This window comes from Mustelus asterias, chromosome 2 (assembly GCF_964213995.1).
Source record: "Mustelus asterias chromosome 2, sMusAst1.hap1.1, whole genome shotgun sequence".
NCBI classification, from domain to species: Eukaryota; Metazoa; Chordata; class Chondrichthyes; order Carcharhiniformes; family Triakidae; genus Mustelus; species Mustelus asterias.
The window spans coordinates 81,444,503-81,516,591 of NC_135802.1; the positions used below are offsets into that span (position 1 = coordinate 81,444,503).

At 43.3% G+C, this 72,089-nt stretch overlaps 1 protein-coding gene across 5 annotated transcripts; it reads left to right on the forward strand.

Annotated features, from left to right (window-relative positions):
- The first annotated feature begins 11,466 nt into the window (after positions 1-11,466).
- On the forward strand, positions 11,467-37,703 carry LOC144509336 (glycoprotein-N-acetylgalactosamine 3-beta-galactosyltransferase 1-like). 5 transcript variants are annotated; one of them, XM_078238028.1, is made up of 6 exons: positions 11,538-11,775; positions 12,037-12,153; positions 13,965-14,083; positions 25,645-25,890; positions 28,887-29,554; positions 34,869-36,661. In XM_078238028.1, exons 4-6 carry the CDS (start codon positions 25,662-25,664, stop codon positions 35,016-35,018), a joined length of 1,047 nt encoding a protein of 348 aa, XP_078094154.1. In that variant the 5' UTR covers positions 11,538-11,775; positions 12,037-12,153; positions 13,965-14,083; positions 25,645-25,661; the 3' UTR covers positions 35,019-36,661. The 5 variants fall into 5 exon arrangements, with proteins under 5 accessions (XP_078094163.1, XP_078094172.1, XP_078094143.1 ...); XM_078238037.1 differs by lacking the exon at positions 13,965-14,083 and having other exon boundaries at positions 11,467-11,775; XM_078238046.1 differs by lacking the exon at positions 12,037-12,153 and having other exon boundaries at positions 11,527-11,775.
- The last annotated feature ends 34,386 nt before the right edge of the window (positions 37,704-72,089 follow it).

Here is a 72,089-nt window from a genome sequence, read left to right on the forward strand (position 1 = left end):
GTCCCCAGAGTGAATACTATTTACAATATCCAGAAAACTTGAAAGCAATTGTGCACAAAGAAGGCAGGCTTGAAAACAGCTGCAAAATAAAGCACTCAAACAGTACAAACATATAAACAATAGTGGGCAGAAAAAGATCCAGTGATCCATTCAGCTAGAGTTGCCATGTCTTGTGCATTACACTTTCCACATCATTTGAAAGACATCCTGGGAAATTCAAAAAAAAGTTAAACGTCCAGTCCCATTACAAGTAGAAAAATCTTGAAAGTTTCTTTCTGTAGGCCATTGCAACTAGTCCAGGAGAAAACTCGGGTAAAGATTAATGTTATACAGTCTCCATCTTTTTTGTGAGGTGATTTTTATCTTAGCCAGAACCAGCCCACTGGTGCTTGAAAGAATTTAGCAAATCAACGTTCCTCATGACAAGCTGATGGACCAAGTATGCATGACAATGCTTCCTCTCAATCTATGACAATATTTCCTGCTGGCCAATGCACAGTACACAGATAATCTTACAGTTCTTTGTATGCTTATGACACACAGGGTCATAACAGCAGGGCATGTGTTCAAGTTGCTCCATTAACTCACTTCTGACACCTTAAAATGGGCTCTCATAAAAAAGCACATTGAACGGAACCTAGCAATAAGGGTTTTATAAATTGGAAATTAAGAGTAAAAGAACAAAGAAAATTGTACAGGAAAATAGCTAGACTACTGTTGGATTACTGTGTGCACTTTAGGGTGTCCCATTATTGAAAATACATTAAAGCCATAAACAATGTGCAGCATATAGATTCACCAGGATATTAGCAAAGATGAGAAGCTATAGTTCTGAGAAGATACTTGATGTAGTGTAACTATTTACACTGCAGTAAAGAAAATTTCATAGAGATTTTTAAATTTCTGAAAGCTTTTCATAGGGTTACTAGGGTCATACTTTTTTTTATTTGTTCACAGAATGTGGGCATCGCTGCCTAAGCCAGAATTTATGCCCATACCTAATTGCCCCTGAAAAGGTGGTGGTGTGAGTCTTCTTGTACTTCCACAGTCTAGCTGATGTAGGTACATCCACAGTGCTATTAGGAAGGGAGTTCCAGGATTTGACCCAGTGACAGTGAAGGAACGATTATATAGTTCCATGTCAGGATTTGGAGGGGAGCTTGCAGGCGGTGGTGTTCCCGTGTGTTTGTTGCCCTTGTCCTTGTTGGTGGTAGAAGTCGTAGGTTTGGGAGGTGCTGTCGAAACAGTCCTGATGACTTGGTACACATTACTGCCACTGTCGTAGGTGGTGGAGGGAATGAATATTTAAGATGCTGGATGGGGTGCCAATCAGGTGTGCTGGATGAGATGTCAATCAAGCCAGCTGCTTATCCTGGATGTTGTTGAGCTTCTTCAGTGTTGTTGCAGTTGAACTTGGTTAGGCAACTGGAGTGTATTCCATCAGACTCCTGACTTGTGCCTTGTAGGTGGTAGACAGGTTTTGGAGAATTAGGAAGTGAATAACGCACCACAGAATATGTAGCCTCTGACCTGCCCTTGTAACCACAGTATTTATATGGCTGGTGCAGTTGAGTTCTTGGGTCAGTGGTTCCCCCAAGTATGTTGACAGTGAGGGAATTCAGTGATGGTAGTGCAATTGAATGTCAAATGTAATCTGCCAGCTTCAGACCAAATTTGAACATTGTTCAGGTCTTGCTGGACAATATATAAGGGCACAAATGTATGTTACATATACATATATGGATATGGGCTGCTTCAGTTTCTGAGGAGTCGCAAATGCTGAATATTGAGCAATTATCAGCAAACATCCCCACTTCTGACTTTATGGTGGAATCAAGGTCATTGATGAAGCAGCTGAAGATGGTTGGGGCTAGGACACTATCCTAGGAACTCCTAAAGTGATATACTGGAACTGAGATGATTGGCCTCCAACAACCACAACCATCTTCCTTTGTGTCAGTTATGAGCCCAATCAGTGAAGGTTTTTCCTGATTTCCATTTACTCCAGTTATGTGGGACTCTTTGAAGCCATAAACAGTCAAATGTTGCCCTGATGTCAAGGCCAGTCACTTTCACCTCATCTCTGGAGTTCAGCATATTTGTCCAAGTCTGGATCAAGGCTGTAGTGACATCAGGGCTAAGAGGTCCTGGCAGAACCCAAACTGAGGGTCACTGAGCAGGTTATCAAACTGAGTGCTGCTTGATAGAACTCATGATGACACCTTCCGTCAATTTGCTGATGATGAAGAGTAGACTGAAAGAGAAGTAATTGGACATGTTGGATTTGTCCTGCTTTTTGGGGACAAGATATGCCTGAGCAATCTTCCACATTGCTGAATAGATGTCAGTGTTGGTGACAGCTTAGATGGGGTGCAGCTAGTTCTGGAGCAAACGTCTTCAGTCCTAATGTCAAAATGTTGTCAGGGCCTTTGCAGTATCTAGTTGCTTCAGACATTTCTTGATGGCATTTGGGACATTGTCTGTAAGGTATGATTCAGTGAGTATGATTGTCAGGTTGTTGCTTGACTAGTTTGTGCGTGACATCTCTTTCAATTTTGACACAAACCCTCAGTTGTTAGCAAGGAGGACAGGTTTAGGCTTCTCATTGTCATTTCCAGTGCCTGCCAGGTGGTCTGTCCAATTTTAATCCATTTTAGCTTTTCTGTGTGGTTTGATACAATTGCGTGGTTTCCAAGGCCATTTCAAAGTCAATGGCATTGCTGTGGGCAGGGGTCATAGAATCCATATAGTGCAAAAGGAGGCCATTCAACCCATCAAATCTGTTCCACTCTCCATAAGAGCATAGAATTGCTGTGGTGCAGAAGGAGACCATTTGGCCCATCAAGTCTGCACCGACTCTCCGAAGGAGCATCTTACCCTGACCCACTAATCCCTATACATCTTGGGACTTTAAGGGGCAATTTACCATGGCCAATCCACCTAACCTGCACATCTTTGGACTATGGAGCAAACCCGGAGGAAACCCTCGCAGACACGGGAAGAACGTGCAAACTCCACACAGTCACCAAGGCCAGAATCGAACCCGGGTCCTTGGCGCTGTGAGGCAGCAGTGCTAACCACAGTGCCACCCCACCTTACCCAATCACAAGCTAGTGAGGCTAGGAACAGGGAGATTGTACAGCTGAACGCGTGGCTAAAGGACTGGTGCAGGAAGGAGGGTTTCAAATTCGTGGATCATTGGGAAGTCTTCAAGAGAGGATGGCACCTGTACAAGAAGGACGGGTTACACCTAAATTGGAGGGGCACGAATATCCCAGCTGGGAGTTTTGCTAGTGCGGTTTAGGTAGGTTTAAACTAATGTGGCAGGGGGGTGGGGATCAGAACAATAGGTCAATAAGCATAGAGGCTGGGGACGAGGTTGGGGCCAAGACAAGGCTATCTAAGAGGAAGAGCATTCTGGGGGAGGATGACCTCAGTGGGCCTGGAGGTCTGGAGTGCATCTGCTTCAATGCAAGGAGCGTCACGGGCAAGACAGACGAGCTTAGAGCCTTAATGCTTGCGCAGAACTTGGATGTGGTTGCAGTGACGGAGACTTGGTTAAAAGGACAGGACTGGCAGCTGAATATTCCGGGTATAAGTGTTTTAGGCGAGACAGAGGAGGGGCTAGGAGAGGTGGGGGAGTAGCAATGCTGGTTAGGGAGCATATTACAGCGGTACAGAGGGTGGACAATTTGGAAGGGTCAGGTAACGAGTCACTGTGGGTGGAGCTCAGAAACAGGAAGGGCGCAGTCACTATGCTGGGGGTATACTACAGGCCCCCCAACAGCCCACGGGAAGTTGAAGAACGGATATGTAAGGAGATTCTGGACAGGTGCAGAAAAAATAGGGTTGTTGTAGTGGGAGACTTTAATTTCCCTCACATAGACTGGAAATCACTTACGGCTGGGAGCCTGGACGGGGAAGAATTTATAAAATGCGTACAGGAAGGTTCTTTGGAACAATATATTGACAGTCTAACTAGAGAGGGGGCTATACTGGACCTAGTACTGGGGAATGAGCTCGGTCAGGTCATCAAAGTTTCAGTGGGGGAACATGTGGCAAATAGTGACCACAATTCTGTAAACTTTAGGATAGTAATGGAAAAAGATGAGTGTTGTCCTATGGGTAAGGTGCTGAATTGGGGGAAGGCTAACTGCAGCCCAGATTAGGCAGGATTTGGTGGCTGTTGATTGGGAGAGGCTGTTTGAGGGTAAATCCACATCTGGCATGTGGGAGTCTTTTAAGGAGCAGTTGATAGGACTGCAGGACAGGCATGTGCCTGTAAAGAGGAAGGATAGGAAAGGTAGGATTCGAGAGCCGTGGATAACCAGTGAAATTGTGGGTCTAATCAAAAAGAAAAAAGAGACATACATGAGGTCCAGGCAGCTAAAAACAGATGGAGCACTGGAGGAATACAGAGAAAGTAGAAAATAACTCAAACAGGGAGTTAGAAGGGCAAAAAGGGGTCACGAAATGTCCTTGGCAGACAGGATTAAGGAGAAACCTAAGGCATTTTATACATATGTTAGGAACAAGAGGGTTGTTAGGGAAAGAATCGGACCTCTCAGAGACAAAGGAGGGGAATTATGCTTAGAACCAAAGGAAGTAGGTGAGATCCTAAACGAATACTTTGCATCAGTATTCACAAAGGAGAGGGACATGTTGACTGGTAGTGTCTCAGAGAGATGTGTTGACCCGTTAGAAAAAATCTCAATTACAAGGGAGGAAGTGTTCGGTTTTTTAGGAAACATTAAGACAGACAAATCCCCAGGGCCGGATGGCATCTATCCTAGACTCCTCAGGGAGGCAAGAGATGAAATTGCTGGGCCTCTAACAGAAATCTTTGTCTCTTCACTGGACACAGGTGAGGTCCCAGAGGATTGGAGGATAGCAAATGTGGTCCCGTTATTTAAGAAGGGTAGCAAGGATAACCCGGGTAATTATAGGCCGGTGAGCTTGACGTCTGTGGTAGGGAAATTGTTGGAGAAGATTCTTAGAGATAGGATATATGCGCATTTAGAACTGAATAATCTCATTAGCGATAGACAGCATGGTTTTGTACGAGGGAGGTCATGCCTCACAAATTTGGTTGAGTTTTTTGAGGAGGTGACAAAAACGTCTATATGGATTTTAGTAAAGCGTTTGACAAGGTCCCCTCATGGCAGGCTGGTGCAAAAGGTTAAATCTCACGGGATAAAAGGTGAGCTAGCTCGATGGGTGGAGAACTGGCTTAGCCATAGAAGACAGCGGGTAGCAGTGGAGGTGTCATTTTCCGGTTGGAGGTCTGTGACTAGTGGAGTTCCGCTAGTCCTGGGACCTCTGCTGTTTGTGATATATATAAATGATTTGGAGGAAGATGTAGCTGGTGTGATCAGTAAGTTTGCGGACAACACGAAGGTTGCTAGAATTGCGGATAGTGATGAACATTGTCAGAGAATACAGCAGGATATAGATAGGCTGGAACATTGGGCGGAGAAATGGCAGATGGAATTTAATCCAGATAAATGCGAAGTGATGCATTTCGGTAGATCTAATGTAAGGGGGAGCTATACAATAAATGGCAGAACCATCAGGAGTATAGACACACAGAGGGACCTGGGTGTACAAGTCCACAGATCCTTAAAGGTGGCAGCACAGGTGGAGAGGGTGGTGAAGAAGGCATATGGCATGCTTGCCTTTATTGGACGGGGCATAGAATATAAAAGTTGGCATATGATGTTGGTTAGGCCACATATGGAATACTGCATGCAGTTCTGGTCACCACACTACCAGAAGGATGTGGAGGCTTTGGAGAGAGTACAGAAAAGGTTTACCAGGATGTTGCCTAGTATGGAGGGTCTTTGCTATGAGGAGAGATTGCGTAAACTGGGGATGTTCTCCCTGGAAAGACGGAGGATGAGGGGCGACCTAATAGAGGTGTATAAAATTATGAAGGGCATAGATAGGGTGAACAGTGGGAAGCTTTTTCCCAGGTCGGAGGTGACGAGCACAAGGGGTCACAGGTTCAAGGTGAGGGGGGCAAGGTTCAACACAGATGTCAGGGGGACGTATTTTACACAGAGGGTGGTGGGGGCCTGGAATGCACTCCCAAGCAAGGTGATTGAGGCGGACACGCTGGGATCGTTTAAGACTTATCTAGATAGCCACATGAACAGACTGGGAATAGAGGGATACAAACTAATGGTCTAGTTCGGCACATGAGCGGCGCAGGCTTGGAGGGCCGAAGGGCCTGTTCCTGTGCTGTATTGTTCTTTGTTCTTACCCAGGCCTTTCCCTCTGTCCTATCCTTGTAACCCAATGCATTTATCATGTCCAATCCACCTAACCTGTATATCTTTGGAAACTAAGGGGCAATATAGCATGGCAAATCCACCTAACTGCACATCTTTGGACTTTGGGAGGAACCAGGAGCACCTGGAGGAAACCTACACAAAACTGGGTAGAATGTGCAAATTCCACACAGACAGTCACTCAAGGCTGAGTCCCTGGTGCTGTGAGGCAGCAGTGCTAACCACTGTGCCACCATGCCACCCCAAATGGAGCACAGATCAAGTTAGTATGGCACATTTCCTTCTCTAAGGGGCATTAATGCACCAGATTTATGTTTATGACAATCATTTCATGGTCACCATTTCAGATTTATTTGACTGAATTTAAATTCCACCCACTGCCAAGGAGGGATTTGAACTCTTGTCCCCAGAGCACTCACCTGGGCATCTGGATTGCTAGCTCAGTGACATTACCACTATGCCACAGCTACCTCCTCAGGGTGACACGGGCAAGGATTATTCTTTTTAAGCTGTCAACAAGACTTAGCAGAGGGGATATGAGATTTATTTTATTCAGAGAGTTGTTAGCATTGTCACCACTACATTAGAGGTCAAGAGTCGGTGCAGACTCAATGGGTCAAATGGCCTCCTTCTGCACTGTAGGAATTCTATGATTCCATGATCTGCTGCTTGACAACTACGTCCTCTTCTACAGGATGACCTAGGACACAGCAGGTGGAATTTTCCCGTCCCGCCTGCCATGTTGGCCTTGGGCAGGATTTTCCAGTCTTGGGGCAAGTGCGGTCAGAAAATCCCACCCAACATGTCAATTTCCTAAGGGCAGTTTCAGATCCAGGCATGCCCATGGCAGATCGAGTGTATACATGAACACCTTTGTAAGGCGTAACCACTCCAAGGTACTTCATGCTAATGGAACCTGGTAAAAGATATTGGTCAGATTTATTGCAATAATGGGCTGCATTTTACAGACCCCTGACAGGTGTGTTTTCAGCAGGGGATCATAAAATATGACAGGTGGCTAGCCCCCCCACCCAGCCCCAATCTGATCCCGACAAAATGGCAGGTGGATGGACATCAAAATCAGCAGACAACCCCACCATTAATAAACAAGTGGGCAATTGAGCTTGTTAGCAAGCCAACTGACCTGAATATTACACATTACACTGCCTATGCCACAATATGTTTCTTTGATTTGATTTATTAGTGTCACATGTATTAGTATAGTTAAAAATATTGTTTCTTGCGCACTATACAGACAAAGCATACCATTCATAGAGGAGGAAATGAGAAATTGCAGAATGTGGTGTTACATTCATAGCTAGGATGTAGAGAAAGATCAACTGAATGCAAGGTAGGTCCATTCATAAGCCTGATAGCAGCAGGGAAGAAGCTGCTCTTGAGTCGATTGGTACCTGACCTCAGACTTTTGTACCTTTTTTCTGACGGAAGGTGGAAGAGAGAATGTCTGGTGTGTGTGGAGTCCTTCATTATGCTGGCTGCATGGCCGCGGCAGTGGTAAGTGTAGACAGAGTTAATGGATGGGAGGCTGGTTTACGTGATGGATTGGGCTACATTCACGACCTTTTGTAGTTCCTTGCGGTCCTGGGCGGAGCAGGAGCCATACCCAGCTGTGATACAACCAGAAAGAATGCTTTCTATGGTGTGTCTATGAAGTTTGGTGAGAGTCGTAGCTGACATGGAAAGTAGAGGCTTTGGTGGGCTTTCTTAATATAGTGTTGGCATGTGGGAACAAGGACAGGTTGTTGGTGATCTGGACACCTAAAAACTTGAAGCTTTTGACCATTTCTACTTCATCCCCGTTGATGTAGACAGGGGCATGTTCTCCACTCCGCTTCCTGAAGTCGATGACAATCTCCTTCATTTTGTTAACACTGAGGAAGAGGTTATTGTCATCGCACCAGTTCACCAGATTCTCTATCTCATTCCTGTACTCTGTCTCATCGTTGTTGAGGATCCAACCCACTGCAGTGGTGTCGTCAGCAAACTTGCAAATCAAGTTGGAGGGGAATTTGGCACACAGTCATAGGTGTATAAGGAGTATAGTGGGAGGCATCAGTGTTGAGGATGATCGTGGAGGAGGTGTTGTTGCCTATCCTTACTGATTGTGGTCTGTGAGTTAGGAAGTTCAGGACCCAGCCGCAGAGGGATGTGCCGATGCCCAGGCCACAGAGTTTGGAGATGAGTTTCGTGGGAATAACAGTGTTGAAGGCTGAGCTGTAGTCAATAAATAGGAGTCTGATATAGGTGTCCTTGTTATCTAGGTGTTCCCGGGTTGAGCGCAGGCTGTTCTTTTGTGAACAAGGAGCTGTTCCTTTTTGTTTTATTCATTCATGGGACATGGGTGTCGCTGGGTGGTCAGCATTTATTGCCTAGCCCAAGTTGTCCAAGGGCAGTTGAGAGTCAACCACATTGCTGTGGCTCTGGAATAATGATGTTGAAGGCTAAGCTTTCACATGAGTGTTGGGAACTTGAGGGGGGTAAATGTTTTAGGGAGTACCCGATGTACTTGCCTCAGAATGTCTCAGAATAAAGGATACGTCAAGCCCTGAAAGAATTTTGTAGTTTGAATGAGATGACCTCTTATTTTTCTAAACTCCAGAGAATTAATTTAGTGAACCTTCACTGTGCTCCCTCTATGGCAAGATTCTATTTCCTTAGGTAAGGAAACCAATATTGCACACAACACTCCAGGTGGTCTCACCAAAGCTCTATATAATTGTAGTAAGACATCTTTACTTCTACACTCAAATCCTCTTGCAATAAAGGCCAACATACCATTTGCCTTCTTAATTGCTTGCTGTACCTGCATGTTAGCTTTCATGAACATGACACCCAAGTTCCTTTGAACACTTCCCAGCCCCTCATTATTTAAGTACTCTGTTTTTCCTCCAAAAGCTTCTCCACATTGTATTCCATCTGCCAAATTTTTGCCCACTCACCTGGCCTCTCCAAATCCCCTTGAAGCATCTTTGCATCCTCCTCACAATTCACATTTCCACTTAGTTTTGTGTCATCGGCAAATATTATCTTTTATCCCCCACATCCAAATCATTGATATAGATTAATATCATTGATATATAACCCAATGTAGAACTATTATGTTCTGCGAGGGTGGCATCTCCTCGTCCTTGTCAAGAGGACCACCCCGTGATGACTGAGCTCACCTGTCTGCATGGGGCTTTCCTCAAAGAAGGCCATCAGATGCCGATACAGATCCTCATGTCTCCGGTCTGATTGCAATTTTAAATCAGCCAGATCTAAGAGGTGGGCACCTATGGCCTGGAAACCATAATGCAGGCGGACAGTCTCCCATACTGAATTGAGGTAAATTTATGTCTTAACTAAAGTTGTGTGATATAATGGGGCAATAATTCCTTATCTACCTAGTAGCAGGTCTAATAAGTACAGAGGACCAGAGGGACCTTAGGGTGCATCTCCAAGGATTCCTGAAGGCAGCAGGACAAGAAGCTAAGGTGGTTAAGTAGGCATATGGGATACTTGTCTTATTAGCCGAGTCATAGAATATAAGAGCAGGGAGGTTGCGATGGAGCTATATAAAACGCTTGTTAGGCCACAGCTAGAGTGCTGTTTACAGCTCTGGTCACCACACTGTAGGAAGGATGTGCTTGCACTAGAGAAGGTTCAGAAGAGGTTCACCAGGATGTTGCCTGGGCTGGAGCATTTCAGCTATGAAGAGAGGCTGGCTAGGCTGGGATTGTTTTCCTTAGAACAGAGAAGCTGAGGGGGGACCTGATTGAGGTGTGCAAAATTATGAGGGACATAGTGTAGATAGGAAGAAACATTTCCCTTTCGTAGAGAGGTCAATAACTAGGGGGCATAGATTTAGGGTGAAGGGCAGGAGATTATAGAGGGTGGTGGGATCTGGAACTCACGGTCTGAGAGGGTGGTAGAGGTGGGAACCCCCACAGCAGCTAAGCATTTAGATGAGCATTTAAACATAACATACAAAGCCAATGGACCAAGTGTGGGAAAATAGGATTGGAATAGACAGGTGCTTGATGCCTGGTGTAGTGCAGACATGATGGGCCAAAGGGCCTCTTTCTATACTGTAAAACTCCGACTCGTAAGTTCACTTTTTGTTAGGAAGTGAGTCCTGGAGATGTCCCTTTGCCTTCTGTGTCTCTGAATCCATGGAGTGAGTTATTCATGGTTCGCTTCTTCCATGCAAAACTGTCATCGAGAAAATGGAAAAGTGGAGTTCCAAACGTCAAAGTAAGAAGTCTCACAACACCAGGTTAAAGTCCAACAGGAGCAGAGCTCCGAAAGCTCGTGATTCCAAATAAACCTGTTGGACTTTAACCTGTTGTTGAGAGACTTCTTACGGTACCCACCCCAGTCCAACACCGGCATCTTCACATCAAACGTCGAAGTGCAAGTTAGGTTCTGACGCCAATGCTGAAATGAATTGACTTGGTTTGATCTTTCCTGAACATACACGGTAGCACAGTGGTTAGCACTGCTGCTTCACAGCTCCAGGGTCCCGGGTTCGATTCCTGGCTCGGGTCACTGTCTGTGTGGAGTTTGCACATTCTCCTCGTGTCTGCGTGGGTTTCCTCCGGGTGCTCCGGTTTCCTCCCACAGTCCAAAGATGTGCGGGTTAGGTTGATTGGCCAGGTTAAAAAAAAATTGCCCCTTAGAGTCCTCAGATGCGTAGGTTAGTGGGATTAGTGGGTAAATATGTGGGGGTAGGGCCTGGGTGGGATTGTGGTCGGTGCAGACTCGATGGGCCGAATGGCCTCCTTCTGCACTGTAGGGTTTCTATGATTTCTATGATCGCTGTTTTGGAGCCTGTTGCGTGGCTGTCATCGTTTCCAATGTTAACAGTACTGTATTATAAATAGTGCTCAACGTCCGAGTACAACTGCCAAATCAACTCACCAACTTACTTTGTACATTGACATTTGTGGGCAGATATCGGCAAAAAAAATGCTGAAAAGCAAATCGGCAATAGTTTGAGTGGAAGAAAGGACAATAATAACCAGAGTCGTGAACTCTGATCCCCTCGGTGATTTGGTCCTTGGCCGCGTGCACTGTAACACGCGCGCGCCCCACCGGCCCGCCCGTGCCCGCGCGCGTGGCGGTGCAGCCAATGGCCGGAGTGAGATTCCAAGTGTGAGCCCGCTCGTGCAGCGGGGCGACTGCAGTTCAGGGGTCAGGAAGGCTGCCGCGCGGCGGCAATGTGCGCATGCGCGGCTCCCTACCTGCGAGTTCCGGATGGTGACAGTTAGAAACGAAGTGGGTCCCGGGATTCGGAGCGGCTCGCTCGCGATGAGTTACAGGCCCGTGGCTGTTCGCCAGGGCTGGTAAACTGTGAGAGGGGGAAATGAGCTGCGGCCTGCTGTAAAAACCCGCTCCCCTGGAACAAGGACAACATCACGGAAGTACCGAGGAGCTAGGCTTTAATCTGCGTCGTTTTACTGGCAGCTTCAACTCGGATTGACAGGTCAGTGACTAAAGTCTCGTGCTCAACAGGATGGTCGAGACGGCTGAAATAACAGCGATGAGCTAGAGAGAGCAGGCAGGCCGGCCCTGGTCCAGATCCAGTATAAGCTACTTTTGAGATATTTTCCTGTTTGTATTTCTTTACATGTACTTATTTATGTATGCAGGCTTCTCATTAAAGGGAACCACGGTCTAAAGTGAAACCTATCCGTGTACTCTTGTGCCTGCAGTCACCAGCAGCTCGATTGTTTTTATTTCATAGAGATTGCTACTTCGTTGGATTTTTTCGGTTGACCGAATGATAGGGTTTGGTGACATGATCTTAAATGGAAGAACTATTGGCAAAGTTGTTGCAGACATTCAAGGCAAGACTTGTTGGGTGAGAAATTCAGCTTGTGTGACAGATTTTTGTGTGAGGGGGTGCTGGTGAGGGTGGGGACTGTGGAGTTAATGGTGTCATTAGATTGCGAAAGGAATTTGCAACACGCACAGTATGCATAAGTTGCCATCATATATTTGAACTTAGAAACGTACAAATTATTGTTACATCTTGCCGGCAAAAATGATCTATTTAAAGTTTATTAGTCACAAGTAGGCTTACATTAACAAAGAACAATACAGCACAGGAACAGGCCCTTCGGCCCTCCAAGCCCGCGCCGCACCCTGGTCCAAACTAGACCATTCTTTTGTATCCCTCCATTCCCACTCCGTTCATGTGGCTATCTAGATAAGTCTTAAACGTTCCCAGTGTGTCTGCCTCCACCACCTTGCCCAGCAGCGCATTCCAGGCCCCCACCACCCTCTGTGTAAAATACGTCCTTCTGATGTCCGTGTTAAACCCCCCCCCCCTCACCTTGAACCTATGACCCCTCGTGAACGTCACCACCGATCTGGGAAAAAGCTTCCCACCGTTCACCTTATCTATGCCTTTCATAATTTTATACACCTCTATTAGGTCACCCCTCATCCTCTGTCTTTCCAGTGAGAACAACCCCAGTTTATCCAATCTCTCCTCATAACTAAGCCCTTCCATACCAGTCAACATCCTGGTAAACCTCCTCTGCACTCTCTCTAAAGCCTCCACGTCCTTCTGGTAGTGTGGCGACCAGAACTGGACGCAGTATTCCAAATGCGGCCGAACCAACGTTCTATACAACTGCAACATCAGACCCCAACTTTTACACTCTATGCCCCGTCCTATAAAGGCAAGCATGCCATATGCCTTATTCACTACCTTCTCCACCTGTGACGTCACCTTCAAGGATCTGTGGACTTGCACACCCAGGTCCCTCTGCGTATCTACACCCTTTATGGTTCTGCCATTTATCGTATAGCTCCCCCCTATGTTATTTCTACCAAAATGCATCACTTTCCATTTATCTGGATTGAACTCCATCTGCCATTTCTTTGCCCAAATTTCCAGCCTATCTATATCCTTCTGTAGCCTCTGACAATGTTCCTCACTATCTGCAAGTCCAGCCATTTTCGTGTCGTCCGCAAACTTACTGATCACCCCAGTTACACCTTCTTCCAGATAGTTTATATAAATCACAAACAGCAGAGGTCCCAATACAGAGCCCTGCGGAACACCACTAGTCACAGGCATCCAGCCGGAAAAAGACCCTTCCACTACCACCCTCTGTCTTCTGTGACCAAGCCAGTTCTCCACCCATCTAGCCACCTCCCCCTTTATCCCATGAGATCCAACCTTTTGCACCAACCTACCATGAGGGACTTTGTCAAACGCTTTACTAAAGTCCATATAGACGACATCCACGGCCCTTCCCTCGTCAACCATTCTAGTCACTTCTTCAAAAAACTCCACCAGGTTAGTGAGGCATGACCTCCCTCTCTCAAAACCAGGCTGACTATCGTTAATGAGTTTATTCCTTTCTAAATACTCATACATCCTATCTCTAAGAATCGTCTCCAACAACTTCCCGACCACGGACGTCAAACTCACCGGCCTATAATTTCCCGGGTTAGCCTTCCTACCCTTCTTAAATAACGGGACCACATTAGCTATCCTCCAATCCTCTGGGACCTCGCCTGTGACCAGTGACGAGACAAAGATTTGCGTCTGAAGTTACTGTGAAAATCTCCTAGTTGCCATTGTATGTGTGGCACCTGTTCAGGTACACTGAGGGAGAATTTAGCATGGCCAATCCACCTAATCACCATGTCTTTCAGACTGTGGGAGAAAACCAGAGCACCCGGAGGAAACCCACACAGACCCGGGGAGAATGTGCAGACTCCGTACAGACAGTGACCTAAGCTGGAAATTGAACTCTGGTCCCTGGTGCTGTGAGGTAATAGTGCTAACCACTGTGCCACCATGATGCCCATCTCTGCTTCCTATTAGCTAACCAACCTTCTATCCATACTAATATGTTACCCCTGCACCATAAGTTCTTATCTTGTGCATTTGCTTTTAATGTGGCAACGTTTCAAATGCCTTCTGGAAATTAAGTACTTCATATCCCCTTTATCTACAATGCTTCACTCGTCCTCAAAGAACTCTAATAATTAGTCAAACACAATTTATCTTTCACAAAACCAGATTGACAGCCTGATTACATTGAGATTTTCTAAGTGACCAGCTATAATCTCCTTAATAATTGATTTCAGCATTCTCCTTTTGACAGACATTAAGCTAACTGGCCTGTAGTTTCCTGTTTTCTGTCTGCCTCCTTTCTTGAATACAGGAGTTAAAGTTGTAATTTTCCAATCTGATGGGTATGTTGGAAAATCAAAACCAATGCATTTACTATCTGAGGAGCAACTTATTTTAAGACCTTAGAATGAGGTCCATCATGATTTAGGGACTTGTCAACATTTAGTTCTAATAATTTTCTCAGTACTCTTTCCCTGGTGACTGTAAATCTTTTAAGTTCATCCCACCCTTTCACTTCTTGATTCAGTTATTTCTGGGATGTTATTTATATTTTCTACAATGAAGACAGATGCAAAAATATTTGTTGAATTCATCCGCCATTTCCTTAATTTCTCAGAAAAACCAAAATCATAGAAGTGTTATATCACGCTCACCCTCTAAAGGACAAACACTTCGCTTTACTTTTTTCCATTTTTAAAATCTGTAGAAACTCTAACCATCTGTTTTATATTTCCAGCTAGCTGTATGCTAAATTCTCCCTTGTTCTTTTAGCTGTTCCTTGGGTCCAATCTTCTGATCTGCCACAGTGTTTGTGGAATTGTACTTTTTTTTGTTGCAATTTAAAACTATATTTTATTTCCTTAGTTAACCACAGCTGGTGGATCCTTCCCACAGAGTCTTTCTTTCTCCCTGGAATGTATCTTTGCTGAGTCATTTAAAATATCTCCTTAAATATCTGCCACTGCACTTCTACTGATCTAATTTCCCAGTTTACTTCAGCCAGCTCTGTCTTCATACCCTCATTATTGCCTTAAGTTCAAAGCACTAGTGTTGGATCTACTCTTCTCTCCCTCAAATTGAATACAAAATTTAATCATGCTCATTGCCCCTTTGCAATGATGTCATTAATTAATCCTGCCTCATCGCACATTATCAGATCTAGAATAGTCTGCTTCCTGGTTGACTGTAGAACATGCTTCTCTCAGAAACCATCCTAAAAACACTCTGAACACTCAAACACTGTGATTACTGTTAATGAGCCTGTACTCTACTCCCACAAGTTACCACCTATCTTCCCCAACTTTCCTCTAATCATTCTACCAATCACTTTAAATCTATTCCTCCTATTCACTGACACCACCGCTAAAATAAATACGCTGTTCCCATACACTCTCTTCATCCATTCTATTCCCTCACAATTTTGCACATTGCAATCAAATCTCCCCTCTCTCTGTTCGAAGGAGAACAACCCCGCCTATCCAATCTTTCCTCATAGCTACAATTTTCCATTCTGAGCAACATCTTCGTAAATCTCTTGTGTATCCTCTCTAATGCAATTACATCCTTTCTGTAATGAGATGGCCAGAACTACACACAGTACTCAAGCTGTGGCCTAATCAATGTTTTATATAGTTACAGCATAATCTCTTTGCTCTTACAGTCTGTGCCTCAGCAAATAAATTAAAGGATTCCATATGCCTTCTTAATCACCTTATTAACCTGTCCTGCTACCTTCAGGAATCAGTGGACATTCAGTCCATAGCTTACTAGAAGATAGTGTTCTGTGAGCTGGCTCTAGAATAATGATATGCAAAATGGTGTAGGAAGAACTTCTCTAGAATATACATGAAGGCCACATGAGACTAGTGAGGTGTAAACTCTGAGCCAGATCAGCTATGCATCTACAAAGGCATTGAAAGAATGGTGTCTACATGCTGTGTGGTCAGAGGAACATAAATACACAGCAGAGAGAGGAGATGATTGCTACTGGAATACCACTCAGACCATGGCATATGGTGGGACCCTATTTATTCACGCACAGTCAAGAATGATATCTCATAATTGCAGACTACTACTCAAAGTTCCCTTTTTATCAAAAAGGTGAAAGATTTGAGAGATACTATTTTTTCAGCAGTATGAGTTCTATTTGCTGAGCAAGGGCTTCCTGAAAGAGAAACATGTAACAATGGAACTCAGTACACCTCCAGAGAATATAAGGAATTTACTGAGTAGTATGGGTTTAATGTCATCACCTCATCAACATGTTACGCACTGGTTCATAGAAAAACGCACCCAGATGATCAAGAGAATCCTCACAAAATGCCAAGAAACAAAGGAAGTCTCAGACCTTGCCTTATTATCAGATCTACATCTCTCTGAAATGAAATCACTTGCAGAGCTGTTAAATGGAAGAAAATGTAAGATAACTCTGCCAAGCAAGATACTTCCTCTAACGGACGAGGAGGAAGTAAGAAAACCACTTACTGATGCACAGATAGAAGGAGATCAACAATAAGCATACTAACACCTGTCTGAGCTGTTGAAAGGACAAACAGTACATGTATGCGATCCAATCATGAAAACTTGGAATCCAAGAAAAATTGCTGGTAAAGCTGAAACTCCAAAATCATAAACATTGAGACAGAAACTGGTAGGGAAACGAGAAGGATCAGAGCCCATATTCAAAAAGATGATTAACAACACCAGCAGCATCACCAACAAGTGGTGAAATATCAACATTAAGCACACGCCTACAATACCAGGAACAACAAGAAACTACACTCCCTGTGCAGTATGCCAACTCACCACTGAGAGCAATAATTGGCAAAATGCAAGGAGGAAGCACAACACCTTAGCCCCAAGTGATACTGCAAATAATATTTTGAGAAAACAAGCTATAAAAGACTGTGTTATAAAAATCAATTGTTAAGCTTTATTTTTGAAAAACAAATATTGATATAGAGGCAAAATATGTTTAAAGAAATTGAAATGTTATATTGTTTGTAAAGAATGGGAAACTAATTGTTATGTGATATATATCCTGGGTGTCACACTGCAGTTATGTGCCAAGTGATAATGTATCAATCTATTCAGTCTACCAGCCACGTAGAGAGCACAAAGAAATGCATGTGTTGAAGCCCCAGCATTTTGAGTCTTGTGCAGTTGCTTCTAATTTATGGAAACCAGAAAACTTAACATCCTGTAACCCTTAATACCTTTGGTTGGGGAAAAATGTTTCAATCTCAGATTTGAAATTAACAATTGATATAAAATCAATTGCTGCTTGTGGAAAAGTGTTATAGACTGCTACCAACTTTTGCATATATATAAGTATTTTCTAATTTTACTCCTGAAAAGTCTGGCACTTTTTTTTTTACGCTATGCCCCTTTGCTCTAGAAAACCCCCCAGCAGATATGGTTCTTTTCTGTCTACTGTCTTTGTTTTCCTTAATATGATGAACATTTTAATCAAATCAGCTCTATTCAATTATAGATGCATAGTTAATAGAACATAGAACATAGAACAGTACAGCACAGAACAGGCCCTTCGGCCCACGATGTTGTGCCGAGCTTTATCTGAAACCAAGATCAAGCTATCCCACTCCCTATCATCCTGGTGTGCTCCATGTGCCTATCCAATAACCGCTTAAATGTTCCTAAAGTGTCTGACTCCACTATCACTGCAGGCAGTCCATTCCACACCCCAACCACTCTCTGCGTAAAGAACCTACCTCTGATATCCTTCCTATATCTCCCACCACGAACCCTGTAGTTATGCCCCCTTGTAATAGCTTCATCCACCCGAGGAAATAGTCTTTGAACGTTCACTCTATCTATCCCCTTCATCATTTTATAAACCTCTATTAAGTCTCCCCTCAGCCTCCTCCGCTCCAGAGAGAACAGCCCTAGCTTCCTCAACCTTTCCTCATAAGACCTACCCTCCAAACCAGGCAGCATCCTGGTAAATCTCCTCTGCACTCTTTCCAGCACTTCCACATCCTTCTTATAGTGAGGTGACCAGAACTGCACACAATATTCCAAATGTGGTCTCACCAAGGTCCTGTATAGTTGCAGCATAACCCCACGGCTCTTAATCTCCAACCCCCTGTTAATAAAAGCTAACACACTATAGGCCTTCTTCACAGCTCTATCCACTTGAGTGGCAACCTTTAGAGATCTGTGGATATGAACCCCAAGATCTCTCTGTTCCTCCACAGTCTTCAGAACCCTACCTTTGACCCTTTAATCCACATTTAAATTAGTCCTACCAAAATGAATCACCTCACATTTATTAGGGTTAAACTCCATTTGCCATTTTTCAGCCCAGCTTTGCATCCTATCTATGTCTCTTTGCAGCCTACAACAGTTAAGTTGGAATCCTCTATCTATTCTACAGTATAAAAGGTGATTTTCAAATGAGCAATTGCCACCGGTTTAGTCAAACTAGAGGCAGTTCTTAGCTAATCCAATATTTTATACAACCTGCCTGTTCATTCCAAGTTAGTGTTTTTCTTTTCTTAGCATTCTCAAAGTCCCACTGGCAATTTCACTCCTATCTTAGATTAGATTTATTATCAAGATATGGTAAATTTGCTACAAGAAAAGTTAATCAATTACACACTGATTGTTTGCTTTCCAATTTTTGTTGTTAGTTCTTTTGACTTATTGTTTATTAATACTTATTTACCGGTACTTTCTTATGGATATTGTAAAAAAAAAATTGAGAGCACCATGCTTACTCAATCTAGTGAGGTTCCAAAGAACTATAGTGCATGTCAAACATCTGCTTCAGCATAATTCATTGCCTCAATAAGGGAAGAAAATAAAATAAAACATCCACATTACAGTTGAGCTTTTTTACCTTATCATCTCTGATAACCTGGTCACAAGTGTGACACAGGTCTGTTTCAGTTAAGGTAACATATGCAGGTTTAGGTACCTATTACACAAACGTTTTATAGAGTGTACAGCATAGGTACATCAAAATGCAAAGAAATGGAACTTGCAGTTATGAGGAGAAATCTGAGATTCTAGGACTTGTTCTATTAGAAGAAAGCTGATTAAAAGCATATTTTAGAATTATGAAGAGTTGTAGTCTGAATAGGGAAACATTATTTCCCCTGGCTGGGGTGTCAGTTATGAGTCTCATTGGTTTAAAATCTTCAACAGGGAAGAGACAGATTAGCTACCTTTAGAAGAAAAAAGGGGGATCATTATTTGAAGCATTTAGGATACAGAGCTATTGACAGTGGAATTAACTGCCAATTGAAAACCCTTCTGTGCAGTGAACTTCTGTATTTCTATCATTCCGGCCGCAGCCTTTTATTGGAGCTGTGATTAAAGTGCTGATCTAGATTCAACATGTCTACTTCTGGTAGAGCATCTTGTTGAACTTGTGCAACAGGTCTGTACAAGATGAGCTGCACTATTTCAGCATAAACTGAAGGATGAGGTACTCGGGCCACTTGACAGAACTTGATCTCTACGGATGATAAAGGATGGTGTAGCATGTTTTCCACAGTTACTATCTAGTTCTTTAATATATTACTGAACGCGTTGAGTCCCAATGCCTTAATGATGAGGCAGAATGGCAGCAGAGTAGGAAAGAAAACACGGCAAACCCTGCACTCTGGATTCCACTACCTTGTAGGAGGTCCTGACCATGTCCCTAAAAATCTGTGGGTCAAGAATCGGTCTGCTCATTCACATGATGACCCGTGGCAGAAACTCTCGATCTTGAGTAGGCATTATCCTTGAGTTGAGGGACTGCCGCTGCCAATGATTGCACTGAACCTAGATAATAAACGTTCTCTCAATTATCTTTGCTTGGAAAAGATGGTATACTTTTATTGATATTACAGTGCAGTTAAGGATAGATACATAATAACTCAACTGAAATAATGTCACAAAGTTGCAAAGCACATTAGTTTGAAAACAAATCCAGCTAAGGAATGGGAGTGCCAATGATGTGACAAAGAAAAAAGCTGTCTTTTTGGATTCATATGGGTGGATCAAATATTTGCATTACGTAAGCTATGTTCCACCAAATTGGATATAATTAATGAGTGCCATGGACTAATATTACCTGCTTTTCTTCAAACAACAAATTGCAGTTTGGAGAATTCTGAGTCTAATCTTTATTATGATCTCATTTATATTATTGGAATGACTTTCAATGGAATAAATCTACAATGCGATTTTTCTTCTATTCAGTAATCATTCTATTTTTAGCTGTGGAACAGATTTGTTCACTCCAACACAACAGTGTTTGCATATTGTGAACATTGTAACGTAATTGCTCATTTGAAGTTAATATAGAAATAAAAACCCAAATTCCTGGGTGCATACTGACAGGTCAGATCTCCTAGAGGAGAAAAAAAGGACAGCATTTTAGACAGTATTCTGAGATGGTTCTTTTGACTGTGACTCTAGGAGGGCGAACTTACCATTGTGCTCTGCCAGCTGAGCTGGTAAATCCATGACAAATCATCCAAATTATTACCTCTCACAATCTTACTGGCACCAAATATCCTTTAGTTGTGAGGCTGATTATTGTATTTAAATTATGTTAAACCTGATTTGAATAGAATTAGTGCTGGCTCTGTGGCCTCACCGGGGAAGGTTCTCTCCAGCAATGATCTCGTCTGGTCCCCCATCAACGGGGACCAGATGTGATGGCCTTGCCGGTAGAACCGGATGCCATTGAGTTTCCCTGGGAGGTTGGGGGCACAGGGTGCCCATTGGACAGTGCCAGCCTGGCATGCCAGCCTGGCACCAGGCAGTGCCAAGGCAGTGAGGCCAGACCAGGGGAGGACCATTCAATTTGTGGGGGTGGGGGGGGAACCACTCTGCACTCTGCAGTAGTGATTGGTGGGGGCCAGGGGACTACTGCCGCTCTGCAGTAGCAATCGGTGAGGCAAGGAGGGGGTCGTGATGGTTTCTGGCAGGGGGAGGTGGCAATACTTCCAGGTTTGGGGGCGGGGGGGGACTTGCAATCGGCCAGGGCAGTGGGGGAGATCACGATCGACTGTGGAGTTCTGCAGTAGCAGGGGTGGGGGTGCTGGGTCACGAAGACCTGCTTGCTAAAGCAGTAGAGGCAGTGATGGATCTGTGTGCTCTCAGAGCACAGAAACCTGCACATGTACAATTGCGCCCTCTCCTGCTATCAGACAGCTTTCAGGTGATTTAGGCCCCACCCACCCCCTACTGGTAAATTTCAAGTTTAAGATTTTTTGCCATAGTGAGGTAAGATTTGATTTTTAAGTTGTCCCCAAAAAGGTGTGGATTTCTCCCATTTTCATGCTCATTTGGCACTTTGAATGTTTTTGGTAAGATCGCCTCCTAGGAGTGGCACTTGGTTACTAGACCGACTGTGTAGTCATACACTATATCTGCTTAAAACCTACTATGTCTAAACAGGATACAGGCATGTTGTTCTTAGACATAGGTGTTCCAACTTTCACCCCCTGTCCCTGCCCCGCTCTCGAGTGGGAAAGAGAGAGTCTAACAGATAACTGACTGGTATCAGTGCTATATCATAATTTATATGATATATTAGCATATCCCATCTGCTAACCCTTTATACAATGGACAGTATGCTACTTCAGAAGAAGGCAAACTAAAACATTTGAAAAGAGGAACAGGGTTTGGGGGAGCCCATAAATACTCCCTCGCTCATCTACTCTATTAGCTCCTCCCACGCTATTGTCTAGAGGTTCAAATACCCATTGCATGTGAGATGACAATTTATCTGCACTTCCTCCCATCTCATGCACTATGTTTGCTGCTCACAGGGCATTTACTGTTGAAACTGGCTGTCTTGGGGCAGAGAGTCTCCCCCCACTTCCCCAGACTGTATAGCACTCCTGCTGGTTGTGATTATTCCTATCTCCTTTACTCCCCTCACATTTTAGCAAGCAAGTAGTCCAGAATTTGTTTCGCAAGGTTTAGATGAGATCCGAGTCTTTGGGCTTCCTGGTTTGGTCACCTGTCCTAATATCTCTTTGTGATTTCATGTCAAACTTTGTTTGCTAATACTCCTGTGAAGCACCTTGGGATGTTTCTCCCATGTTAAAAGCATATTATGAATGCAAGTCGTTATCAGAAGTTTTCCCTTGTCCCTATCACTCTCCACTCCATCAACAGCCCTAACTCGCTTCAGTGAGCAATTTTAGTACTGTGACACATTTGGCCATCATTAGTTGCCTATGTGAAATCTAAAGAGATTGGTGATTTAATTAGTGACAATTGCTTCAAGGGAGACTCAATGGTTAATTTCCAGAAAGCAAAGACCTATAGATGCTGGAAATCTGTAACTAGCAGAAAAGCTAAAGGAGAAACTCAATAGGTCAGGCAACAATGTGGACCAAGCATGCATCAAGAACCAACAAAATTGAAGTCAATGGGAATCTGGAGGGAAACTCTTCGCTGGTTGAAGTCATACTGACCACAAAGGAAGATGATTGTGGTTGTTGGAGGTCAGTCACCTTAGTCCCAGGACATTGCTGCAGGGGTTCCACAGGGCACTGTCCTACACCCAACCATATTCAGCTGCTTCATCAATAACCTTCCCATCATAAATTCAGAAGTGGAGATTTTCACTGATGATTGAACAACATTCATACCATTCGCAATTCCTCAGATACTGAAACAGTCTGTGGCTGTATGGAGCAAGACCTGATCAACATGCAGGCCTGGGCTGATAAATGGAATTGACATTTGTGCCACATAAGCGTTAGGCAATGACCATCTCCAAGGCAAGATAATCTAACCATCTCCCCTTCACATCTAATGGCATTTCCATTGCTGAATGCTGCACGACCAACATTGACAGAAACTGAACTGGACGACCCATATAGATAGTGTGGCTACAAGAGGTTGGAAATTCTGTGGTTAGTAATTTGCCTCCTGGCTCCAAAAGCCTGTACATAATCTATAAGACACAAGTCAGGAGTGCAAGAAATACTTTCCACTTGTCTAGGAATGAGATTTTTCTTTGCTGTTATAAACAAGATATTGTTTGAATTGAAATGTTATGTCTTCTTGATATTTCATTATCTCCTTTCATGATTATCTGTAATCTCAATTTGAATGTCTTAAATTGGAAACCTTGTGAAAATATGTATTAGTTTATGGTTTTATGCAGTTGAGGCATCGCAAACACAGCAAATAACCTATGCATAATCTTGCAATGTAGTCTAAATTTGAGCCCTAAATGCTCTATTTACATTTTGGTTAAAAAATGTGCTGGTACAGGTGCATTCCCAGATTTTCCAGCATTTCCGTTTTTGTTTCAAATTCCAGCATCCTCAGTAATTTGCTTTTATCTTAGTGAGTATTGTTTTCGGTAATGGTTGTAGTATTTGTGACTGATTGTTAAGCATAGATCTTAATTTTTGCATTGTTTTTTAAGACCCCTAATCACAAGTTTAAAAACAATAGCCTTGCTTTTTCATGTACTTGCAACTTCCCAGTTGTTTTATCTACTCTCTTGAAAATGCTGGGCAGAATTCTCCCATCCTGCCCGCAGCCAGTTTGGTGACGGATGGGAGCAGAGAATCTAGTGGGAGCCAAAAAGTCAGAAATCTGCTGACATAAAATCAGGTGGGAGGACACATCCAGGTTACAGTCCAACAGGTTTATTTGAAACCACAAGCTTTTGGAGCACTGTTTCTTCTCGGGTGAAGTGGAGCGACATGCGCAAGCACAGAATATATGCCTGCGCACCTCGCTCCACGTCATCTGATGAAGGAGCAGCGCTCCGAAAGCTTGTGATTTCAAATAAACCTGTTGGACTATAAGAACATAACATAAGAACATAAGAAATAGGAGCAGGAGTAGGCCATCTAGCCCCTCGAGCCTGCCCCGGCCATTCAATAAGATCATGGCTGATCTGATAGTGGTTTAGTTCCACTTACCTGCCCGCTCCCCATAACCCTTAATTCCCCAATTGATCAGAAATCTATCTACCTGTGCCTTAAACATATTTAACGAGGTAGCCTCCACTGCTTCAATGGGCAGAGAATTCCAGAGATTCACTACCGTCTGAGAGAAGAAGTTCCTCCTCAACTCTGTCCTAAACTGACTCTCCCTTATTTTGAGGCTGTGTCCTCGAGTTCTTGTTTCCTTTCTAAGTGGAAAGAATCTCTCTGCCTCTACCCTGTCGAGCCCCTTCATTATCTTATATGTCTCTATAAGATCTCCCCTCAGCCTTCTAAACTCCAACGAGTACAGGCCCAATCTACTCAATCTCTCCTCATAAGCTAACCCCCTCATCTCCGGTATCAACCTGGTGAACCTTCTCTGTACTCCCTCCAAGGCCAATACATCCATCCGCAAATAAGGGGACCAAAATTGCACACAGTACTCCAGTTGCGGCCTTACCAGTACCTTGTACAATTGCAGCAAGACCTCCCTGCTTTTATACTCCATCCCCTTCACGATAAAGGTCAACATTCCATTTGCCGCCTTGATCACCTGCTGCACCTGCAAACTGAGTTTTTGCAATTCATGCACAAGGACCCCCAGGTCCCTCTGCACAGTAGCATGTTGTAATTTTTCACCATTTAAATAATAGTCCATTTTACTATTATTCCTTCCAAAGTGGATAACCTCACATTTGTCAACGTTATACTCCATCTGCCAGATTCTCGCCCACTCACTTAGCCTATCCAAATCTCTCTGCAGACTTTCCGCATCCTCCACGCAATTTGCTTTCCCTGGTGTTGTATGACCTCTCATCTTGTCCACCCCAGTCCAACACCAGTATCTGCACATAAAATCAGATTACAATTCTCCCAATGGCAAGTTAATGGCAGGTCAGCCTTATGCTTACTGGTGGCATCAATGCCATTTACATTCCTTTGCATCTCATGAATATTCCATGAACAACTGCCTATCGACATCCTAGCACACCTTCCAATATTGCATCATGTTAGTCTGAAACTCAATTGCTAAAAGTGGTGGGCACAAGGTAGTCCTCAGTTCGCTAAAGACTTTGAAGTGAGTGCAAACAAAGCCTTTCTACCATACTGTTTACAATGGCAGGCAGCGGGACAAGAAGGTGGATGAGAAAGAGCAAGGAGAGAAGCTGGACCCCTGCAAGGCTGCATAAAAAGCTTGCAAACAAGGGAGTCATTGTTTATTGGAAGATGATGAAGACTCCAGAGGCGGTGGGTAGAGGCCCAAAAGGGGCATGGGCACCTCCTAGTTGATGGTGGTTATCAATATCTCCTAATTATCTTGTTAGTCCTGTTTTATTTTAAATGATGGAATTAAATACATAGGGAAAAGGACATGCAATAATCAAGGCTATCACTTAGAGCTTCCACACAAATTGAAGGATGAAAGTTTCAGTGAGTCATTTTGAAAGATTTGGTGAAAAAAAAACAAATTTTTGATTGGCTGTTAACATTTGTAAATTGCCCTGTAATGAAATGCAATCTATTCATGGTGACTTTCTTTCTTTTTCGCCAGCACATTATTGCTTGGAAATGGCAGTGAAACGGTCTGTAATTTCTCTGCTCATGTTTTGTTGTGGGTTGGGATTAGGATTTGTCATCTGTCACCTCGCAATTAACGCAATCAATAAGGAAGCACCCCAGCACAGCCATCTGCTTTTCAATGACCCTCATGGCCACTTGGAGGACTCTCATCACCACCAACCCCATCAACATCTTCAAGGAGAAATGAACTTTAATGCTGACATCAGTCAACATAAGGGTATCTTTTTAATTTTATCTAATACTGTGATGGAATTACATAGATATTTGAATCCTGATAAAACTATATTAATATGTAATGAGAAATTATAAGACAGCTATAATATTACATATCAGAGAACTTCAAGTTTTTTTCTAATGCTATCTGAGATACAAGATCTTTCAAATGCCTTGAATCTCACTAAGACTTGTTAATGTAAAGTTTTACAATCCCAGTGGATGTTACTATTAGACAAGATATCACCCAGAATGCTTCAGATATCACTGGCCAACTTCAATAGGTTTGCCGTTTCAGCTCCGACTTTAAATTCAATGAACATTACCCTGTTCTAATGGCAGTTCCTCTTTGTTATTTTTTACTTCAATCTTCTTGGAAACTTCTCTTCATTCTCTAGGTTCTAGAACTAACCACCCTTTAGCTTCTGGACTTGTTTTCTTGTCCATCACTTCATGGTATTCTTTCCTGCTTCTAGCAAGGCTGTGAGAGCTATCTTCTATTTCACTGCTAAGCTGCAACTGCTATGAATTCAACCAGAACTACTTAAAAAGCTTTCCTACCTTCAAGGTGCCAAGCAACAGCTCATTTTTTTTCTCCGAGCTCATGTTTACTTTTCACTTCATAAATTCTCGAAGCCCAATACAGACATCATTTGAACTGAAACCAAAACCCCTCGTGGATGAAAACACCTTTGTTTAACAATAAGAAGTCTCACAACACCAAATTAAAGTCCAACAGGTTTATTTGGAATCACAAGCTTTCGGAGTGCTGCTCCTTCGTCAGGTGAGTCACTGTGAGTGCGAGTCGCTGTGAGTGACTCACCTGATGAAGGAGCAGCGCTCCGAAACCTTGCAATTCCAAATAAACCTGTTGGACTTTAACCTAGTGTTGTGCGACTTCTTACTGTGCCCACCCAGTCCAACGCCGGCATTTCCACATCTTTGTTTAACATGAATCTAACTAGAGTTTCACCCTTTCTTACACAAAAGTACTTAATTAAACTCACTTAAATCTGTACCTTATTTCTAATATCCAACAATAAAGCATAGATCACTTAGAATCACATTTGCCTCCTGACAAAAGCCATAATACACTTAGCAGAAACTCAAAAAATTAGTAATATGAGCTTTTCTGCTAGCTATAATAGGACCTCAGATGGGGCCTTGGAAATGTTTGCTAAAACAAATTTGTTTCAACTCAAATTGTATTGGCTTTTTTTTTGTTATTGTTTCAAACCCATATAAAAAGAATGTGTGTATTAATATCCGCATTTCTTCCTTGCTATAATAGCCAATTCATCTCCATGTTCAAATATTGAGAAAACAATACAATGGCCATTTAAAAGATATTTTCTTGAACTTGCTTTCCTTCTAGTATACACAATGAATTATTCCTTTAAGTCCATAAGATATAAGAGCAGAATTAGGTCATTCGGTCTATCGAATCGGCTCCACCATTCGATCATGATTTTTCAACCCCATTCTTCCGCTTTTTCCCCGTAACCCTTTATCACTTTACCATTCAAGAACATATCTATCTCTGTCTTAAATACACTCAATGACCTGGCCTCCACAGCCTTCTGTGGCAATGAATTCCATAGATTCACCACCCTCTGGCTGAAGAAATTCCTGTTCTAAAGGGCCATCCCTTTACTCTGAGGCTGGGCCCTCAGGTCCTAGTTACTCCTACTAATGGAAACATCTTCCTCATGTCCATCTATCCAGGCCTTCATTATTCTGTAAGTTTCAATGAGATTTCCCCCTCATCCTTCTATACTCCATTGAGTACAGACCCAGAGTCCTCAGACGCTCCTCGTACGTCAAGTTTTTCATTCCCAAGGTCATTCTCGTAAACCTCCTCTGGACCCTCTTCAAGGCCAGCACATCCTTCCTTAGATACAGGGCCCAACATTGCTTGCAGTATTCTAAATGTGGTCTCACCAGAGCCTTATAAAGTCTCAGCAATACATCCCTGCTTTTGTATTGTAATTCTCTTGAAATGAATGCTAACATTGCATTTGCTTTCCTAACTACTAAGTCATCCTGCAAATTGACCTTGAGAGAATCAAAATTCTCTAAATGACACAATAGGGAGTTTGAATTTTTGAGACATTATTGCAGTCCCAGATGGATGTTTAATTCTTGGCTGAACCATTTCTAGTATGCTAGTTTTTTCTCAATTAATGTTAATTTGCAGTTCACATCTCTCTCCCTAGCAACTTCCCCTTATAACCACAATCGCCCCAAAAAAAATGTTTGTGCTGAGGAATCAGAATTTTTTTTGTTCAAAATATATCTTCTACTAAGTCACAAAAGATATTATTGGAACCCCTACATTTATCACAGTTTTTTCATAATGTAATGGCAAAATACTGCAGGTGCTGGAACTCTGAAACAAAAACAGAAAATGCTGGATAAATTCAGCAGGTCTGGCAGCATCTCTGGAAAGAGAAATAGAGTAATCAAAATTCTAACAGGACTAGACAGGGTAGATGCAGGGAGGATATTCCCGATGGTGGGGGAGCCCAGAACCAGGGGTCACAGTCTGAGGATTCAGGGTAGACCCATTTAGGACGGAGGTGAGGAGACTTTTCTTCACCCAAAGAGTGTTGAGCCTGTGGAATTCATTACCACAGGAAGTAATTGATACCAAAACATTGAATGTATTGAGGCGGCTAGATATAGCACTTGTGGCGAATGGGATCAAAGGTTATGGGGAGAAAGCAGGATTAGGCTATTGAGTTGGACAATCAGCCATGATCATAATGAATGGCAGAGCAGGCTCGAAGGGCCAAATGGCCTCCTTCTATCTTCTATGTTTCTATGTAAATGTTTTGAGTCTGTATGACTCTTTCAATGTTCTTTAGTTTAGAGGTATTTTGACTGAAACAAAATGGGTACCGAATATTCTAAATGTTTATAGCTGATATTTTAAACTGATTCTCTTGGATAATATTTTGTCCATAGTTTTAAATAAATACATTTATCTTCTCTACTCAGATGAAAACAGAAGTGTCGCAGATGAACTACATAAGAAAGTGCGAGTCCTCTGCTGGGTGATGACTGGGCCTCAGAACCTAGCCACAAAGGCTAAACATGTCAAAGCCACTTGGAGCAAAAAATGTAACGTTGTGCTTTTTATGAGCTCAGAAGAAGATAAAGATTTCCCTACGGTGGGACTGGGCGTGAAAGAAGGCAGGGACCAGTTATACTGGAAAACTATCAAAGCTTTTCAGTATGTTCATGAGCATCACTTGAATGATGCTGATTGGTTTATGAAAGCAGATGATGACACTTTTGTGGTTGTTGACAATTTGCGTTGGCTGCTATCAAAGTACTCCCCTGACCAGCCTATATTCTTTGGAAGAAAATTTAAGCCATATGTTAAGCAAGGATACATGAGCGGTGGAGCTGGGTATGTATTAAGCAAGGAAGCACTAAAAAGATTTGTTGATGCCTTCAAGACAGGGAAATGCACTCATTTTACATCGACCGAAGATTTAGCCATGGGGAAATGTATGGAGACCGTTAATGTAGAAGCTGGTGATTCCAGGGACACAAATAAGAAAGAAACATTTCATCCTTTTCCACCAGAGCATCATTTGTCAAAAAGCTACCTACCCAAAACTTTCTGGTACTGGAACTATTGTTTCTATCCTACTGAGGAGGTAAGGCATCATACATATACGATTACTTTTTTAGGCTGACCAATATTTTTCACTTCATCCCATCAGTCGTTATCTTTCATGAACAAGTTGGTCCAAATGGGCTGTATAATTCACTGGGAGAAAGATAAAACAGATATAATTCAGTTCATTACATTTTGAGTTATACTACATGAAAATTCATTAAGAAACAATTGTAATATGTGAGGACACCTGTGATAACAGACACACAAACACAGGAGGTGGTATTTTTTTTCACTTGATCTGTATGTGGAAAATGAAGCTAAATCCCTTAATCTGGAAATTGTCCATACATCTGAATTTGTTGGTTTACAAATATTGAGAAATCAGTCATTTGTAAAGCGTTTTTGGATTGACTTTAAATCTGATAAATGAACTTTTTCCTTTCCTGTTCTTTCAAAAATGAGTTTCTTGGAACTACCCAGTGCAAATAATATGTGCAACTTTTTTGCGAAGTTGTGCATTATTATATGACTTGAAAATAAATTGTAATTTTTGAGCTCTACATCTTGTCAATCTTGCCCATTTTAACAGATCAGATGCCACTGCACTGTTATGAACATATTCTGGATGGGAAGGAACATTTAATTTGCATGCGACAGCATGCTAGAAACTTGTGCTATTGTTTCTTATACATTAAGTAAATTTAAGGGCCATTAATGATCATAAAGCAAAACAATATAGGAACTTGGAATATTGGTTGCGTGGCTAAAGAAGAGGGAATATTCGGGGGAGCGCTTTTACCATTTTTTTAAAGCGATGTTGGTCAAGGAATAAATATTGGCCCTGGACATGCGGGTGAACCTTCTCCTCTTCACTGAAATGGTGTCCAGTGGGATTATTTACATCCCGCTGAGAGGGCAGACTGGGCCCTCTGTGTAATGTTTCATCTGGAAGGCGGTAATGCCATGTTGCTATCTGACTGGAGGAAGCTGATGAGCACAAACTGTCTATCAATCAGGCTAACATAGCTTTGCAAGGATTTCCAATTGCATTAAATTTGAGACCAATCAGGTCAGTTAAACCCAGGGGGCAGTGGGCTTTACCTCCCTCACAGAATTTCCACAGGTCTAGGGGATTGTGGACTGCACCCATGTAGCCATCAGCAAAGCACCATCAAAACAGTTTTTGTCAATCAGGAGGAATTCTACTTGTTCATTGTGTAGCTGGATGTGACCTTCGTAAGAGGATTGTGCAAGTGAGCACAAAGTATGCAGGAAGATAAGACCATAAGATGTAGGAGCCAGTCAGCCCATCGAGCCTGCTTGCCATTCAATGAGATCATGATTAATCTGATAATCCTCAACTCCACTTTCCTGTCTTATCCCTATAACCCTTGATTCCCTTACTGATTAAAATCTATCTCAGATAAAACCATAAGACATAGGACAGAAGCAGGCCATTCAGTTCATGCCACAATGATTCATTCTTCAGCAGTCTTCAGATCTATTACTCTTCTCTCAACTAGAAAACCTCAAGCATTGGTTTGTGGGGGGCAAGTGGCCACTGAGAATTTGTCTAGCGATCCCATTGAGGAACCCCAACACAGAGGCATAGAGGAGGTACAACTGGAGACCTATGACCTATGAAAAGCCAATAGAAAACAGGGCTTGCTCAAAATGAGGTTCTGATACCTTGACTGAGCTTGGGTTGCCCTTCAACATGCTTCAGCTCTCCTGGATTATAGCAATGTGCTGAGCCCTGCACAACATGGCACTGAAGTGAACACTGCAGCTGATGCCAGTGGTGAGCACCTGCTATCCTGGGAGACATTATTGAAGTGTAGAAAGTGCAGGGTGGAACTTTGCAAAGCAATTAGGAATGCAAAGTGGGGATATGAGCTGGTAAAAGTAGGGAAAATCCCAAGATATTCTATAAGTATATCAATGGGAAGGGGATAACCAGGGAAAGAGTAGGAACCAGAGGGGCAATTTGTGGGTGGAGCCAGAGGACATTGGTAGAGTGTTGAATGAATACTCACATCTGCCTTCATCCAAGAGAATGAGGACGATGGTATGGAATTCAGGAAGAGAGACTGTGAAGTTCTTGAGCTAATTGACGTAGGGAAGGACAAGGTATTGGACTTCTTGGCAGCCTTAAAAGTGGATAAATCGCGAGGTCCAGATGAATTGTGCCTAGGCTGCTGTGGGAGGCAAGGGGGGAGATTGCAGGGGCGCTGACCCAAATTTTCAATTCCGCTCTAGCCAGGGGGGAGGTGCCAGATGACTGGAGAACAGCTAATGTGGTTCTGCTATTTAAGAAGGGTTGTAGAGATAAATCAGGGAACTACAAACCAGTGAGTCTCACATCAGTGGTAGGGAAACTTAGAGAAACTTCTGAGGGAAAGCATCCATCTTCACTTGGAGAGGCAAAGTTTAATCAGAGGGAGGTCATGCCTAACAAATTTGATTGAATTTTTTGAGGAGGTGACCAGGTGTGTAGACGAGGGTAGTGCAGTCGATGTAGTTTAGATGGATTTCAGCAAAGTCTTTGACAAGGTTCCACATGGGAGACTTATGAAGAAGATAAATTCACATGGGATACAGGATAATTTGATAAAGTGGATTCAAAATTGGCTTAGTTGTAGGAGACAGAGGGTGATGACAGAAGGCTGCTTTAGTGACTGGAAGCCAGTGGTGTACCACAGGGATCTGTGGTGGGCCCCCTATTATTTGTTATTTATATAAATGACATTGACTATGTGGGGGTAGGATTAGTAAGTTTGCAGGTGCCACAAAGATTGGACGGGTGATTAACAGTGAGGCGGAGTGTCTTGGGCTACAAGATATGAGTAGGACACTAGGAAGTTCTGTGGAACAAAGGGACTTGGCATGTTTGTCCACAGATCTCTGAAGGTGGAAGGGTGGTGAAAAAGGCATATGAGACACTTGCCTTTATCAATTGAGGCATAGATTACAAAAGCAGGGCAGTCATGTTGGAGTTGTATAGAACTTTGGTGAGGCCAGAGCTGGAGTACTGTATGCAGTTCTGGTCGCCACATTATTGGAAGGATGGGATTGCATTGGAGGGGGTGCTGAGGAGATTCACCAGGATGCTGCCTGGGATGGAAAATTTACGTTATGAAGAGAGGTTGCGTAAGCTTGGGTTGTTTTTGTTGGCCATGATGTGGAGATCCCGGCGTTGGACTGGGATAAACACAGTAAGAAGCTTAACAACACCAGGTTAAAGTCCAACAGGTTTATTTGGTAGCAAAAGCCACACAAGCTTTCGGAGCTCCAAGCCCCTGGAGCTCCGAAAGCTTGTGTGGCTTTTGCTACCAAATAAACCTGTTGGACTTTAACCTGGTGTTGTTAAACCTCTTACTGTGTTTTTGTTGGAGCAGAGAAGACTGAGGGATGACCTGATGGAGGTGTACAAGATTGAGAGACATGGATAAGGAGCAGCTGTTCCCCTCAGTTGAAGGATCGGTCACAAGGGGACATAGGTTCAAGGTGAGGGGCAGGATGTGAGGAAAAGCTTCTTTACCATGAGGATGGTGACAGTCTGGAATGCACTGCCTGGGAGTGTGGTAGAGGCAAGTTGCCTCAGATCCTTTAAAAATTTTCTGTGTGAACACATGGCCTATCATAACATTCAGGGCTATGGGCCAAGTGCTGGCAGATGGGATTAGGTGGGAGTTCAGGTGTTTCTAATGTGTTTGTGTGGACTCGAAAGACCAAAGGGCCTCTTCTGCACTGTGTATGGTTCTGTGATTACATGAGAAAGATTTTGAAGTTGCATTGGTTAATCCCATCACAGACCTGTCTTTCTGTAAAGCCTGCAACTCAGGCATGTTTCACTTGAGAATTCTGTATTTTTTTGTTTATATCCAATTCAATCCAATCAAAGTCCAATTCAAAGCCTCAGCAAGTGAGACATTCCAGATCCAAGCTGACAAGACAGGCATCCCACTTCCTGTCTTGGGCTTGATCTACATGATCCAAGCTGATTGGAGCAGGCATTGCACCTTCTCCAAGGTTTGATCTCATTTGCATCTTAGTCAAAAGGCCGCTTTAAAAAAATTGCTTCAAATGAAGCCTCAGTGTAACCTCATGACTTCAACCAAGTGCAGGATGCCAAAACCACACTTGATCTTAGCCAAAAGGCCGAGAATTCTGTTTGCTGCATTGAAATCATCCCATTATTATTCCTGCACAAAGGCCCCCTACCAGTCTCTTCCTTATAAACATGATTCCATTACGCTGAGGCTTCATATGTTTCATATGAAGCAATTTTTAAAAGCGGCATCTCGGCCTTTTGGCTAAGATGCAAATGAGCTCAGGTCTTGGAGGAGGAACCTCCCCCTTCTCCAATCAGCTTGGCTCATGTAGATCAGGCCCAGGACAGGGTGGTTTGGTCGCTCGCCCTGTCTTGTCAGCCTGGATCTGAAATGTCTCAACTTGTTGAGACTCTGAATTGGATTTGATTTGACTGAATTGGAAAAATATATTTAAAAAAAAAACATGATTCCACCCATCATATGCACAGCCTTACTGTCTGATCAGTGGGATTCAGGTCATTGAGCTGAATTTACCTGGTAACAGTCAATGTTGTTTGTTATTCAATAAAGTTAATGGCATGATGATGATTAAGTCACAAGATTTCAAACCATCCTTGAAATAAAGTGCTTAAATGATACACTAATGAATATAATGCAGTAAACGCCCAAGTGTTTCCCTTTGTTCAACTAAGCCTTTGTAAATATTCACGCACAAAAACACAAACTCTCTCCCACACACTCTCTCTCTCTCTCTCTCTGTCTCACATACTCACTCTCTCACATGCTCGCGTGCACACTGACAAACTCTCCTGCCCCCCCCGCCCCCCATGGAACTTTCCAGCCCCTTCACGCTGGCGGATGGCATCTCCCGTCCTGCCAATGTGAATGGAAAAATCAATGGCTTGTGGTCCCTCCACAGTGGAACCTGCAGCCACACAGTCTCTCGCTTACACTCACCTCTTTCTCTAACACTTTCTCTCACGCTCCACACACAATTACTCTCTCTTCATGTCCACAACACGGACCCCGCAGTGTCTCAACCACTCTTTTTTTTTCCCCCGCAGGCCCTCTAGATTCTCCCTCGACTCTCACGACCCTCTGTCTCCCCCCGTCCTGAAATCCTGTTTTTCTATTTCTCACTCATCCCTGCTGGCGTTTGCTACTCCTCCAGTCGCAGACTGCTTTCCATTTGCTGCTGATAGGCTCATTAAAACCATTGAGTGAACCTTTGTTTAAAATTTGGTACCAAATTTACACATTTGAGTTGTTTTTTTATGCTGTTTGCTTTCTTCTTAGGGGCCTGGATGTTGTTCTGATCTGGCAGTTTCATTTCACTACATTGATTCTAAGACCATGTACTATTTGGAATACATGACTTACCATCTACGACCGTATGGCTACAAATTTAGGTACAATCCAGACTCTCTGCCAAAGAAGCCAGAGTAGCCAAAATGAATTTCTGTAACAGTTCTGTGTGAGAGACAACAAATGAAGAAACTGTAAAAATGCAAATATTAGAAATCAATGATGAAGACTTTAATGATCATCAAACATGTTTTGGAACTTCATCCAAGTTACACTGGACCATACAAACCCTACAATGCAACAGAGTTATCTGTAAGCTTATAATTCACATGAAGTTAATAACTGATAACATCAATCAGGTTATTTTCTTTCAAATGTATTTTTTGCTAGCTTGAAGAATAGCAAAACAATTTGTATAAATATAAATAAAAAACATTTATAGCTCTCCCATGGCTTAGTAGAAAATATACTGACTTGTGTCTTGGTGTCTAGTCACAGAGCAGAAACTTAGCCAATTTATTTTTGTTTACTCGTCTTAGATGGGTTACTTTAACTCAGCAACAGTTAAGGTCACCACAAATGGATTCAATTTTGCTGGGCTAGGAAGGAGTAAGAACATCCAGGTTTCTTATTTCTGATCACATGGATTTGCATAAGAAAACATGAACATTGGATGGAAATAAGATTAGATAGTGATATTTATGGTAAACAATTGCTCTGTGTCACATCTAAATGGCCATTTGGAACAATACTGGAGAGCTGCAGTAGTTTTGGAACTGTAGCCCAGTAAGGCTCAAGACAGAAGGACTAATTAAGGGTAGAATATTAGGTGGGATCATTAAAATGTAATCATTGCCATTGGATATGTTGTCTAGGTGGAGATTAATGATTATGCATACATAATTGAAATTAAAAGTGATTTTTTTGGAATTAATCATGGGTGTAAATTTAACTTCAATGGAAACAAAAATAGGGAAAAATTTAAAATGGGTTGTCAGTTCACCAGCATCCATTTTACGCTATCCCACACAGTCAATATTATCACAATAGAATCTTGCATTTGGTCCTTTGTACCTGTGATGGCTAGAGCTTTAAAATTAATTACTCTGCCCTACTCTCTTCCTTACATTATTTACTTTTTTTTAAATGTTAAACCTGCAGCAGGTATTGTATTCAGTTTAAAGTTGTGTTTGTGAAATGAGTGTGTCTGAATATATTGAGGGCCATGCAGGATTGACTGTTTGGAATAGAAACAAGTTATTTTGGCTGTCTATGCAAATTTTATGCAAATATTTCACCATCTGAACTAACTTTGTCTAATCCCACAATTTTGGCACATTCTATTCCCTTGTAACATTTCCAAAGATTTGATGGACTCTGCTTCCATATGGATTTAGAGAATTTCAAATTCTAACCATCTTTTAGTTTGTCTTTAATAATGCTGCGCCTCAGAAAATCATTTTTAAGCAACATGGATTAGACATTTATGTATGCAATCTGAAAATACACTTGATGACTTTGTAAAATTAAAAACTGCAGATTTTCCACTTTAAAATGATACAATTGACAAAGAGCTTTGACAAAGGGTCATCTGGACTCGAAACATCAGCTCTTTTCTCTCCTTACAGATGCTTTCAGACCTGTTGAGATTTCCATCATTTCTCTTTTGGTTTTAAATTATACAAATACAGTTGTTAGATTTGATATTGAATCTCTGTTTAAACAGAATTGAGATTTATGGACATGTGATGACAAATTAAATTTTGTACTAGTGTTTGCATAATTAATTGAATAGAAATGATCTGGTTCTTGTTTTCTTAACTAAAAGCAAATGAGTCTATTGCCAAGCAATTTATGGATAATAGATGAATATGCTTTTCCACCAATGTCAAAGCCATTTCACTATATAAATTAATTGGTTAGTTCCTTTAGCTGGATGGCTGGTTCATGATGCAGAGCGATGCCAACAGCACGTGTTCAATTTCCGTACCGGCTGAGGTTACTCATGAAGATCTGCCTTCTCAGCCTTGCCCCTCGCCTGAGGTGTGGTGATTCTCAGGTTAAATCACCACCAACCTATGGTCATCTGGGACTATTGAAATTTTTAATTTTTATATACAAACTAATGATTGGAGTTGGAAATTAGCACTGATTAGGATTTTCAATTCTCATTGTGTAAAGGAAAGTGTTTTAGACAAATGCACTATCTGTATATAGGTTCTGGGAAAATATTTGCCTTTTTGTTTATCTGGTTGCCCTGTTTACACTACTCATGGGAATTATCTCTTAATTTTAAGTAAATTATTTTGTGTTTAGTTTTGTTAGAAATGGGAAACATGATGTGAAATATTTTTGGTGTAACAGTGTAATTGCTGTGCACCACACATTTTAATGGAAACAAAATATTCTTCTATGTTGCATGCTTACTTAATGTTATTTTGTATGAAGTTGAATGAATAACTTTGTTCAGTGTCACTGTACAATTGATTAATTAGTAGAAACTGACCAATGCCTACCATATTAACTGACTTTTCCTTTGGATTATTTTCCACCTGGACAAAACAATGGCACAAGGAGCAAAAAGCAAACATAATGAACAATTGAAAATGTGCTAAACAACAAGTCTACATTGCTTCACAAGTCTGGCTTAGTACAAGAAGCTTTACATTTAGTTGCGATATTAAAGTGTTTTAAAGCTGTTGCAAGCCAATTTGGGGTTCCATTTTAGTGAACTGTAATTCATCCAAGTACACTTTTAACAGCTTACTACAGCATTTCATTATATCCATCCGATTTATTTTAGATACTAATAAATCATCCTACACCATATGCAAACAGAATTAATTTTGTGCTTATTTGTGGTAACAACATCATGAAATGATGCTGTGAGATAAAAGATATAACAGTTAATGCATCCATTTATAGTTTCTCTGCTCTTTAAAGGAGAGAGTAATTCACTGATTTTTAGATGTAAATAGAAGAGCGGAAGAACATAATTTAAGTGCTGAGCCACTACCCACAGCACAATTTGTTTTACTCCCTTGCAGGTGGTCAGAAGTTAGTTTGGAAACTTTTGTTAGTTCTAACATATGTTCCCCAAGAAAAATATTTCTGCAGTCTAAAGTAATGATGGAAATGCACAATTCACCATTAAGCAGCTGAAAGAGAAATATAAGTTAAGGTTTGCTTGAAGATCATTTATGTGATACTAGTCTGTTCTTTTTTTAAAAAACTATTCAGTTTACCTGATGTTTTCATGAGTTGCTTGAAACCGAAGGTGAACAAAGGTGAATAGTGCAATCAATTGGACTGGTTTCACATTCCAAATACGGACAAAGTTTCCCCTTATGCCAGAGCGCGAGTTTAAAAATGATTTTTAAGAGGTATTTTCAGCATTAAAAGTACCCTAAGGAATGATTTTTAAAAAGCATCCACATGAAGTTACTTTGAATTCTTAAACTCATGGAAAGTTGTTAATGTATATTTCAAATTAGTTTTGTATGGAAGAATGCCATGCCATAATTGTTCTGTGTGCAGCATTTTTGTTTATTTCAAAGGTGGAAAATCTAAGTGTTAATATAGTTTGTCAGTAGACATTTTATAATGAAAACAGATGAAAATGACGACTGTTTTACATTGGGGCCTAAACCTTAGGTGTACAGAATATGCTCATGGGAAGTTTATTGTAACTAAACAAGAGGATGCAGCTATGGTGGGTGCAGTCTTCTGGGCCTTCTGTTCGCCATGGGTGCAAATCCCGTTATGGCCGCTAATTCTCGCGAGAGGGCCATAATAGGATTTGCGCCAAGGAGATCTCAGAATTAGATTTTCCCCACCAGCAACACAATCCGGTTCACCCCCAGTGAGGCGTGAACCTGATTACCATTATTTAAGTACATTTAAATATTCATAAACAGCTTTACGCTCCTGGTTAATCTCATGGTTGAGATGATCGTGTCGGCGGCGTGGAGGCCAGTGTAGCCCTCAGGTGGTCAGGGACATGGCAGAGCAGTGCCTTCACACTGGCCCCTGGCATTGTCAAGGGGTGGGGCCAAGGGGCAGGGTGACAATTTGGGGGGAAATTGCAAGTGATGTTGGGAGGGTGGGGGGAGATTGCTGACAATGTTGAGGAGTGGGGATGCAATCTCTGTAAAGCTGGCCTTGCTGGTGTGTTTAGGCCCCACCGCTCAAGAATGACGGTGCAGAAAATGCCTCCTCCTTTTTATTGACAAAGTATCATAAGATCTGGAGAGAGAACCTGGCTATTTCCCTGGAAGTCAGAACCTGACACTTGCCATTTTTCGAGAAAATTTCACCCGGTATGTATGGTTTAGTGTATGTGTTTCTATGAGTATGCTTGATGCTTCAATCAAAGCAATTTTATGCATTCAAGAATTTATTTTTGTGTGCTCTAAAATTTACTACAATTTTTAATCTATATCTGGTAGTGAAATTTCACTGTGGTTTTAGTATGATGTAATGAATTTCCTTTATCAGCGTCAGCTTTATCTCTTGCAGTTGATTTGATTATTCTTCTTCCTTCACTGCCCAGGATGATAACTGATGCCTCTTTATTATTGAACCATTCCCAATGTAGGGCACCACATTTAATATAATTCCATCAGTGCCAAGACTGCCCATTTATGTAGTGAAGCTCATTGAGTAGTTATGGCCAACTCTTTGATATTTGGTTCATACATGGTATCAATGGGGAAAATATGGATTAGTTGCCAATTTACTGTTGTTGGAGCCAAATGCTACAATGGGCCATTTAGATTTGTTGCGGGTTAGATTTTGCTCCTACGCTACCCAGCAAAGTCCTTCAGCCACTGTCAGTAGCTATCCAAGTTTCAGGATTGTTTTTCTCGACTGAGACAAGCTTATAATGTAAATTTGAATTGGTTTCTGCAGATGGAAATGTTGCTGTTTAATAGCCATTTTCCTGCTGGACTGAACAAAAATACTCCACAGTATAGTATGGTATTCTAGGTGGGATTTTCTTTTATAGGACTTTACATGGTTAATAAGTCAAGAGCCAGGAGACACTAGTAAATTGGTTTGTTGTGGATTAACAAACTCTGTTCGCTGAATTATGAAGCCCCAACTTCTTACAAATTTAGAATATTATTGTGTGAAATCATTTATTTGTTTTTCATACTTGTAAGCAATATCATGTCACCTAAATAATATCATAAAATGCAGTTGATCCTAATTGTGTTAGGATTTGTAATTTTAGCTCTTTTGGGATCTAGAATGTTTCAATTTTATAAGTCTTTTCAATTTATTTTTAATGCTCATATCTGTAAAGATAAAATAACATATTGCTTTTGTCGATCAATGTAAGTTGCTCATGAAATTGGTTGTTGCCTTGAATTTTGCATTTGCATCCTTTCAGTGATTATACATTGTTTATAATAAAACTTTCTGTATTTCACTTTAAATAGTTTGATTTGAATAAATTGAAGTTTTGTTCCATGAAATATATGATTTTAGCAGTTCTTTTTAGGAAAATAATATTTGAGAATAAAGATGTTGATGGAGTTTTCTTCCATTTGCAGTGAATAACAGTTTTCATTTAAAAATTAGTCTTTGATATGTCCTCACCCTATTCCATTATAATAGTTATTGTTAATAGTTTTTAAATGGTTACGAAATATGTTGTACAGATATGGGCTGCAGTCCTTCTCAAGGCAGGAAAATGGGTGACCTCCCTAGAGTGAACATGAGAAGAGACACCGTATTTGTCAGCAAAATGTAATCTGGACTCTTCAAGATACAACTCCCTGATGATTTCTTGGGTAGCGCTTTCTTCCTCTTGTAATTCCTCGCTGTGCTCCTCTGGCATCCTGACCAGGAGGGTGCATTTGCTGAAGCTCCTTACTATTCTGTCCATTGTTAGCCTGCTCCGATTAACTTGTTTGTTCAACAGAGTTTCCTCTAACCACCTCAGATGCCCAAGTGATATCGACATATTTATGTTTCTCTCAGGAACCCACCTAATCATATGAATTAGAGGCCTTTAAGAAATTGTATTTTTTAGAATCGTATAGAACTCTAATGGAATTAGATTGCGTCATTAATTCCCCCTCTTAAAAAAACAAAAAGTAGAGATAAAGGTCACAAAGACTGCTCTCTGTATTGAGATCACTAGACTCTCCAAATAATCTGGGAACATTGGAGAATGCCTTTTGACACCTTGCCTTTCTATCTAGCAAATGACCTCCAGCATGAGGTAAATAAAATAAGTGATCACATGTCAAAGTGATGGAGAGGGGGAGAGGTGACCACTCTGACACCTTGGTGCCTGCTCTGTATTCATTGGTTTGAACAGGTGATTGATACAGGGTAAACTACCAGTCCCTAGAAAGAATATTTTGTTAAGAAGTTGGAATGAAATGAAAAGTAAAGAATTGGATTTAAAAAAGGCTGATAGGGATTTAACTGTGCTAAGGACTTGAGAGATGTAGATTATCCAATTAGCACGGTAAACAGATACTTTGTTAAGCAAAATGGAGGCTAGCAGTGTAAGATACATTGCCATGCCCAGTTGCGAAGCAGAGCTTTAAAAAAATTTATTTTAAGTTTATTTATTAGTCACAAGTAACCCTTACATTAACACTGCAATGAAGTTACTGTGAAATTCCCCACAGTCGCCACATTCCGGCACCTGTTCGGGTCAAGGCACCTAACCAGCACGTCTTTCAGACTGTGGGAGGAAACTGGAGCACCCGGAGGAAACCCACGCAGACACTGGGCGAACATACATACTCCACTCAGACAATGACCCAAGCTGGGAATCGAACCCAGTCCCTGGTGCTGTGAGGCAGCAGTGCTAACCACTGTGCTGCCCCTCTCAGAAAGAATCAAGAAGTTGAGCAGAGTCTGTGTGAGACCCCAAAGGTTCTGCACTAAACTAGAAGAAAGGTTCCTAAAATAAAGCTACAGGTCCTGTGTGGTAATTATTTTCTGCATTTGGTTCATGGTGTCAAAATCTATGGGATGTTGTTTGGGGAAGGTGCATTTTTGGATTTTAGGAAAATAGATAGATTTGGATTGAGGGGGTAATTTAAGTATACTGTCTGGGTAACCATTATTGTAGTTGTAAATGTTGATTTTTGAGATCAACAGGATGAGACAGCAATAATTAACGATCTCACAGTAAGGGATCCTCTCGGAAGGAGCAATCACAGTATGGTTGAATTTAAAATACAGATGGAATGTGGGAAAGTAAAATCCAATACCAGTGTCTTGTGCTTAATCAAGGAGACTACAATGGGATGAGGGAGGAGTTGGCAAGGTAGACTGGGAGCAAAAACGTTATGGTGGGATAATTGAGGAAGAGTGGAGGACTTTCAAAGCAATTTTTCACAGTGTCAGAAAAAATATGGAACATAGAAAAGCTACAGCACAAACAGGCCCTTCGGCCCACTAGTTGCGCCGAACAATTTCCTAACCTTCTAGGTTCATCTATAACCCTCTATCTTACTAACCTCCATGAATCTATCCAAAAGTCTCTTAAAAGACTCAATCGAATCCACTTCCACCACCACTACCGGCAGCCGATTCCACGCACCCACCACCCTCTGAGTGAAAAACTTACCCCTAACATCTCCTCTATACCTACTCCCCAGCACCCTAAACCTGTGACCTCTCGTGACAACCATTTCAGCCCTGGGTAAAAGCCTCTGAGAATCCACTCTATCAATACCTCTCAACATCTTATACACTTCTGTCAGGTCACCTCTCATCCTTTGCCTCTCCAAGGAGAATAGACCTAGCTCTCTCAACCTATCCTCATAAGGCATACCACTTAATCCCGGCAACATCCTCGTAAATCTCCTCTGCACCCGTTCTATGGCTTCCACATCCTTTCTGTAATGAGGCGACCAGAACTGGGCACAGTACTCCAGGTGAGGTCTGACCAGGGTCCTATACAGCTGCAGCATTATCTCCCGATTTCTAAACTCAATTCCTCTATTGATGAAGGCCAGTATTCCATACGCCTTCTTAACCACAGCCTATATCTGCGACGCCGCTTTGAGCGTCCTATGAACCCGGACCCCAAGATCCCTCTGTTCTTCCACACTGCCAAGCGTCTTACCCTTAATATTATATTCTTCCATCCTATTCGACCTGCCAAAATGAACCACCACACACTTATCTGGGTTGAAGTCCATCTGCCACTTCTCCGCCCAGTCTTGCATCTTATCTATGTCTCGTTGCAACTGCTGACATCCCTCTACACAATCCACAACACCCCCAACCTGTGTGTCATCAGCAAACTTACCAACCCATCCTTCCACTTCCTCATCCAGGTCATTTATAAAAATCACAAAGAGCAAGAGTCCCAGAACAGATCCCTGGGGCACCCCACTGGTGAGCGACCTCCACTCTGAAAAAGACCCATCTACAACCACTCTTTGCCTTCTGTGGGCAAGCCAGTTCTGAATCCACAAAGCAACATCCCCTTGTATCCCATGCCCCTTCACTTTCTCCATAAGCCTTGCATGGGGCACCTTATCGAATGCCTTACTGAAATCCATATAAACCACATCAACCGCTCTTCCCCCGCCTAAGTGTCTAGTCATATCTTCAAAAAACTCAAATCAGTCTCGTAAGGCATGATCTGCCTCAGACAAAGCCGTGCTGGCTACTTCTGATCATACTATTCCTTTCCAACTGTTCATAAATCCTGCCTCTCAGGATCTTCTCCATCAACTTACCTACCACTGAGGTTAGACTCACCGGTCTATAATTTCCTGGGCTATCTATTCTCCCTTTCTTGAATAACGGAACCACATCTGCCAACCTCCAATCCTCCGGAACCTCTCCCGTCTTCATTGACAACGCAAAGATCAACGCCAGAGGATCAGCAATCTCTTCCCTCGCCTCCCACAGTGACCTGGGGTACATCCCATCCGGTCCGACGATTTATCTAACTTGATGCTTTTCAACAGCTCCAACACATCCTCTTTCCTAATGCCCACATGCTCAATCTTCTCAGTCCACTGCAAGTCTGCACTGCAACTACCAAGATCCTTTTCCACTGTGAATACTGAAGCAAAGTATTCATTGAGTACCTCTGCTATTTCAGCCGGTTCAATAGAGACTTTCCCACCGTCACATTTGACAGGTCCTAGTCCTTCACATCTTATCCTCTTGCTCTTCACATCCTTGTAGAATGCCTTGGGGTTTTCCTTTATCCTGTCTGCCAAGGCCTTCTCATGTCCCCTCCTGGCTCTTCTAATTTCCCTCTTTAGTTCCTTCCTACTAGTCGTATACTCTTCTAGATTTCTAACATTACCTAGCTCCCTGAACCTTTTGTAGGCTTTTTTCTTCCTGACTAAATCCGTTACAGCTTTCGTGCACCACGGTTCCTGTAACCTACCATAACTCCCCTGTCGCACCGGAACATTGCCGTGCAGAGCTCCAGACAAAATTTCCTTGAAAATTTGCCACATTTCTTCCGTACATTTCCCTGAGAAAACCTCCTTCCAATTTATGCCTTTAATTTCCTGCCTAATAGCATCATAGTTGCCCTTACTCCAGATAAACACTTTCCTAGTTTGGCTGATCCTATCTCTCTCCATTGCGAGGGTAAAGGAGATAGAGTTATGATCACTATCCCCAAAATGCTCTCCCACTGATAGATCTGACACCTGCCCAGGTTCATTCCCTAATATCAAATCAAGCACAGCCTCTCCGCTTGTAGGCTTATCCACATACTGTGTCAGGAAGCTCTCCTGAACACACCTAACAAACTCCTCTCCATCTAAACCCCTTACCCTAGGGATATTCCAATCGATATTTGGGAAATTAAAATCTCCCATCACGACCACTCTTATTATCACATCTCTCCAGAATCTGCTTCCCAATCTGCTCCTCCACATCTCTGTTACTATTGGGCGGCCTTTAGAAAACACCCAGTAAAGTTACCGACCCCTTCCTGTTCCTAACCTCCACCCACAGAGATTACGTAGACAATTCTTCCGTGGCATCCATCTTTTCTACAGCTGTGACACTATCCCTGATCAACAGTGCCACTCCCTCACCTCTTTTGCCTCCTTCCCTGTCCCTCCTGAAACATCTGAAACCCGGCACTTGAAGTACCCAGTCCTGACCCTGAGATAACCAAGTCTCTGTAATGGCCACCACATCACACTTCCAAGCAGTGATCCACGCTCTAAGCTCATCCATTTTGTTCACTATACTCCTTGCGTTAAAATAAACACACCTCAACCCTTCGGTCTGAGAGCTCCCCTTCCCCTTCACTTGCCGATCCTCCTTTTCACACTGCTGACCAGATCCTCTTATTTTTACTCTAACCTCCTCTCTCCCAGTCGCCACGTTTTGATTCCCACCCCCCAAGTAATACCAGTAATACCAATATACCAGTAATAAGGAAGGACTGTAGAAAAAGTGATAATCAGCCATAGGTATCTAAGGAAATAAAGGAGGGTATTAAATTAAAAGAAAATGCATACAAAAGTGGCAAAGATTAGTGGGAAATTAAAGGATTGGGAAATCTTTAAAGGTCAACAGAAAGCTAAAATAAAGCTATAAAGAAAAGTAAGGTAGATTAGGAGAGTAAACTAGCTCAGAATATAAAAACATAGCAAACTTTTCTACAAAGATATAAAAAGAAAAACAATGGTTAAGGTAAACATTGGCCCTTTAGAGGATGAGAAAGGGATTTAATAATGAGAAATAAGGAAATGGCGAGGCACTTAACAGGTATTTTGTGTCGATCTTCACAGTGGAAGACACAAATAACGTCAAAAATTGATGACAAGAAGGCTATGGCAGATGAGGACCTAGAAACTATCATTATCACTAAAGAAGCAATGTTAGGTAAGCTAATAGGGCTAAAGGTAGGCAAGTCTTCTGGCCTTGATGGAATGCATCCCAGAGTAGTAAAAGAGATGGCGGGGAAAATAGCAAATGAACTCGTGGTAATTTACCAAAATTCTCTGGACTCTGATGCTGTTCCAGTAGATTGGAAAACAGCAAATGTGACGCCACAGTTTAAAAAAGGAGGTAGAAAAAAAGCGGGTAACTATAGGCCGGTTAGTTTAACTTCTGTAGTGGGGACAATGCTTGAATCTATCATCAAGGAAGAAATAGCGAGACACCTGGATAGAAATTGTCCCATTGGGAAGACACAGCATGGGTTTATGAAAGGCAGGTCATGTTTAACTAATTTAGTGGAATGTTTTGAGGACATTGAGTGCGATGGACAACGGGGAACCAGTGGATGTGGTGTATCTGGATTTCCAGAAGGCATTTGACAAGATGCCACACAAAAGGTTTACTGCATAAGATAAAGGTGCATGGCATTACAGGTAATGTATTAACGTGGATAGAGGATTGATTAACTAACAGAAATCAAAGAGTGGGGATAAATGGGTGTTTTTCTGCTCGGCGGTCAGTGACGAGTGTGTGCCTCAGGGATCAGTTTTGGGACTGCAATTGTTACAATTTATATGGATGATTTGGAATTTGGGATCAAGTGTAGTGTGTCAAAGTTCGCAGATGACACTAAGATGAGTGGTAGAGCAACATGTGCAGAGGACACTGAACGTCTGCAAAGGGATATAGATGGATTAATTGAGTGGGCGAGGGTCTGGCAGAGGAAGTCCACCGTTAGTAAATGTGAGGTCATCCATTTTAGTAGGAATGACAGCAAAATGGACTAATATTCAAATGGTAAATAATTGGAGCATGCTGCTGTGCAGTGGGACGTAGGTGTTCCTGTGCATGAATCACAAAACGTTGGTTTGCAGGTGCAGCAGGTAATTAAGAAGGCAAATGGAATTTTGTCCTTCATTGCTAGAGGCTTGGAATTTAAAAACAGGGAGGTTATGTTACAGCTGTATAAGGTGCTGGTGAGGCCACACCTGGAGTACTGTATACAGTTTTGGTCTCCTTACTTGAGAAAGGATATACCGGCACTGGAGGGGGTGCAAAGGAGATTCACTATGTTGATTTCGGAGCTGAGCGGGTTGGCTTATGACGAGAGACTGAGTAGACTGAGACTATACTCATTCAAATTTAAAAGAAATAGGTAGGATAGAAGCAGGGGGGTTGTTTCACTGATGTGTGAAACCAGAATTAGGAGGCATAGCCTCAAAATAAGGAGGAGCAGATTTAGGACTGAGTTGAGGAGGAACTTCATCCAAAGGGTTATGAATCTTTGGAATTCCCTGCCCAGTGAAGCAGTTGAGGCTACCTCATTGAATGTTTTTAAGGCAAAGATAGATTTTTAAACAATAAAGGAATTGAGGGTTATAGTGAGCAGGTGGGTAAGTGGAGCTGAGTCCACAAAAAGATCAGCCATGATCTTGGATGGCACAGTAGCACAGTGGTTAGCACTGCTGCTTCACAGCTCCAGGGACCTGGGTTCGATTCCCGGCTTGGGTCACTGTCTGTGTGGAGTTTGCACATTCTCCTCGTGTCTGCGTGGGTTTCCTCCAGGTGCTCTGGTTTCCTCCCACAGTCCAAAGATGTGCGGGTTAGGTTGATTGGCCATGCTAAAATTGCCCCTTAGTGTCCTGAGATGTGTAGGTTAGAGGGATTAGCGGGTAAATGTGTAGGGATATGGGGGTAGGGCCTGGGTGGGATTGTGGTCGGTGCAGACTCGATGGGCCGAATGGCCTGTTTCTGCACTGTAGGGTTTCTATGATTTCTATGATCTTACTGAATGGTGGAGCAGGCTCAAGGGGCCATATGGCCTCATCCTGCTCCTAGTTCTTATGTTTTTTAGTGTTGCCTCGCTTCTGTGTTTTAAAGTTTAATAAACGTTTTGTTATTTGAATAATTTACAACAGGACTGAGCCTTTCCTCACCCGATTTCATTTCTTTTCTCACATTTTTTCCAAATCACAAAAATAAATAGTTAAGAACCAACGTTACAAGTTCCTTTCTGGGATTTGGCTTGGCTTTGCATTGAATATTAGCCAAGTTCATAACAGTATGTTACCAAGTACTAGGACGGGGATTGTCCTTGTCAGGTGTAAGCCCGTGTTAGGTAGCTGCCTTGTTCAGATGCAAGGTGGACCATGAAAGAGCAAGGAAGATGGCGGAAGAGTTCCCTAATACTGTGGCTGGAAAGCAGAATGCTGCCATCACAGCTACTGAGATCAACACATTTACCAACTCTCCATTCATCGTCTTGAGATCAGTGACTCATTCTTCACTGTATCTCAGAGTATCTCAGTACACAAAAAGATAAAATCTTTATTCCTATCAGTGTAAAGTTGTTGTTGTTGTAAAGTTACCCTACACGTTTTTGCTTTTTTTGTCCTCAAATCCCATCAAATAAGGAACTTAATTGTTAAGAATAGAATGTCTGCTCTTGGGATATGAAGTTGAATTGTTTAGAGTGGAAATTCCTACGTGGAAAATGGTCAGAGACAATTCTGAAAACAAATATTTTGTGGTGTTAACATTTCAGGTTGATGACGGTTCATCAGAACTGAAAAAAGTTAGAGATGTAATAGGTTTTGAGCAACTGAAAGGGGAGGGAGCGGAGTTAATGGGTAAAACAAAAATGAAGGGCTGTGATAGGGGGAGGATAGGAGAGATTGACATAAGATTTTATGGTGCAAAGCCAAAGGGAGTGGTAATGGGACAAGAAAAGAATAAAGGATGAGTCTAGAAGAGGTGCGAATGGGAAAATGTAGAAACATTGCCATTTACATTTCCAGATGCATTTCCCCCTCCCAATTCTCGATGAGTGTTAGATTAATCAAGTCAATGTTAAAAATTTCCAGGTTGCTTTCCTTCTCAGTGTTTATCACTGTGCTGCCACCTCGGGTGGTCTGCCCTTGTGGGACAGGAATTTCCGGGAATTGTGATGGAAGAGTGTGGCACATTAGCTTTAAGGACTGATTTTTTTTGAACATGAATGCTACATGACCAGTCTGCAGGACAGCTTTCTCAATTTTGGCATAAGTCTCAAATGGTAGTTAAGGGGGCTTTGCAGGGACACTGGTCAAATCTCATGTCAGCCGGTTTGTCAACTCATATTTATCTTTTCTGGAGAGGAGTTATACAACTGAGTGGTTTGCTAGGCCATTTCAGAGGACAATTAAGTGTCAATCCTACACCGTGGAGCTGGAGTCATATCTACGCCAGACTGAATAAGATAGCAGCTTTCCTTCATAAAGAACACTAATGAACCAGATGATTATTAATAACAATCTGGTAGTTTCATGATGATTATCAATGAGACAGGACAGGATGGGGATGGGGTGGGATTCTCCGACCTTGCTGCACCGTTACTAGATCGCACTGATGCCAGAGAACAGCGTGCAAGCCTAAAAATCCATTTTATGCCCAGCACGAACCAGTTTGCAAATCTCCCAGTTCCTTTCTAATTATGTGAACCATTTCACACCCATTCCTGCTGAGGTCATGGCTGATGAAACCAGTGCAGATGCCCGAGACTGAGGTGGAGACCGGCTACAATGAGGCCCACCCTATCACCCAGTCTGTGGTCGGGTGGTGCTTCAGGCTCCTGAAGATGCAATTCCACTGCCTTAATCATTCTGGTGGGGCCTTGCAGTACAGCTCCCTGAGGGGTCTCCCACATCGTGGTTGTCTGCTGTGCGCCCCACAACCTGGCGCAGCAGTGAGGCGACATCCTCACTCACCTGATGGAGGACCCTGAGACTCTGAAAGCTAGTGCCAAATAAACCTGTTGGACTTTAACCTGGTGTTGTGAGACTTCTTACAAACATTAGGCAGCCTGTATCTCTGAGAATAGATGGTCTCAACAGGTCTCTAGTTCAAGGGTATATATTCCAATGAAGGAACTAACCTGAGAGAATTCTTAACAAGTGCAGTTGCCACTCAGCAAGCAGTACAGCTTGCTCTGAACATGAAAATTATATTTATTTGCTACAGCAACCATTTCAAAGTTAGCACAATTCTTAAAGAAAACTATTTTCTACGTTATGAATTGAAAAGTTAAAGTCTTTTTGTTTCAATCTATCACTGCATTGCAAAATATTTAATAAGTCTTTGTGTATCTTCCTCATTTACCACTTCAGTCTAATTTTGATTCATCATCTCAAAATCAGTTTTTCTTGAATCTATTTACCTGGATTTGTCATACTTCTGGCATTCTCTATCAATATCTTAAAGCACATTATATTATGGTTACTATTACCTAAAGGTTCCCCTGATTCCCCTATGCATATCAAATACTCAGTTTCTTTCCCTTTGTCTTTCCATTTACCAAGACATTAACCAGAAGACCATGGAATCCCTACAGTGCCAACGAGCCCAATTGGCCCATCCATTCTGCAACAACTCTCTGACAGAGCATCCCACCCAGCCCCTATCCTCGTAACCCCATGAATTTATCCAGCTAATCCGCCTAATGTACACATCTTGGAACACTAACGAGCAATTTAGCATGGCCAATCCACCTAACCTACACATCTTTGGACTGTGAGAAGAAACTGGAGCACCCGGAGTAAACCCACGCAGACACGAGGAGAACGTGCAAACTCCACACACCCAAGTCACTCAAGGCCGGAATTGAACCTGGATCTCTGGCCTGTGATGCAGAAGTGCTCACCAATGTGCCGCTAAACCTACCTGGCACTAATTTTCCACTTCTCATTTCTCTGAAGAGCTTCCAAAATTATCCTGTGATTTTACATAAGGATTTGCAACTTTATTTGCTACATTTATCTTGTTCGTTCCAAAAAGTCATTTTGAGGTTTTTTTTAAAAAAGAGAGAGCACATTAGATTAATTTCATGAGCCCGGAGTCATTCTCCAAGCAGGGACACGGCAAGCAGCATTCTAATTTATCTGACACGACATTTGTTGTGGAAATGCTCTCACACGTGCTCAGATGAAGCAGGCAGTCGATAAGAGTGAATTACAGTCACTGAATTCCCAAGAACTAAATACCCTCTGGATGGCAAACCATGTCAGAACAATTGTACATTTTATACCATGTTCCAAGTAGATGTGAGGTAAGCTGTCTGCTTCAGAGGGACTCCTCCAGCTGCAATCTTGATTAATCAAATCAAGAAAATAAAAAGGAAAAAAAAACAGCAAATGCTAGAAATCAGAGAGAGAAACAAAAAATGCTGGAACACATGCAGGTGGATCCACAACTGTAAAGAGAGGAATAATGACTTAACTGATAGACCAGAGCATTAACCTTCAGTCTGGCGAAGGCCTTTTTCCCAATGCAAGTGGTTGCCTAACTTGCTCTAAATCTATTAACATCTTCTCTGTGTTATTTATGTATGTGTGTTGATTTTTTTTCCATCACTCCGTTTCTCCAATCTTGCAAAAATAATTGTTGATCGTTTGCACATTAAACATAGCTACTTGGATAACGTACTGGAACAATGGTTCAAATTGGCAGATCCACACAAACCTCTGCAACATTAAACTTACATTTTAACCAATTGAAACAACACTGTTGTGCATCCATCACTAATTAACTTTAATTTATTGTGTTATACAAACTGTCATATACACATGTATGTTTCATTAAAAATCTGTTAAATGATCCCACTTCTATTTCTCTTGGTGAGAGATTAACTGTTGGCAAGCGTAGATTGGATCAAGTAACTGTTAATCATTTATGAGTGTCATTGTCAAATATCATACCAAGGATAGAATGACTGCAGTGAGAATCAAACACCCCATCTCACTGTGAGCTGTAAATGAATACCTGTTTTCTTAAAAGCATTATTAAAACACTTTTTACATGTAGCACTTCAATATTGAGTGCTCTGTGATATCATAATTTTGAGAGGCATCTGTGATTAATAATCTATTTGACAAGAGCTCCTTCAACCCAAATAGCTGGAAAATCACTAAGGCTATTAATACCTATATTACTGTGTATCCATGAGGGCCATAGTCTTCAGGCGAAGATGCAAACATGGAGAAGAGCAGAATTCAAGAGGTGAGGTGAAAATCACTGCCCTTCACATCAAGGCAGCATTTGACTAAGTGTGGCATCAAGCAGTCCTAGCAAAACTGGATTCAATGGGAATCAGGGGAAAATTCTTCACTAGGTGGTGTCACACCAAGCCAAAGGAAGATGGCTATGATTGTTAAAGGTCAATCATCTCAGTCCTGGGATATTCCTGCAGGAGGTTCTCAGGGTAGTGCCCTTGACCCAACCATCTTCAGCTGTTTCATCCCTGACCTTCGCTTCATCAAAAAGTTAGAAGTGGGATTAAAGCATAATGATGATCAGCACCATTCACAATTCCTCAGTGCAGCATTCTGTAAACATTTAAATTCACTCCAGACTGGCACAAATAAATATTTCAGGTGTCCAAGGACTTTTTAAACCAGGTTTGATATTGGATGTCAAATTTGAGTAGCATGAGACTGCTTCTTCACAGTGAGATTCACCACAATTTCTTCAAAAATTAGAATGAATCCTGACTCTAGATTTACGCTACAACTTTCATATCAGTCTGAAGTGGAAGCCACAGCATTTTAATTACCTGTGTAAGTACAGCTAAGTTACCAGAAACTCACCTTTCCACTGCCAAAATGAACAATTTCAGATGACATGGTACTGGACAATCAGAGACTGAAACTACATCTCCCAGTAACCTAACCAGAAACCTAACCTCAATATTAAGATCTTCCTTGTCTTTCATAGTTATTTTCTTCCATCCTTTCATTTTCTCTTGAAGATTTTTTACTTCGTTATGGTTTCAATGCCACTTGGTACCCCGTGATACCTCATCCAATTGCCCAATATTATATGTGAGCTTTGGTGCCAGGCATTGAGAGACTAATCAAACCAAAGAAATATAAAGCCCAGTCCAATTATGTTCTCTCCTGATTCCCATGTAAATTCTCTCCCAGCAGTAGTACAGGTTAGTGATCAGGACTGGAAAATCTGCTGCTTTTCCTCTTACTATTCCATGGCACTGAAAACATTCCCGCACTCACTGCAACTTCAGTTAACTAAAGATTGATTAAAAATGAAGAGTAGGGCCTACCTGTTCTTTGTGACTAAACTATTCTTCGGATGAATTGGCTGGACTATCAGGAAAGCTTCAAATTTGCAAAGTAAATGGGCAACAATGCTGCATATACTGAATGGCATTTTCCCCTTGATTTTGTACCATTGTTATTGTAAATACTATACATAAAACAACTTAATTTCAGTTCTAATCATAGCCTCTAGTGTTCTGCATTTTCTTGTACATAATACAAGCAAAGGCAAATTTCAAATGAAGGAAGTGGCTAAAATCAAGGTGTGCAACAAAGATCAAAGGAACCCTTTTTTATGTATTAAATAGCCCTGCTAACTTTGGTAAGTATCCCAAGTTTCTTTATGATGTGGAGATGCCGGCGTTGGACTGAGGTCGGCACAGTAAGAAGTATCACAACACCAGGTTAAAATCCAACAGGTGCTACCAAATAAACCTGTTGTTTTTTAACCTGGTGTTGTGAGACTTCTTAAAGTTTCCTATAACTGTGAGAAAGTAACTTTATTTTCTTCTTTAAATCTGTTCATTTGGTGATGTTTCACTTAGACGTCGCCCCAGACTCCACAAAAGGCTGAACAAACAATTTAGCCTTTGTTGATTTTGTGAATTTTGGGCAATAGTGAATCCGCAGCCTATTTTACACTATGACCAACTGAGCACTCCACTGACTTCAACACACCTGTTACCTATGTAATAAGACTCTTTATGACAGGTTATCAAATACCTTCTGAAAATATCTACAAAACTGACCAAATTTCCTTCACCTTACATTTGTAACTCTCCAGTAAAAATTGTGGTTGGTGTGTTTGCCCAACCCCCCCAGGCTACATGCTGTTCAAACTTGGTAGCTATTCTACACTTAACAGAAAACAATTAAGATCTGGGGCTCCTAATGAATATAATAAGTGATAAAATGCTAACTCATGCCTGAATTACCTGCACAACTTCATATTTTCATTTGTACTGCCTACAGGGAATTACAAACAGAGGTGGGGTGACAGGTGAGTCACGTCAATCCTCGTGTTGTCTCTGATTGCTGGCGATTGAAGAAGGGAGTGGGTTGGGTGCACAATAGGAAATTATACCCCTGCCTTGATGCAGCACTGTAGGCAGAATTTTAATTTTTATAGTTACATTAGGATGGGTGCCTGAGCCACTGTTCTGTTTTTTGAACAATATCTCAAAAAAAGTGCATTCCCCCTCCTTCCTGCTTATGATACATCAATGAACAGGGATCAGGACATGAGATTATATTAGTGTTAATTACATTCAAGTGGGATAGGTGTAACCAGTGTCCTAACACAGCTCTGTGGAGTGAAGACGCTCCCACAGCAGAATATTTAATGGCCTTTAAGCTAATATATCCCAGTTTCCAATACAATCATTTGCCCATTTTTCAAAATTATCTGACGAAAATCTGGATGGCAAATTTCAAAAGCAAAATTAATGGAATTGTTTTAAGATAAAGGGCTCTGAGAGAGGAGTATGAGTTCCACTGATGTACAACTATTGGAGTTTCTGTTGGCCACAATCACAAATTCAAAGGGCAGAAGCCAAAAAAGCAGAAAAGAAACATAGGAAAGAAGCCTCCGCTTAGCTGTCTCGCTCTCCTTTAATTTTACAGCCAAGAGCCTTTAATCAGTATGAGGCAGGACTTCCCCCGCTACAGCACGAAGTACCGGTAGTGCTGTCAGGTGTGGTGGCTACTGCAGGTACGACAGGAGGCCCCTGAGGGAGGGCAACCATTGGTGCCTCAGAACCCAGGTAAGACCAGAATCTCACTAGAGTTAAACTAGTAGGCCCCAGTGTGTGGGTAGCGGGCATGTTGGAGGGAGTGGGAAGGGTGGGTGTTATGAGGGAAATTTTGTGGGGGACTTCTGATTGGTATTGGGCACTAGAAAAGGGGAGAACCATCTTCCCTTTCACTGGTCAACAACCATCAGGGACAAAGCTGCTAGGCTTCAGGTTAGGTGCAGGCCTCTCCTGCTGCCCATTATATTGTAGTGTTAGCAGGATGTGGCCCTTAAATGGGCATGAATTGCCCAATTTAAAGTCTCAATAGGACCATGATTAGGCATCCAAATATAAAGGAAGGGCATGCTGTTGGACAGGCTGATGAACATGACAGTGAAACACTTGTGACTGACCAGGGCTAACGAAGCTCAAATCAAGTTAAAACAATAACTGCAACTGAACAGAAAGGTTCAAAAACAATCTCGCAGGAAAGAGATTCAAGATGCTATTGTACAGGAAGGCATTTCCTGTGGCTGTGTGTTGTCTCTGTTCCAACTCTTTATAGCACACCTGGATGAGCTTGCTCCAATAGAGCAGAACAGCTGTATTTGCGGAACATACAGGATAGGCCTCCAGCCTACTCCAAACACAAAGGCAAAATACTGCAGGTTCTGGAAATCTGAAATAGAAACTGAAAATGTTGGAATTTACTCAACAATGTTCTAATTGAAGATCTTCAGCTTACTTCTCTCTCCACAAATGCTGCCTGATCTGCTGAGTATTTCCAGCATTTATCTCAAATAAGGGAGGTGATACCCTAGTGGTATTATCACTAGACTATTAATCCAGCAACTCAGCTAATGTTCTGGGGACTCGGGTTCGAAACCCGCCACGGCAGATAGTGGAATTTGAATTCAATAAAAAGTATCTGGAATTAAGAATCTACCATGACCATGAAACCATTGTTGATTGTCAGAAAAACCCATCTGGTTCACTAATGTCCTTAGGGAAGGAAATCTGCCGTCCTTACCTGGTCTGACCTACATGTGACTCCAGAGCCACAGCAATGTGGTTGACTTTCAACTGCCCTCAGGCAACTAGGGATGGGCAATAAATGCTGGCCAGCCAGTGATGCCCATGTCCCACGATTGGATAAAAAAAAGGAAACCTCTTTTGCCCCTAGCACAATTCCAGTAATAAATCTGAACTCCCTCGACTCTGAGTCATTATCCCAATATGTAACTCCTCAAGTCCAAACCCTAACTTGTAGCTCATTACTGCCCATCCCAATCCCAACCGGGGCACAAAGCCTGATGTTCCTTGCACTGTTTCCTCATCCTTTCAAAGGAAGATTAATTTGATAAAAACTCAAGATTTAACCATAACTGATGCTGTTACAAATAAAGATATTTCAAAAATACACAATTACTCAAGTAGATGTATTTAAAACAATAGAAGAATTATATTGATCGCAATAATAAACTACAAAACATTCCCTTTCTCTGTTTTAACTTCTCTCTCCCTTTTTTCTCTTTCGCCCTCTCTCTTCTGGTGGAACTTATCCCTCTCTCTTTCTCTCTCTTTGTCTCCACTTACCCTTCCTCTATTTTCACTCCTTTCACTGTTACTGTCTCACAATTGCTCCTCTTTCCCTCTTCCTCTTACCATTGCCTATTATTCCCCTCTCATCATTTCCCCTTCCCCTCTCTGCCCCTGCAAGGACCCTTTCGCTCTGAAAAGAGGACTTTCTGTGGCTGCTCTTTGTCTGTGGGCTTCAGGCTGTTTACCATGCTATGCACACGTAGCATTCAGAATACATCTGTTAAGTCATGTTTGCTCAACAGATGTCTTACGTGTCATAAACACTCTGAAACAAACAGCCAGTGTACCAGGTGCAGTCAGAGAGCATGGAAACATAAGAGATTAAAAGCGGGTGACATCAGTGATATAAGCAGTCAGGAGTTAGAGAATCTGATGTCTAGTGCAGGAGTCCAAAATGGGCCAAATATGTCAATGAAGTCAAGGGTCTGTCAGGGGAGGTGAGGGGAGGATGGGACGCAGCTGCTTTTTGCCAGCATTTCTGCTGGAAATCTGAACGATAAACAGAAAATGCTGGAAACACTCAGCAAGTCAGGCTGCATCCGTGGAAAGAGAAGCAGAATCAATGTTTCAGGTTGATGACCTTCCATGTAGAATTGTGTTTTCTGTACATCGGCGATACTCTCTCACTCTGCTGACTGGCTGCTCGTTTCTGGCTGAACTCAATCGGTCAGTTTAGTTTCAGTGACGAGTTTGACCTTGCCTTGGCCAGTCGTGGCCCACAGGTGCTCAGAGCTAAGGGTCAGCAATGCTGCACTGCAGGCCAGTGCTGTTCACACTCACCCTCTCCATCTGATTCCAATCATCCAGAATGCCAGACTGGCTCGAGGACTTGGCTGCAGCAAACGTCAGCAAACGTTACGCAGTTAATTTATTCCGAAAATAGGATCAGCAATTTGCAAATACTGATGAAGGAGAATCCTGATGATCAGGCTGGTTACGCTAATTCACTTACAAAAGATGACTTGGGAAGGGTTAATTTAAAACCTGACCCAGGGAGGCAACAATATCAATCAATCATCTGCACACTAAACTCTAGCAGCTCCTCAAAGCTGATGCTGAAAAGCAAGATCTCAATGATTCTGGCATCAAATTGACCCAAAAGAGAATTTTATCACAAAATGCGTGATTAGCAACAGTCGTGACTGGATGATGGCCTGTTCTGATGAAAGGTCATTAACCTGAAACATTAACTCTGCTTCTCTCCTTACTTTCTGTTAGACTTGCTGAGTATTGCCAGCATTTCCTGTTTTTTACTTAAAATGATTTAAAATGATGTCGATCAAAGTCTTCCTGGATTGTTAGCGCCAAGGACTGTACTGACTTTGACAATTACTGGTCTGTTAGCCTCTGGAAGGACTTGGGAAAACTGCTGGAAAGAGTCACCACCTGAAACATTGGCCTTGATACGAATTGGAAGATGTGCTGGGAGCTGGGCCTGGGTACAATAACATTTAGGCAATCCAAAAGGTTCAACACATCTCTCCGTGGTCACTTGATTACTGATTATTTCTGGGTTTCACACCCAGTCAGTGACAGTGGACATAATGGGACCAGCATTACACAACCTTGATTCCAGTATTCAAAGGGACAATCCAAGGATTCAAGTTGACAGATTTTGGTGTAGTAATAGGATCCTAAGAAGTAAGAAATAGGTCCCTCAAATCTGTTTCACCATTCAATGAAACCATGACTGATCTGACTGTGGCCCTAACTCCACTTTTCTGTCTGCCCTCCCCACCCCCCGCCGATTTCCAGCACGGAGCTGATTACACTGGAAATCTGAGTCTGCGGGACTCATGGAGGCTGTGACGCCCAGTTGAAGCAGCGCAGTGGGCTGGGAGGATCGTCCCCAAGCGCTTTACTAGGTGAATGGGCAGGTTTCCTGCCTGAGGTCATGTTCATCCAAGAGTGAAATTGTGTTTGGATTTGCACGGGCGAGTTCCCAGGGGAATCCCATCCATTCAATTTTACCCTCCTTCCCACTTTAGAACCCACCTTTTAAAGTAAAGTTTATTTATTAGTCACAAGTGGGCTTACATTAACACTGAAATGAATTTACTGTGAAAATCCCCTAGTCGCCACACTCCAGCACCTGTTCGGGTACACTGAGGGAGAATTTAGCATGGCCAATGCATCTAACCAGCACATCTTTTGGACTGTGGGAGGAAACCGGAGCAGTCGGAGGAAATCCTAGCAGACACAGGGAGAATGTGCAGATTCCACACAAACCGTGACCCAAGCTGGGAATTGAACCCGGGTCCCTGGTGCTGTGAGGCAGCAGTGCTAACCACTGTGCCACCGTGCCACCCTACCTTGCGGGCAATGTAAAATTCTGCTGTAGGAGTTACAGTTTAAAAATAAGGGATCTCCCAATTAAGATGGAAATGAAGATAATTATTTTCTGCCAGAGGGTTGTTAGTCTTTGGAATTCACTTCCCCAGAGAGCAGTGGATGCTGGGTCATATTCAAGGCTGAAATAGATAGCTTTTGATCAACAAAGGAGTCAGGATTATGGTGGGGGTCGGGGGGGCAGACAGAAAAATGGAGTTTCTTCCAAGGGTGGACGGAAATCCTACCCACTGAAAATTAATGCTCAAGTGGGCAACACTGTGGCCAAAAGAGCCACCTAAGATGGTGGTTTGCAAGAACACACTGGGATAATTGGACAAGCACTGAAACAGACTGCTTCGATTGGGTTTAAATGTAGGTGATGCAGAATGTTATGGCTATAAGAACATAAGAACATAAGAAATAGGAGCAGGAGTAGGCCATCTAGCCCCTCGAGCCTGCCCCGCCATTCAATAAGATCATGGCTGATCTGACGTGGATCAGTACCACTTACCCGCCTGATCCCCATAACCCTTAATTCCCTTACCGCTCAGGAATCCATCCATCCGCGCTTTAAACATATTCAGCGAGGTAGCCTCCACCACCTCAGTGGGCAGAGAATTCCAGAGATTCACCACCCTCTGGGAGAAGAAGTTCCTCCTCAACTCTGTCTTAAACCGACCCCCCTTTATTTTGAGGCTGTGTCCTCTAGTTTTAACTTCCTTACTAAGTGGAAAGAATCTCTCCGCCTCCACCCTATCCAGCCCCCGCATTATCTTATAAGTCTCCATAAGATCCCCCCTCATCCTATGTTTGGCATCAAGCAGAAATTCCACATCGCCTACCATTGTTGCAGTGGATCAGCTGGAGTGGTGTTTTCAGGAGAGGAGAGGGTTACAAGGCTCGATTGAGTGTTACAAGTTAGCAAGGAATGAGCTGAAAAAGGGGCTTAGGAGAGCTAGGAGGGGACATGAGAAGTCCTTGGTGGGTCGGATCAAGGAAAACCCCAAGGCTTTTTACTCTTATGTGAGGAATAAAAGAATGACCAGGGTGAGGTTAGGGCCGGTCAAGGACAGTGGTGGGAACTTGTGTATGGAGTCAGTAGAGATAGGCAAGGTGATGAATGAATACTTTTCTTCAGTGTTCACCAAGGAGAGGGGCCATGTTTTTGAGGAAGAGAAGGTGTTACAGGCTAATAGGCTGGAGGAAATAGATGTTCGGAGGGAGGATGTCCTGGCAGTTTTGAATAAACTGAAGGTCAATAAGTCCCCTGGGCCTGATGAAATATATCCTAGGATTCTTTGGGAGGCAAGGGATGAGATTGCAGAGCCTTTGGCTTTGATCTTTGGGTCCTCACTGTCCACAGGGATGGTACAGTAAGAAGTTTAACAACACCAGGTTAAAGTCCAACAGGTTTATTTGGTAGCAAAAGCCACACAAGCTTTCGAGGCTCTGAGCCCCTTCTTCAGGTGAGTGGGAATTCTGTTCACAAACAGAACTTATAAGACACAGACTCAATTTACATGAATAATGGTTGGAATGCGAATACTTACAACTAATCCAGTCTTTAAGAAACAAAACAATGGGAGTGGAGAGAGCATCAAGACAGGCTAAAAAGATGTGTATTGTCTCCAGACAAGACAGCCAGTGAAACTCTGCAGGTCCACGCAACTGTGGGAGTTACAAATAGTGTGACATAAATTCTGATTCTAGGATCGCATGATAAAGACTCAGGAGGAAAAAAGCAGAAATATTTATGTGAAATAGTGTGACATAAACCCAATATCCCGGTTGAGGCCGTCCTTGTGTGTGCGGAACCTGGCTATCAGTTTCTGCTCCGCGACTCTGCGCTGTCATGTGTCGCGAAGGCCGCCTTGGAGAACGCTTACCCGAATATCAGAGGCCGAATGCCCGTGACCGCTGAAGTGCTCCCCAACAGGAAGAGAACAGTCTTGCCTGGTGATTGTCGAGCGGTGTTCATTCATCCGTTGTCGCAGCGTCTGCATAGTTTCCCCAATGTACCATGCCTCGGGACATCCTTTCTTGCAGCGTATCAGGTAGACAACGTTGGCCGAGTTGCAAGAGTATGTACCGTGTACCTGGTGGATGGTGTTCTCACGTGAGATGATGGCATCTGTGTCGATGATCCGGCACGTCTTGCAGAGGTTGCTGTGGCAGGGTTGTGTGGTGTCTTGGTCACTGTTCTCCTGAAGGCTGGGTAGTTTGCTGCGGACAATGGTCTGTTTGAGGTTGTGCGGTTGTTTGAAGGCAAGAAGTGGGGGTGTGGGGATGGCCTTGGCGAGATGTTCGTCTTCATCAATGACATGTTGAAGGCTCCGGAGGAGATGCCGTAGCTTCTCCGCTCCGGGGAAGTACTGGACAACGAAGGGTACTCTGTCCACTGTGTCCCGTGTTTGTCTTCTGAGGAGGTCGGTGCGGTTTTTCGCTGTGGCGCGTTGGAACTGTTGATCAATGAGTCTAGCGCCATATCCTGTTCTTATGAGGGCATCTTTCAGCGTCTGGAGGTGTCTGTTGCGATCCTCCTCATCCGAGCAGATCCTGTGTATACGGAGGGCTTGTCCGTAGGGGATGGCTTCTTTAACGTGTTTAGGGTGGAAGCTGGAGAAGTGGAGCATCGTGAGGTTATCCGTGGGCTTGCGGTACAGTGAGGTGCTGAGGTGACCGTCCTTAATGGAGATGCGCGTGTCCAAGAATGCAACCGATTCCGGAGAGTAGTCTATGGTGAGCCTGATGGTGGGATGGAACTTGTTGATGTCATCATAGAGTTGTTTCAGTGATTGTTCACCATGAGTCCAAAGGAAGAAAATGTCATCGATGTATCTAGTGTATAGCACCGGTGTATAGCAAGAAAGGATGTCCCGAGGCATGGTACATTGGGGAAACTATGCAGACGCTGCGACAACGGATGAATGAACACCGCTCGACAATCACCAGGCAAGACTGTTCTCTTCCTGTTGGGGAGCACTTCAGCGGTCACGGGCATTCGGCCTCTGATATTCGGGTAAGCGTTCTCCAAGGCGGCCTTCGCGACACACGACAGCGCAGAGTCGCGGAGCAGAAACTGATAGCCAGGTTCCGCACACACAAGGACGGCCTCAACCGGGATATTGGGTTTATGTCACACTATTTCACATAAATATTTCTGCTTTTTTCCTCCTGAGTCTTTATCATGCGATCCTAGAATCAGAATTTATGTCACACTATTTGTAACTCCCACAGTTGCGTGGACCTGCAGAGTTTCACTGGCTGTCTTGTCTGGAGACAATACACATCTTTTTAGCCTGTCTTGATGCTCTCTCCACTCCCATTGTTTTGTTTCTTAAAGACTGGATTAGTTGTAAGTATTCGCATTCCAACCATTATTCATGTAAATTGAGTCTGTGTCTTATAAGTTCTGTTTGTGAACAGAATTCCCACTCACCTGAAGAAGGGGCTCAGAGCCTCGAAAGCTTGTGTGGCTTTTGCTACCAAATAAACCTGTTGGACTTTAACCTGGTGTTGTTAAACTTCTTACTGTGTTTACCCCAGTCCAACGCCGGCATCTCCACACAGGGATGGTGCCAGAGGACTGGAGAGTGGCGAATGTTGTTCCTCTGTTTAAGAAAGGGAATAGAAATGACCCTGGTAATTATAGACCGGTTAGTCTTAATTTGGTGGTTGGTAAATTGATGGAAAAGGTCCTTAGGGATGGGATTTACGACCATTTAGAAAGATGCGGATTAATCCGGGATAGTCAGCACGGATTCATGAAGGGCAAGTCGTGCCTCACAAATTAGATTGAATTTTTTGAGGAGGTAACTAAGTGTGTTGATGAAGGTAGGGCAGTTGATGTCATATACATGGATTTTAGTAAGGCGTTTGATATGGTCCCCCATGGTCGGCTTATGATGAAAGTAAGGAGGTGTGGGATAGAGGGAAAGTTGGCTGATTGGATAGGTAACTGGCTATCTGATCGAAGACTGCGGGTGGTGGTGGATGGAAAATTTTCGGAATGGAGGCAGGTTGCTCGCGGAGTGCCACAGGGATCAATGCTTGGTCCTCTGCTCTTTGTGATTTTTATTAATGACTTAGAGGAGGGGGCTGAAGGGTGGATCAGTAAATTTGCTGATGACACCAAGATTGGTGGAGTAGTGGATGAGGTGGAGGGCTGTTGTAGGCTGCAAAGAGACATAGATAGGATGCAAAGCTGGGCTGAAAAATGGCAAATCGAGTTTAACCCTGATAAATGTGAGGTGATTCATTTTGGTAGGACTAATTTAATGTGGATTACAGGGTCAAAGGTAGGGTTCTGAAGACTGTGGAGGATCAGAGAGATCTTGGGGTCCATATCCACAGATCTCTAAAGGTTGCCACTCAAGTGGATAGAGCTGCGAAGAAGGCCTATAGTGTGTTAGCTTTTATTAACAGGGGGTTGGAGTTTAAGAGCCGTGGGGTTATGCTGCAACTGTACAGGACCTTGGTGTGACCACATTTGGAATACTGTGAGCAGTTCTGGTCACTTCACTATAAGAAGGATGTGGAAGCGCTGGAAAGAGTGCAGAGGAGATTTACCAGGATGCTGCCTGGTTTGGAGGGTAGGTCTTATGAGGAAAGGTTGAGGGAGCTAGGGCTGTTCTCTCTGGAGCGGAGGAGGCTGAGGGGAGACTTAATAGAGGTTTATAAAATGATGAAGGGGATAGATAGAGTGAACGTTCAAAGACTATTTCCTCGGGTGGATGGAGCTATTACAAGGGGGCATAACTATAGGGTTCGTGGTGGGAGATATAGGAAGGATATCAGAGGTAGGTTCTTTACGCAGAGAGTGGTTGGGGTGTGGAATGGACTGCCTGCAGTGATAGTGGAGTCAGACACTTTAGGAACATTTAAGCGGTTATTGGATAGGCACATGGAGCACACCAGGATGATAGGGAGTGGGATAGCTTGATCTTGGTTTCAGATAAAGCTCGGCACAACATCGTGGGCCGAAGGGCCTGTTCTGTGCTGTACTGTTCTATGAGAGCAAGTGGGTAAGAGGTGTTTTTAAATTACTCTATTTTCGGAGTGTTTTTTTTTCTCTAAGGGAGGGTAAAACTGGAAGTAGGCCCCAGTGACACCTGGGAAGTTTTTTTTTCCTTTGAAAAGCAGGCCACTCTATCCAGCGGACAGCGTTGTGAGCCGGCGGCGGAGTGAGAGGGAGCAGAGTGAAGGCTGAAGGGCTTTGGCTCAACGGGCGAGGCAGGGTAGGTTTAGTTTTAGTTTTTCCTATGTTATTTGAAGAAAGGGGGAATTATAAGTGTGAGGCCAGTTTGTTGTTCTCGGTGTCGGATGTGGGAGGTCCTGGAGTCTCCTAGCCTCCCGGACGTCCATATCTGCGCCAGGTGCATCAAGCTGCAGCTCCTAAGGGACCGCGTTAGGGAACTGGAGCTGCAGCTCGATGACCTTCGTCTGGTTAGGGAGAATGAGGAGGTGATAGAGAGGAGTTACAGGCAGGTGGTCACACCGGGGCCACGGGAGACAGACAAGTGGGTCACGGTTAGGAAGGGGAAGGGGAAAGGTCAGGTACTAGAGAGTACCCAGTGGCTGTGCCCCTTAACAATAAGTACTCCTGTTTGAGTGCTGGTGGGGGGGACAGCCTACCGGGGGGAAGCAACAGTGGCCGAGCCTCTGGCACAGAGTCCGGCCCTGTTGCTCAGAAGGGTAGGGAAAGGAGGAGGAAGGCAGTAGTGATGGGGGACTCTATAGTGAGGGGGTCGGACAGGCGATTCTGTGGATGCAGACAAGAAACTCGGATGGTAGTTTGCCTCCCTGGTGCCAGGATCCGGGATGTTTCTGATCGCGTCCAAGATATCCTGAAGTCGGAGGGAGAAGAGCCAGAGGTCGTGGTACATATTGGTAGCAATGACATAGGTAGGAAAAGGGAAGAGGTCCTGAAAGGAGAATATAGGGAGTTGGGGAGGGAGTTGAGAAGAAGGACCGCAAAGGTAGTAATCTCGGGATTGCTGCCTGTGCCACGTGACAGTGAGAGTAGGAATGGAATGAGGTGGAGGATAAATGCGTGGCTGAGGGATTGGAGCAGGGGGCAGGGATTCAGGTTTCTGGATCATTGGGACCTCTTTTGGGGCAGGTGTGACCTGTACAATAAGGACGGGTTGCACTTGAATCCCAGGGGGACCAATATCCTGGCGGGGAGGTTTGCTAAGGCTACTGGGGAGAGTTTGAACTAGTATGGTCGGGGGGTGGGAATCAAATTGAAGTGAATGGGAGAGAGGAGGTAAGCTCACAAATAGAGAAAGCTTGTCGACAGTGTGAGAGGGAGGACAGGCAGGTGATAGAGAAGGGGAGTGCTCAGACCTAAGGTTTGAGATGTGTCTATTTTAACGCAAGGAGTGTTGTGAACAAAGTGGATGAGCTTAGAGCATGGATCACTACTTGGAAATATGATGTAGTGGCCATTACAGAAACTTGGATGACTCAGGGACAGGACTGGTTACTTCAAGTGCCGGGTTTCAGATGTTTCAGAAGGGACAGGGAGGGAGGGAAAAGAGGTGGGGGAGTGGCACTGTTGATCAGAGATAGTGTCACGGCTGCAGAAAAGATGAACACCATGGAGGGATTGTCTACGGAGTCTCTGTGGGTGGAGGTTAGGAGCAGGAAGGGGTCAATAACTTTACTGGGTGTTTTCTATACGCCGCCCAATAGTAACAGGGATGTTGAGGAGCAGATAGGGAAACAGATCCTGGAAAGGTGTAATAATAGTAAGATGTTTAACAACACCTGGTTAAAGTCCAGCAGGTTCATTTGGTAGCAAAAGCCACAAGCTTTCGGAGCCTTAAGCTCCTTCTTTAGGTGAGTGGGAATTCTGTTCACAAATGGGGCATATAAAGACACAAACTCAATTTACAGAATAATGGTTGGATTGTGAATACTTACAGCTAATCAAGTCTTGAAGGTACAAACAATGTGAGTGGAGAGAGCATTAAGACAGGCTAAAGAGATGTGTATTGTCTCCAGACAGGACAGCCAGTGAGACTCTGCAAGTCCAGGCAAGCTGTGGGGATTACAGATAGTGTGACATGAACCCAATATTCCGGTTGAGGCCGTCCTCATGTGTGCGGAACTTGACACATCCGTGTCGATGATCCAGCACGTCTTGCAGAGGTTGCTGTGGCAGGGTTATGTGGTGTCAAGAGGATGATCGCCAGAGAGCCGCTCTCTCTGCTTTTCTTTTCTTTCGCGCCCGGGCGCGCTCTGTCAGATTTTTTTCAAACTGCGCATGCGCAGTTCAGAGCTCCGATCAGTCCGCCAGCGCTAAGCCCCGCCCACAGCACGAATCGGACTGGAGCCGGCAAAACGTGTATGGGCGCGCTGGAAAGAGGATTCCAGGCGCGGATCTATTTGACGCCCGGATTCGGCACTTAGACTCAAAATGGTAAAATCAGGCCCTACATTCTGCATCAAACCAGACATACCAGCCAGGATGGGTCTTATTTAACTAATAGACATCCATAAGAGGGAGAGGGTAGATTTGAATGCCACTGATGAGCTCCGACAGACTCTAGGGGAGTACCATGAGAAATATAACACAAGCCTAAAACCCCTACTGGAGGAGTTAAACCAGATTCGGATAAAATTGGGTACAGCCCACAGAACCTCCGCCAAAGTAATACAGCAGACCCAAAAGGTGAAAAGGAAAATTAAAGAAATTAAGGCTACCTCATGGTGGAGTGATCTTTGGGACTGGGGCTCAAACATCCAAATCCACCTATTTGTTCGCATGTCACACCTGGCAGTATTACTGATTTTGTTCACCCTGGTATATCTAATCATCCTCACACTCCAATTCAGCCGATGGAAAAAGAGGATCACCCGGAGGCAGGACGTAGGGTTCGCCCTTGAATCACGGTCCCCTCTAATTCAGTAGAGCAATGTTTACAGGAAACCTGCCGGATTGCTATTTGCAATAATGGACAGTTGAAAATCTTAATATCGGAATGTACCCCGGATCCATGAATACTTTATTGTAATGTTAGTTTTGAATGTTTTGGTTTGTAATTAGCTTATGGTAACAATGGTTTTTAGAATATGTGGTTGTTTGTAACAGTAGAATGTTTGCTGTCTGTCGCTTCTGGAGTGTAAATATGTTGTAGGGATATATTATTACAGTACATGACAATGCCTGGGCCTTGCTTGTATGTTGAGTGGCTGGGAAACTCCTGACAGATATTGGTCCTGAGTCTGTGATCCATCACACTTCACATTCAGGATCAACAGGAGGTACTGTGGCCAAATGGGTCACTTAAGATGGTGGTTTGCAAGGGCACGCTGGGATAATTGGACAAACACTGAAACAGACAGGCCGCAGCCTCAAAAGAAATTGGACAGAGAGAACCAGGCAGCAGCTGCAGGAGCTGGAATACACAGGATATAGGCCATCTCCAGGACAAAGGACACTTTCTGGTCAAACTGGGTTGTTTACCAGACATAGGGCGCCTTAACCCCTTATTTGGGAGGGAGTATGTGACCTACGTGTCTCCAGCACCTACAGGAATGGCCGTTGGGTACACACCCAGAGATTGGTGTGGCAGCACCTGATTGGACCCTATCGACCAGGGTGATCAAGTTCTGATCAATTGATTGGCAATGGCCAAAAGGGCATGAAAACAAAGGAGGGATAGAAGGTGCTGCAGAACAGAAGAATCTCTCTCTCTCTCTCTTACCCAACGAATGAACAACAACAATGGTGACCATCATCAGCAACGACCAGCATGAGGAGAGCCACCACACCCAAGAAGGAAGGAAGACCAGAGCCAGAGTATCAGACCAGACCAAAGGACCAGACCACACAGAGGACTATGGAGACCAACGCGCAGATAAAGGCCAATATCTGCCTGGGTACTTGCCAGTCACGCAAAAGTTAAGTCAAGGTCTAGTATTGGACTTGAACTTTAGTATTCTATAAGATAACTTATTGTTGATTGGGTGGGTGATTAATAATTGTGTGTAAATAAATATTATTGTACTGACAAGAAGATAAATTGCAATTCTTTGTCCATCGTATGAGGGTTAAAACAGACTGTGCGGCAGATGCAGCAACAATACCCTACTTCACTGACGTCTCCTTTGTTGCTGGGGATGTGGGAACTAGGAGTCTCCCTTCTCTAAAAACAAGAGGAAGACACCTGCAGCTGAGACCAAGAAAGTTAGGAGTTACAGGGCAAATCAACTGTAGGACTGTGGTTCCATTCTCCTGGGTTAAGTACACTAAGTGTTTTAATGACCTATACAGATCAGGAAATGTGAGTACAATGACACATTCATCTAAATCCTGATGTGCAAATAACCTCAATTCCCACATTCTGCCTTGTCAAAACCACCCCAGAACATCACTTCTCACCCCCACTCAGCTTGCATGTCGACTCATCCTTTTTATGCATTTCCTCACATCCCTATCTATCCTTCTACCACTCCCACTCATTCTTATCTTTATCCAGTTTTAAGTGTCTCCCTCATAGTTAACCACACCAAATGCTTTGGTTAAACATACGTTCTTATGTTCACTCATTCCCTCTGTTCTTTCCATATTTGAAGGAGGAGAGATCGCAGATCAGTATGGAGAGATAGAAAAGTGGAGCTGGCCTCCACCAATCTCATAACTGATCAGTGATGAGGATGAAGTGCTGGAAATAAAAGGAGTTTTGCCATCCCTGCCTATCGGAGGTAGAGAGATAGGGACCTCACAGATATGTGATGTGACAATTAAATTAAAGCTATCTGTATGTAACTGGTGCCATCACATCAAGGCCTTGTTGGCCTTGTTAAACAAACTGTCAGTCATCAGTATTTTGCATTTATGGATTGTTTTCTCTGGGAGATCCTAGATTTGACTGCAACAGACAGCTGGAAGGACTTGGAGGCAAAAACATTGACTGTTGTGCTGCCTTAAACAGACACTGATAAAACGCGCTCACAAAGGTGCAGGTCTTCTTCTCAGAGCTACAAATGTTTAACCCTACTGTCTGACTATAGTAGAAACATAGAAAAACTACAGCACAAAACAGGCCCTTCGGCCCCACAAGTTGTGCCGAACATATCCCTACCTTCTAGGCCTACCTATAACCCTCCATCCTATTAAGTCCCATGTACTCATCCAGGAGTCTCTTAAAAGACCCTATTGAGTTTGCCTCTACCACCACTGACGGCAGCCGATTCCACTCGCCCACCACCCTCTGTGTGAAAAACTTCCACCTAACATTTCCCCTGTACCACCCCCCAGCACCTTAAACCTGTGTCCTCTCGTAGCAGCCATTTCCACCCTGGGAAAAAGCCTCTGAGAGTCCACCCGATCTATGCCTCTCAACATCTTATATACCTCCATTAGGTCTCCTCTCATCCTACGTCTCTCCAAGGAGAAAAGACCGAGCTCCCTCAGCCTATCCTCATAAGGCATGCCACTCAATCCAGGCAACATCCTTGTAAATCTCCTCTGCACCCTTTCAATCTTTTCCACATCCTTCCTGTAACGAGGCGACCAGAACTGAGCACAGTACTCCAAGTGGGGTCTGACGAGGGTCTTGTATAGCTGCATCATTATCCCCGGACACCTAAACTCAATCCCTCGATTGATAAAGGCCAGCACACCATACGCCTTCTTAACCACCTCCTCCACCTGCGGGGCTGATTTTAGAGTCCTATGGACCCGGACTCCAAGGTCCTTCTGATCCTCTACCGTACTACGAGTCTTTCCCTTTATATTGTACTCCTTCATCCCATTTGACCTGCCAAAATGAACCACTACGCATTTATCTGGGTTGAAGTCCATCTGCCACTTCTCAGCCCAGTCTTGCATCCTATCTATGTCTCTCTGTAACTTCTGACATCCCTCCAGACTATCCACAACCCCACCAACCTTCATGTCGTCGGCAAACTTACCAACCCATCCCTCCACTTCCTCATCCAGGTCATTTATGAAAATGACAAACAGCAAGGGTCCCAGAACAGATCCCTGGGGCACACCACTGGTGACCGACCTCCATTTAGAAAAAGACCCATCTATACACACTCTCTGCCTGGGTATTAAGTTATTTAGACAGGGTGCCAGGGACATGAAAGTCAGTGTCACTTAAGAAAGAGCATCAAGCAACTTATTCAACAATCCAGGAATTGTGTGATATCCTGAGGCTTTGCCTGTTGATCTTATTTCATGGATAGTGCTCTTATGAGCTGCATCCACCTCTCTGCTGTTTCCCTCTCCATTATAACTTTCAATGTGCTGAATAGGTCTCCATGGTGGCACAGTGGTTAGCACTGTTGCCTCACAGTGCCAGGGACCCGGGTTCAATTCCCAGCTTGGGTGACTGTCTGTGCAGAGTCTGCATGTTCTCCCCGGGTCTGCGTGGATTTCCTCCAGATGTTCTGATTTCCTCCCATAGTCTGAAAGACGTGCTGGTTAGGTGCATTGGCCATGCTAAATTCTTCCTCAGTGTACCTGAACAGGTGCTGGAATTTGGCAATGAGGGGATTTTCAGAGTAACTTCATTGCAGTGTTAATGTAAGCCTACTTATGACACTAACAAATAAACGTTTTAGGTGTGGAAAGTGAACTCTCAGCAAAGATACTGTGGCCTAACCCTTTTCTACCAGCAGATAAGAAAGCAGCTATGATTACTGAGTAAATATTGGTAGATTTCCTGATATTGTTTCAGTTGCTCTTGTACACTGTTTGCATTCACTGGAGTCCAGGAAACACACGGACCTGACATTAAAGTTAAAACTCTGTCAATATTTTTTGAAATGAGCGATGAACGTATGTTAATTGGTAACCCACCTCTCCAAAGGGGTTTGTGCTGGAGTTAAGTTTGGAAACTGCTGGGATGGAGCCACCAGCTTCTGGACGTACTGTAGTTTTCCTGCTTTTGACATATTATTCACGCTCAAACCAGCTCGAGAATGTTAATATTTAGCCCATCACCTTGAGGGCAAAGCGACAAGAGTTTGGGAGTGGAATGTTTGCTAACTTGTTAGGATAATAAATTTAATTCTCCACCTTAAAATGTCAAAACAAGATGGGGGGGGGGGGGGGGCGGCGGTGGGGGGGGGGGGGGGGGGGGGGGGGGGTGGGTGGCGATTGTCCGGTAGAGGATCAGATTGTCCCAAAAAAATTCTAAGTTTTGAATTCACGTAAATATTGGGGTAAATCCCACTGGTTTTTTTCAGTGGGAGTTTCAAAATGAATCTCCCACATTCTGTGTGCCTCAGCATGAATCAGTCTAAAAATCAGTGGGCAGGGCCGATTCCCGGTGGAAAGGCCGGCAGCATAACACTGAGCGGGCCACTGCGAATGTGCCAATCTGTCAGCGCCGAGATCGACACATGCGCATTGATCCTTTTTGCTGTCTCCCGATGTCTCCCGATTGCTGGCCAGCTTGATCCTGTGAACCTGCGTCGCCGGCCATGTGACCCCCCAAAGGTATGATCGCTGGGCCCTCGAACATGCCCGTTCCAGCTTCGACACACTCCCTCAGCCCCGATCTCCCGATACACCCTCACCGGCAGACCCGAGCCCCCCCTGCAGCCCCTACCCTCTCAGCAGGCTGCTCTCCTGCCCCACCCCGATGGCCAGCTCCAGTCGCTGGCTTCCCTTCCTCTGTCACTTAGCCCAAATTGCAGACTGGCAGTGCGGACCACCCACCCCCCCGATCGCCCCCAGAGGCCCCGCCCTATTAGGCTGAGCTCCTATTCGATCCCACCCCCTTGGCACTGCCCTATGCCTGGTGGGCAGTGCCAAGATGCCTCCTGGATATTGGCTCTTTTCCCTTTTGGGCAGTACCAGGGCACCTAGGCAGGCACTGGGGGGTCTTGATTGCCCCCCCCCTTCACTCCAGAGGTGTTGCGCTGCTAGCTCCCCGCAAGTGGGGAGCTATATGAAACCTGCTGGAGTGAACCACTCCTGGTGGGAGGGAAGATGCTCATGGGCCCAGTGACTTCAGTCCCGAGCCCAATAATCATATTCAAATATAGTAAAATTCCCATTTGAATACTTTATTTAGCTCCATGCCGATTTCCAGCATCTCCAGCACTGGAAATCTGGCTGCCGGAGACATGTGGAGTCCGTGGCGCCCAGCGGGGAGTTCACAAAATGGCCTCCACTAGAATCTCCCGGCCCGCTGCGCTACAAAAACAGCACAGCCGGCTGGGAGAATCTCCCCCGATGTGGTCCACAGTGACATGGAGGTGTGTTTGTTCTATTTTTTTGGTATATTAATTAATCACTGAAGAAAGCAGATCCTGGAAGGTAAAATAAGACCATGTCAAAGTAATTTAATGTAAAGGCTCTCAAAATGTATTTTTGGGCTCAGCTGAGAAATTATTCCATCTTTACCATTTTCTTTCTAAAAACAAAGAACAAAGAACAATACAGCACAGGAACAGGCCCTTCGGCCCTCCAAGCCCGCGCCGCTCCCCGGTCCAGGATTGAATCCTGAATCCAGGATCCCCGCCCAATTTTCCAGCCTATCTACATCCTAATATCCTATCCACCGAGCTGTCCCTCACAG

Excerpts from the sequence above, each read along its gene's own strand:
- LOC144509336 (XM_078238037.1), top strand. The coding sequence starts at position 25,662 with ATGGCAGTGAAACGGTCTGTAATTTCTCTGCTCATGTTTTGTTGTGGG. Across the intron at positions 25,891-28,886 it reads TGACATCAGTCAACATAAGG|ATGAAAACAGAAGTGTCGCA; the intron begins GTATCTTTTTAA and ends TTCTCTACTCAG. Across the intron at positions 29,555-34,868 it reads GTTTCTATCCTACTGAGGAG|GGGCCTGGATGTTGTTCTGA; the intron begins GTAAGGCATCAT and ends CTTTCTTCTTAG.